Below are 69,795 nucleotides of genomic sequence, written 5' to 3' on the forward strand. Positions count from 1 at the left end.
ACATTAATTCCCGCACAGGCTACATGAATCCTAACACATGGCTAGAAATAGAGAAAAATTAAAATGAGTGAATTAAACGTTTTGTTTATTCTTGGATCGTCTGCTCCATATAGAAGCTTCAGGGGGGTAGCCGTGTTAGTCTGTACAGGATAAACTTAAAAAAACAAAAACTGGTCTGGTTGCACTTTATAGACTATCAAAACATATAGATGGTATCATGAGCTTTCGTGGGCACAGCCCACTTCTTCAGATCATCTTTGGTCATCTGAAGAAGTGGGCTGTGCCCACGAAAGCTCATGATACCATCTATATGTTTTGTTAGTCTATAAAGTGCTACCAGACCAGTTTTTGTTTTTAAATCTACTCCGTATAGTTATTGGAAAAACCCAGCCTTTTCCAGTGCTCACTGTACACACGTTCTTCCCCATCTAGTGACTGCTTCGGAAGAAGAGATACAAATCCTGCAAAGCCCAACAGAGCTATGGCTGACCTCTGGGAAGAATGCACAGCTGGACTGTAAAATATCAGAAGAAGAAGTGAGCACAATGTGGTACAAGGAGCAACAGAATGGAGGTTTGCAGTGGATTCACCAGAGTTCCAAGTTTAACTCTTCCGAGGGAAAATACTCGAGTAAAGTGGACATCACAGCAAAAATGTATTCTCTTATTATCAGTAATGTACAAAGAAATGACTCAGGGGTTTATTATTGTGGCCTCTTTTCCTTTCTGTATCTACAGCCCAACTTTGGGAATGGGACCAGACTCGTTGTCACAGGTGAGTTTCCAGTGGCTCAGAACACTGAGATGCCAATGCTAGGGGCTGTTGTGAAAAAAAAAAACCTCTTTTAGGGCAAGATTGTGACAGATCCCCCCAGTTTCATCTCTCAGCTATTGGTATTGCAAAACCAGGCAGCAAGCGAGCACAAGGGCTGGGAAACCAGGAGACACAGGTTTTGTTCCTGAATCATTGGGCATGGAAGGGGTAAGAATTTTTTTAAATCAGCACCCAAAAGTTGTCATTTAGGTTCCCAAACAAATGATCAGGTTTCTAAAGTGATCTGATCCAAATGCAGATTTGAAAATCTGGGGCATTTTGGAAAAATCTGACCTTCGATTTCTCTGCCTCATCTGTACCAGGCGGACAACGGGTCCCTTGGTAGAAGCACTTTGAGATCTAGGGATGGAAAGCACTGTATCTTTAGAACTTCTCACAGTTGCTGACCAATCCTACTGAAACTGCCTGAGTCCAGGACATGGGATACTTCCCCCCACCCCTACTATCCTTATAATAAGACTTCAGTATTAACCAGATTTTTTTCCCCCAAGTAGTCACCAGGCTTCATGAAATGATTCCCCCCCCATGTGTCCTTCACACATAGGACTCTTCATTCTGCAGAACATATGAACATAAACACAGACTGTACATCTAGTGACAGCTATCGATAGATTTGATCTGCATTCCGGCAAGAGATTAGTTAAGGCGCTACTAGAGACTGTGACTCAGACTTGTGGAATGTCCATAGTAGGAATTCTTAGCCAAATTGTTATGTCCAAGGAAGAATCGCTCCTTTGCCAGGATTTTCATAGCTAGATCTCAAGAACACTTTGCAAAGGTGACTCACATAATGTCCCCAAGTTGACTAAAGACACACACCAAATCAGAGCTGGGGCTATAGTTCAGGTGTCCTGTCTCCCAGGCTGGTGTCCTTCCTTTGTGTGTTGTTCTGAATTGAACACGCTGATGATCCTCAGCAAATAATCCACGAAGGCCAGCTTAGGGCAAACTTCCGAGCAGCGTCGGAGGGGGGGAGCCTCCCAAGGCGGATGCCCCAGAGGGTTAGACACTGACAACGAACAACTACACAAAAATGAGAAGGCTAGTTAAACAGAAATTAAAAGGTACAGTGACAAAAGTAAAATCCCTGGAAGCTGCATGGGAACTTTTCAAAGACACCATAATAGAGGTCCAACTTAAATGTATACCCCAAATTAAAAAACACAGTAAAAGAACTAAAAAAGACCCACCATGGCTTAACAACCAAGTAAAAGAAGCAGTAAGAGATAAAAAGGCATCTTTTAAAAAATGGAAGTCAAATCCTAGTGAGGAAAATAGAAAGGAGCATAAACACTGCAAATTAATTGTAAAAATGTAATAAGAAAAGCCAGAAAGGAGTTTGAAGAACAGCTAGACAAAACTAAAAAAGTAATAAAATGTTTTTTAAGTACGTCAGAAGCAGGAAGCCTGCTAAACAGCCAGTGGGGCCCCTGGACAATTGAGATACAAAAGGAGCACTTTAAGATGATAAAGTCATTGTGGAGAAACTAAATGAATTCTTTGCTTCAATCTTCATGGCTGAGGATGTTAGGAAGATTCCCAAACTTGAGCCGTACTTTGTAGGTGACAAATCTGAGGAATTGTCACAGATTGAAGTGTCAGAGGAGGTTTTGGAAGTAACTGATAAACTTAACAGTAACAAGTCACCAGGACCAGATGGCATTCACCCAAGAGTTCTGAAAGAACTCAAATGTGAAATTGCACAACTATTAACTATGGTTTGTAACCTGTCCTTTAAATCAGCTACTGTACCCAGTGACTGGAAGATAGCAAACATAATGCCAATATTTTAAAAGGGCTTTAGAGGCGATCCCGGGAATTACAGAACAGTAAGTCTAACGTCAGTACCGGGCAAATTGGTTGAAACAATAGTAAGGAATAAAATTGCCAGATACACAGAAGAACATAATTTGTTGGGCAAAATTCACCATGGTTTCTGTAAAGGTAAATTATGTTTTACTAATCTGTTTGAGGTTAACTAATGAGGTTGTCAAGGCTAGGTGTGACAGGGTTTAAAAGAGAACTGGATAAATTCATGGAGGTTAAGTCAATTAATGGCTGTTAGCCAGTATGGGTAAGGAATGGTGTCCCCAGCCTCTGTTTGTCAGAGGGTGGAGATGGATGGCAGGAGAGAGATCGCTTCATCGTTACCTGTTCGGTTCACTCCCTCTTGGGTACATGGCATTGGCCACTGTCGACAGACAGGATACTGGGCTGGATGGACCTTTGGTCTGACCCAGTAGGGCTGTTCTTATGTTCTTAACTTGCACAGACAAAGCCTTGGACATTTCAAACGTGCTGCGCTCATGGGGAAAGGGCTGGGGGGCACTAGCTGAGCTACCACTGGCAGCTCTTTCCAGTCTCTAGTTTCTGGGACTCTCTTTTAGATGCCTCTGAGCCGAGACTTTCCATTCTGGCACCCTCCGACCCAGGGGATGCTGAGCTTCCCCATGATGTGCCCCTGCTCTGCCTGCTCTCAGATTTCACTCCCCCCTGGAGTGTTCTCTGGGACACCGGGGAGGGGCCGTTGGAGGGCCAGACGGATGCCGGAGCCATAGACGGGGAGGGGATATTCAGCATCTGGAGCCTAACGACAATCCCATCCGAGTGGTGGAACCAGGAGACGAGCTGCACGTGTACGGCCAAGGAGAGCGGCACAGGAAGACACATCAGCGCTACCATCGCCATGGAAACAGGTCCAGTATCGTGTCCTCCAACCTCACCTGCCTCCCTGGGCACTTATCCTACGCCCCTCACCATGGCACTGTTAGTCCCAAGAAGAACAGTTCCTCTGTCACGATTTTCACCGTAGTCTCTGGGCACCGAGTGGCAGCAACATCTACTCGCAGCTAGAGAAATAGAATCAGATCATTTTGCACAGCCCTTTTCCCTGTCCTTTGTACAACCCACTGCCTCCACATCCAGGACAGCAGCATGCTACAGCTCACAGAGCAATGTGCACGGCGCGGTAAGGAAAGATCCTCTCTTTGCCCAGGAGGCGGGGTGGGCGATAGAGATCTAGGGCCCTCCTTTAACAGGAGTTTTCTGTACTCCGCAGAGAGAAAAGACGCTGCGGGCTGTGAGATTGTGTTCTATGCCGGGCTGCCCTGTATTTTCATCCTGCTCCTGACCCAGCTGCTGATCTTGCTGTGGAGAAAGCGCCCGACCGGAGGTAACTCAGTCAAAACTCTCTCTGCCATAAAACAGTCGCTCACCACACATTCGTGTAACTGGCCCTTTGTTTCACTTATCAGGGAGAGCTGTGCAAACAGGGAATCCAGTACGGGAGAGGCAGATCCCACAGGTAAATGGCTTTTTCATCTTTTGGTACATCACTGTTTTTCTACTCTAGTATTTGCTAGGGATGTCTGTGGTTAACCAGTAAATTGGTAACGGTTACCATTTAACTGGTGGTCCGACTGGGCTGGAGCAGCCCTCTACTCACCCCTGTTTAAGTGCTTAACTCGTTAAATTTAATATTTAACCGATTGAATGGGATTTTACATCCCTAGTATCCACACCTTACCTCCTGATGTCTCATTTGAAGGTATCCTTTTCCGCCTTCTTGAAGGAAGTGTCGTGTAGGGTTATTGGTACAGAACAACTCCTGGGTCTGGTGTAATACACAAAACTAATAATTATATCCTCTCTTTCCTTTTGCTATTTCAGACGGAATACGCCACTCTGCCGTACAGGGACCAAAATGCTCCTCTGTGATGGATGCAGTCTCAGAAAGCGGTTTACGATTTTTTAAAACAAGCGATGCAAGGAGAAAGGGCGATCGAGAGAGCGAGAGGCACGGGGAAAGTCTTGTGTTTGTCAAGATGTTTGTGTGATGTGAGTGTGCTTGAAATACAGCCCCTTCCGTGGTCCGTTCTCTGGACACGTCGTCCAGGCTGACATTGCCATCCTTGCACAACCCCACACAGGGTCACTGGTGCGGGGACTACAGGTTTGTGGGATGCTGGCTTTACCTCTCCTCTCAAACATGTCACCATAATGCCATCTCAGATTTCATTCACCCCGCGGGACATTCTAGCCACTCACGGGTTTAGGTCATCCAGCTCTGACAACTTCTTCCATCCGCCCATTCTCACCGCAGCCCCTACCTGTTCTCTTTCAGGGCCCTCTCGTGCTTTCCCTCTCCCAGGGTATCAGACTCCCACAGAACTGCCTCAGGCAGCCTTCAAACCCGCTGTCCTGATTGCAACACCCCCCCAGGACTTGTTGGGGACCCCAGGCCCACCCTCAACTCCTGGTTTGAACTCAGGGACCATCAAATCAGCAGCCAAAGTCTGCAACTTCCCACCTTGCTGGGGCTTCCCTGAGACTTTTCCTCCTCTGCCTCTCTCACTGCACCGCCCCTTGCCTGGGTACATTTCCTTCAGGACTTGGATCAGCAGGGTTATTTCTGGATCACTTAGGGAACTCAATTACCTTTAGTTGTGGTCTATCCACTTAACTGACCCCTTGTCAGCCTCATTCCCCTGGCACTAGCCTAGGCGGGTGAACTCCCCCCCCCCATGCCCCCAGCATGGGCATTTGCTGCCAACTCAGAACCACAGAATGAAGTTTCAGAAGCTAAGCAGGCGATGCCACAGCCCACGCTAGTGGAGGTTTCCCATCCAAGCCATGACCTTGTGTAGAGGGAGCAGGAAGCGACCTTCAGCTACATTTTTACACTGGGTGTTAAGCTTGAAGTTCCTCCATGCCAGCTGCACGTACCTAGCCCAGAACCTATCCTGGGAAGGATGCTAAGATGTGGCTGAAAAAGTAGCTTAGGATTCTGACATTTTTTTAAAGGTTCCCATTAGCTCCTCATAGTCTGTGGCTTTTGCTCTTTTTCCAAGGCAGACTAGAGAGGCCAGAACCAGCCTTTATGTCTACACCGGGTTTGGTGACAAAAGTGCGGTCGACATGGTAAAGTCACCAAAACGGAAAACTCATCACACCTGGTTTTCTACTAACCATTGTCAAGATGTCAAGGCCTGATTGCTAGTGTTCCTGTCCATGGAAAGAGCAAGGTAATGTGGGTGGGCATCCCACAGGGCCTGGCATCACCTTCAGTCGCTAGGCACTTGGGACATTTTTCACTTTCCCATAATGCCTAGCACTATCCTGCGCATTCCCCATCAGCCATCTCTCTGCTTCCCAGTTCTCTTGGGGCATCTGGCTTCCTTGAACGACAGTCCTTTCTGCAAGCTCCAGCATCTGCTGTGAGAAATCCCAGGCCTCTCTCCCCTGTTGTGTTCAATGTGCGTTAGACATCAGGCCTTGCACCAGACCGACTTATGCACGTAATAGCAAAGACGACGACTCGGATGCGGATGAGCAATTTATTAAAGTGTTTAACCACCTTGAAAGTTAGGAAGTTTTTCTAATGTCCAACCTCTGCCTCCCTTGCTACAGTTTAAGCCCATTGCTTCTTGTCCTATCATCAGAGGCCAAAGAGAACAATATTTATCCCTCTTCCTTGTAACACCCTGTAACAAAATACTTGAAAACAGCTCAGTCTTCTCTTTCTAAACTAAACAAGCCCAATTCTTTCAGTTTTCCCTCATAGCTCATGTTTTCTAGACCTTTAATCATTTTGTTGCTCTACTCTGGACCCCCTTCAATTTCTCCACATCTTTCTTGAAATGGGGTGTCCAGAACTGGACACAATACCCCAACTGAGGCCTAATCAGCACAGAGTAGAGAGGAAGAATGACTTCTCGTGTCTTGCTCACAACACTCCTGTTAATGCCTCCCAGAATCATGTTGGCTTTTTTTACAACAATGTCACACTGTTGACTCATATTTAGCTTGTGGTCCACTATGACCCCTAGATCCCTTCCTGCAGGGCTCCTTCCTAGACAGTCACTTCCCATTCTGTACGTGGGGAATGGATTGTTCCTTCCTAAGTGGAGCACTTTGCATTTGTCCTTATTAAACCTTATCCTGTTTACATCAGACCATTTCTCCAGTTTGTCCAGAATCCAGATGATTTTGAATTATGACCCTATCCTCCAAAGCAGTTGCCAGCTTGGAATCTGCCAATTTGAACCGCCAGACACATGGGCTGTCAGAACCACTCGTCGATATCAGGGAGGCTCTGAAGAACCACTTTGGCAACAAGGGGCGCTCATCCTGAGCGAGGCATTCCCATGACACCCAAGGGATATTTCAGGCTTCCACAGAGGCCGGAGTGACGGGTGTGAAAATGAGTGTGTGGTGCAGACGGAGGGTTGCTGGATAAGAATTATGGCTGTGCGGCCATAGAGGATGATATGTGGGCATGAAAAGAGTTCTGCATGTGTTGACAGTGAGACCTTGGGCTGTGTTTGCGCTGCATCTTGATAAGACACCTCCGCACCTCATTTTGGTCTTCCATGAGCTTTAGCATGCGCTCATATGCACATCTCGGAATGAAACTTGCCACTTTTGTTACCTGAGAGGCAAACAAAGATCTCTCCAGACCCCCTGGTCACAGTGACAGTCAAAGGGAGGAGGGAAAAGGAGGGTTGGGCATGAGTCCCCAAGAAAGTACAGTCTGCACTTGTGCAGCAGGTGTACATGGAAACAATTTGTAATAATTCTACACATCTCCACCGGCGGCCATTACTCTGGCTGACACATCCCTGCTGCAGGGTAACCGGCAAACCCGGGCTCAGCTTCTGGATTGGAGCAGGGGGCATCCCGCTCCTTATGCAGCCAGACTCTGTGCTGCCTTGATTCCGGCAGCACAGTAGGAGGAATGGTTTGGGATTGTGTCATACTACAGCCGTGGGGGTGGGGGGGCCCTGCCACAGGGTCTCCATGAGGAAATTGATACGTTACATCTGGCAAAGCTTCGACACCATCTCCCAGTAAGATTCTATTGATATCTCTGGGTGCACATCGATGCTGTTTGGACATAATGCAGACCCAAGAAGGGCTTAGCCAGTTCACAGACATACAGCCTTCGTTCACCCCATGCTGCCACTCCCCTCCTCTCCCGAATAAAAGGGCAATTTCTCAAGAGGCCACCCCCCCTCCTCCAGCCCACTGCAATACACAGCAACTAACCGCCCCACATAGCCACCCCTTTTCCCCCCGCTGCACTAGAACAACTTACCGCCCTGCATGGCCAGCAACCAGACTGCCCTCCCGCCCTGCACAGCTAACTTACCCTGCCTCTCTTCCCTTGCTTCATGCTGCACATACCGTTGCTGAGCATCCTCACAAACACTGGGACTTGAGAACAATTCCTCCCTGCCTGGCGCACAGATTGAGCCTAACTCCTTTCTCCGTTTCCACCACTTCATCAATGACTTCTGTCTCCAGGACAGCTCCTGTTTCTGGCTCTGCGCCGTGGGGTGTCTCGCTCACACAGGGCTCGAGAAATGTGACCGCACGTGTCCCAGCCCCTCCGGGTCTCTCACCGCCGTGGTTTCACCTCACACGCCGAAAAGATCCAAAACCTCTGTGGTGCTCCAAGCAGGAGAGTGTCTTGAGCAACTGCCACCCTCAAGAAGATGCCATGAGGACCACTACACAACAAGCTAGACACCAGGAAATGGATTTTAAAGTTCTTGCATCTGCTTACCTGTTTACATGGCTGCAGAGCAGCAGAGTTCAAAGTGCTGGCCAGAGAGGCTAACCGGGCATTGTGGGAAACATGCTGGAGGTCAATAAACTCAACAAAAAACCCTACTATAGTACACACTGCACAATTGCCAACAACAAAGGCAGGGAGAGAGACAATAGTCTCATGCGGAGGTGGAATTTTTTTTGTCATCAAAACTGGGCGTTTGTCATGACTGATTGCTCTCCAGGTTGTGTTGCCAAAAAGGAGTTTTTGCTGACAAAACCTGCAAGTGCAAACAAGGCCTTCACAGAATTACAGCAGCATTAGAACTGCCTACACCTTGAATTATACCCAGACCCAGATTAATGCTTTGATACCTGTGCATGGTATTTGGCTCCTCATTTATCATAATAATTCTAGGCTCATCATACGTAGATCCCAATGTGCTTTACAAAGGAGGTCAATAACTTTATCCCCATGTAGAAACTGAGGCACAGAGAGGGGAAGAGAGTTACCCAAGATCACCTGGCAGCACTGCCAGAAATAGAATACAATTCTCTGTCCAATGCTCTATCCACTAGGTAACACTGCACAGTGGGTTATTAGTGACTAATACATTTTCTCTCTGTGTCTGTTTTATGCTACAATGTTTTATTTCTTTCATGCGCTGAATAGTAAATTCCAATGCTGCACAGATTTAAGGAACTAATCATCCACTGGCTGCAGATGAATTTGGGAGAACAATTTACGCTTCCTTGGCAGCCAACCAGAGTGAGTGAGATCTGTACAATCCATCAGCCCACACACGTTACTAACGGAACAAAGTAAGGTGGCAAAATACATGGGTTGGAACGGACCTCAGCAGCAAGTGCAATGTTCTCACCAGACGGTTCAGATATTTTTACTAGTCTGGTCCTTTGCAGTCCTCATGGCTGTTTGCCCTGGAGCCTGTGGCTTTTTAAGATCCATTTCAATATGTTCTAATAAAACGTAATTCAAAAATGCAATAAAAAATATTGCAGTCGCTTTGTCTTGGCTTTTTCATACACTGGAACGGGGGGAAGATGAAGCATAAAATGAATCTGCAGCCGTTAAGAGTGACCGGGGTGATAGCTTGCCAATTTGCCCTAATGTGCCCAAGTGACTTAGGCACCTAACTCACACTGATTTTGAAAACCTCCTTAAGTGCCGATCTCCATTTTAAGCACCTAAATACCTTGAAATCTGGTTTGTCTGAGCCTAGATACCATTAAAAATCTGGAGGACTTGGAGTACCAAGTGCTTAAATCGCTACTGAGTACGAGATTTGATTGTGAAGTGATTTAGATACCTGTGCCCCAATGTGGCTCAGTTTCTGCTATAGTTAGTGCTACAGTTTCATCGTGGCAATTGTCAATGAATTTCAGGCAGATGTACAGAGAATCACCATAAGAAAAGGAGGGAGCAGAGGCCACAGGAGAGGTTGGAGAGCGAGACCACCCTGCTGCACCATGTCCTGTCCCAGGGAGAGGTCTGGCTCAGAACATTGGGACCCGGTCCACATGGCCATCCTGGCACTGGAGGGTCAGAGAGACTTGGGGCAGCATGTTCAAAAGCCCCTCTGTGACTTGGGAGAAAGAGTCCCACTAAAGCACTGCAATCTTGAACGCACCTGAAAGTCCCTGGGAAGTCACCGAGTGGCCTAGTCAGACACGGAGCCTGTGGCAGAGCAGGGATTTCACCCGAGTCCCTAGCTACCACCTTGATCACCGCACCCTCCTTCCTCTCCTCTGTGCCAAATTCACAGGGAACTCGTAAGGCCAGGAGCGGTCTTTGCACCACATCCATCTGCCCCTGGAGCTAGGTATTAAGGAGACCCGGCATAGGTGGCGAGCGATATGGGCCCGTGATGCCCAGGCACCAGGAATATTTCTGGCCCATGGTCTGGCTCTATCAATGTTCTGAACTGGGTCTCTCCCCGGCCCTGCTTTCTGCCCCATGTGCTCCCCTCAGTGCATCCTCCAGTCCCGCCTGCTGCTCCCGCCAATGTGTCCGCTGGCCCAGCTGCTGTCCCCAGGCCTCTAAAAAGGCTCGAGGACCTCTGCCTGCCGCCACCACCAGCAGGCCTAGAGCAGCTTCCTGCCATTGGCTCCACCTTGTGGCCGGCAAGTCTGTGGCCTTCGTGGCGGCAAGCGTGTGTCTCCATGCACTGCTCCCAGGACTTGCAGTGGGAGCACACCGCCAACCTCGGGCCGCAGGGACTTGCCAGAGCCTTCTCTCCCCACGCACCAAACTCCCTCCCAGAGCCTACACTCTCTCCCCTCATCCCCAAACTCCCTCCCTGAGCCAGCTCCCTGCTCCCTCGTTCTCTGTCCCAGCCCAGAGCCTGAGGCAAGTGAGGGGAAGGAGTTTAAGTGGCACCACCCACACTTCTGCAAACCTGTCGCTTCTGAGACCCAAGTCAGATCCTGCTCCCTTTTTGCTGCACCCGTGACACCGAGAAAGCCAGAACTGGCTGTAAATGCCAGGAATGTGAATGCAGCAGGATCAGATCTTCCAGCCCAACAGGGCCAGATCTTCTTGCTTTCAGGGATCCCCAGCGGACAAACAGCTCCTTGGGAGTCTTTAACGGCTAGCGCAGATTAGAGCAAACTCCGGGCTGGGCCAGTTTATATGTGGCTGGAGAGCATGTTCGGATGGGATAACAGGAGAGCGAGCTCGACGGCGTCTCTGGCTCTAATCTGCAGCAGGATTGTATTGAGGCTGAGGTTCGACAGGGCAGTTTGCATGCCCAGTTTATCTGGCCAACCAAATCCTGGATGGAGCTTTGCAACTCTGAGCCTTAGCATCCACGTAAACACAAACCACCGAGATGACTGTACCGTATTCCGGACTACAGGGGTGACAACTGTTTAGAAGCTTTGGGGGGGTAGCCAAGTTAATCTGTAACCAGAAAAAACTTAAAACACAACAACAAACTGTTTAGAAGAGATGGAGTCGGGATGGGCATTTCACATTGTTCTTCCTGTACGTAATTTTGCACTTCACACAAAGGATAGTGCATCACACTTTCTCTCTCTCTCACACACACACACCTTTCAAAGAAGGCCTCACACACACACACACACACACACACACACACACACACACACAGAGCTTTCAAAGAAGGCCTCATCCTCAGTCCTTCCCTTAATCTGCAATGAAAACTAAACTCACGGGCTACGTTTTGTCTTTGCTTCTTTCCTCACCTCAGGAGGGCCAAATGAACCTGTTGGATGGTTTCCTCCAGCTTTGGCTTAAATCATATGAGATACTTCTCGGTGGTGGTTACGTTCGTGGCACAGAAACAGAGAAGCTATATCAAAGCATCAGAGACTCAGGCTGGAAGGTTGCAAGCTAAGAGAGCTTTTGTCCCTTAGAATCTAGAACGTTACCAAAAAAATAACCGAAAAACTGCATATGAGAAAACAGGCTGCTCTGTAAAAGAGAGATGGAAAACTCACCCGGCCTTGTTCTGAGCAGGTGCTTGCCAGACTGACGATGGACAGACCCAAATTGCACACTTCCCTACAGACAGCAAGCAGGACCAGAAAACCCCCTGGAAATGTAAATTGATAAATCACGATTTAACATAGTTTTCAGACAAGGCTGTGAATAACCTGATACCAGTTTACATTATAAATCCCTGAAGTACAGAAAAATATTCCACCTAAATTGCACTCAGAAGAAATAATTGGCTACCTGTAACAAGGCTAACACAAATATTCCACCTGAGAGACATACCATGCTGTTACCCACTCTAAGCTTGAATTTTTTCTGTAATAGATTTTAGCAGCACAGGAAAATTTTCCCCACATGTTTGCTCTGCTGGTACTAAGAATAAGATTTGAATGGGGTTATTAATATCTCTTGGCCCTCTTCTTTTGTCATGCATGTTGGCCCACAGATCTTTAAAGGAAATAGAACATTTTCCTCCCCATGTGACAAAGTCTTTCATCAAGAGATCCGTTAGCTAGCAGGCGCTGAGACAACCAGACATTACCTATTCTTTACTGAAGAAAGACACAAGATGTCTCATCAGATACTTGGGATGATTCTAGTCTATCTGCACGGTAAGTATTTTAACTTGATTTCTTTTCTGCTTCTTTTCCACCATGCTAACAAGTATTATCTTTGTGCTCAAGGACTTTTTGCAGTTCTAAATGTTGCTAATATTTACCTGAAGAGATGGAAATTCACATCTTTTAGTTCGTCGATTCAGATCTTGGGAGGTGATGAAATATTTGATGTTTTTAAAACCTGGATGCAATACACTAACATCTTGAGGATAGTTTCCAGTTATTATCTTGGCTTGAGGTGCAAAATCTGATTTTCCTTCATGCTGATGTATTACACACAAACTGGTATGTTTTTCTGCAGCATGACGAAAAAGAGAATTCAAAAGACAAGTGGCTAAGTTAATAAAAGACTCGCCAAAGTACAATTTAGGAAATAGTTTGTGATCATTAGCTTGAGTTGGAATCTGTAGTTTGGTGATTAGGGCAATGAAATGGAAGTCTATATCCCTGAGTTTTACACTCTAAGGTTTGTTTGTTACCTTACATTTATTCCCCCACAGGCTACCATGAATGCTAACAAAAATATTGGCAAGAAAGAGAAAAATTAAAATAGAACTTTCACAGAAACGTACATTTTGTTAGTCTTTGATTACCTGCTCTGTAGAGTGCACTGCAAAATCCATTTTTTTCCCAGTGCTCACTGTCTTAACACACTTCTTTCTTCTCCTGTACAGTAGCTGCCTCGGAAGAAGGGATACAAATCCTTCAAAGCCCAGCACAAGTGTGGCTGAATTCCGGGCAGACGGCACAGCTGGACTGTAGACCTCCTAAAAAGGAATGGCGTGTTATGTGGTACAAAGAACAACAGAGTGGAAGTTTACAGTGGATTTACCAGTGTTCTAAATTTGCACCTTCAAATGAAAAATATTTCTGTAACGTGACCGTGACAGCAAGCACTTTTTCTCTCGTGATCAGTACCGTTCAAAGGAATGACTCGGGAGTTTATTACTGTGGCCTTGCTGACTCTGTGTACTTACAGCCCAATCTCGGGAACGGGACCAGACTCGTCGTCACAGGTGAGTTGCCGGTGGGTCAGAACAATGTTCTCACTGTGCTAGGAGGTGGTGTGAAAATAATCATGTTTTGGCTAGGTTGTGATGAGTTGTGGGTGCCTAAATAAATGGCCAGATTTTTAAAATGCACCAACCAAAAAAAAAGCTTTGGAAAATCTGGGACATTTTGGCCTTTAATTTCTCTCCACTTTGAGACCTATGGATGAAAATCATTGCGTCAGTGCGAGGTGTTATATCTCCCTGCCTGCCCGTTGACAAGTTTCATTAGGACTCAGATTTGCTAGTCACACTTGCTGATCATTCCGACTGAAATTGCCTGAGCCAAGCCTGGGGGGTATGTTTCACCTGCCCCTGCTAACCTTGTATGACTTGAATGGGATGCAAATTCTTTTCAAGACATTCACTGAGGTCCATGTAATGATTTCACCCAAGGGTTCACCCACGGGAATATTCATTGTCTCCAGCAGCACAGTATAAAAATGAACCTGAAAATTCAATGGACAAAGAATGACGTACCTATTAAGCCGCACTACATTCCAAAGAGTGCATGTGAAAAAAAAGGGAATGAATTAGGAATTATTTCAGACACTGTAAAGGCTGGGCTTCAGACAGGATTAATGTAAAAGGAAAAGAAGCTCTAGTGGGTAGCCATAAGAATGGCCGTACTGGGTCAGACCAAAGGTCCATCTAGCCCAGTATCCTGTCTGCCGACAGTGGCCAGCACCAGGGTGTCCCAGAGAGGGTGGACCGAAGACAATGATCAAGCGATTTGTCTCCTGCCATCCTTCGCCAGCCTCTGACAAACAGAGGCCAGGGACACCAATTCTATCCCCTGGCTAATAGCCTTTTATGGACCTAACCTCCATGAAATTATCTATCTTCTCTTTAAACTCTGTTATAGTCCTAGCCTTCACAGCCTCCTCTGGCAAGGAGTTCCAAAGGTTGACTACACGCTGTGTGAAGAAGAACTTTATTTTATTAGTTTTAAACCTGCTACCCATTAATTTCACTTGGTGTCCTCTAGTTCTTCTATTATGGGAACTAATAAATAACTTTTCTTTATCCGCCCACTCCATACCACTCATGATTTTATATACCTCTATCATATCCCCCCTCAGTCTCCTCTTTTCTAAACTGAAAAGTTCCAGTTGCTTTAACCTCTCCTCATATGGGACCCGTTCCAAACCCCTAATCATTTTAGTTGCCCTTTTCTGAACCCTTTCCAAGGCCAAAATATCTTTTTTGAGGTGAGGAGACCACATCTGTACACAGTATTCAAGATGTGGGCGTACCATAGTTTTATATAGGGGCAGTAAGATATTCTGTGTCTTATTTTCTATCCCTTTCTTGATAATTCCTTTCTTGATAAATCTGAGTTAGTCTGTACAGGACAAACTTAAAAAAACAACCAATGGTCTGGTAGCACTTTATAGACTAACAAAACATGTAGATGGGATCATGAGTTTCCATGGGCACAGCCCACTTCTTCAGATGACCGGCGTTTTGAGTTTAGGATGTCCAGACCCAAAATAAATAGGGGAGAAGGGAGAGGAGGGTTGGGAAAAAATGGAAGAGGGCAGGAAACAAGAAGTAGAGAGTATGTAAATATCAAAGGGAAAACCAAATAGGCAAAACTGGTAATCTATAAGTACCTAAAAATTGGATAGTTAAAAGAAGCAGATGAGGATCATAGGATAGCAATTAGAGAGGTAGGGCACTAACACAGGAATCTACACAGACAAAGAGCTGTGGGCACCTTGATTGTTTGTTTGGTTGATAATGTCCCTGCCTTCCATTATCTAGATTGAGGCCATAGGTGTGAGAATTAAATTTGTGGATGAATTGTAATTCCAATACCTCTCTGTGTATTTGGCTTGTAGAACTGGTCTGTAACAAGACAGCCACTTGGAGATCTTTTAAAGTGTGACCAGGTAGATTAAAGTGTTCCCCAACAGGTTTCTGTATGTTCCTTTTACGTATATCAGATTTGTGTCCATTGATTCTTTCCCGTAGGGACTGTCCAGTTTGTCCAATATATATAGCAGTGGGGCATTGCTGGCATTTGATGGCATAGATCAAATTACTAGATGTGCAGTGTGGGACATTATAAACCAAACAAACAATGGAGGTACCAACTACTCTTTGTGTAGATTCTTGTGTTAGTCTTCTCCCTCTCTAATTGCTATCTGTGACGGCGCGTTGGGGGTTCCCCGTCTCCTGCACCCCGAAATGGCACAAACAGACTGCACCAGCCAGTGGAATCGAGGGTGGTTTATTGCTCCTCCAGCACAGCGCAGCACAGATGTAGTCTGGTCACAGGAACTGGGCTAGGATGCCTCAGGCCCCCTTGAGATGGGGGAGACTGGGCCCCTAAACTCCAGCCCCTTCCCCTAGGCTCTCCTCCATGCCCTCCGACAGCCAGCAACCAACTCACTAACTTCCAGCCCTGCCCCCCAGCCAAGGCAGCATTCCACCTTCCTTTGTTCCTCTCCATGGGGGGTGTCTGGCCACTGGTTTGCATAGTGACTCATCCTGTTTTGCTGGGTCGTGGTACCCACGGCAGCCAGTGGGGGTTCCCCCAGAGCCAGCAGCATAGAAACCAGCCAGGTACCCCCACTACGTCACAGTTCTCCCCCCTCCGAGAGCGAACTGAGCAGGGTCACTCCGCTCGTGACCTAGGGAAGTTCGGGTCCTCTGCGTGGGAACCCGCCCCGGGGACATGGGTGCTCCCCTTGACTCGGGCCGGCCGTGGCGAGGCCCCACATGAATTGGCTTCCCTCTGTCCACTCGCCGCCCCGCTCCAGGGCGACTGGCACAGGCCTGTCCTCGGGGTCACACCCACCCTTCCACTGGCCTTGATCTCTGGCCAGGGTCTCTCGGGCTGGGGCCATGAGCCCAGCGAGCCTTCTCTGGACAGCCAGGGCGGCTTCCACCCCCGAAGCTCCATCCAGGGAGGTCTTCCCCTCCCATAACTCTCTCAGCAAGCCCAGAGGGTCTATCTGGGGTAGAGACCCCCAAGCCGCTTTCCTCCTGTCTTGGGCCTTCCCGCCCCTCTGGCAGGAGTCACAGGACCGGCAGTACCGCTGCACGGCTGTAAAGATTCCCGGCCAATAGAAGTGCTGGAGCAGCCTCAGCCGGGTGCTCCGGATCCCCCGGTGGCCCCCAACGGGGACATCGTGGGCCAAATACAGCAGCTTGAGGCGATACTTTCGGGGGATGACCAGCTGCCGCTGGAGCCCCCATGCCCTCGCCTTCCTGGGGGGGAGCCACTCACGGAACAAGAGCCCACGCTCCCGCAGGAATCTCTCCTGGCCACCTCTCCCCCGGGGCTGAGCTGCATGGAGGCCAGCCTGGTCCCTCAGCCTCTGCAATGAGGGGTCTGCCTGCACCTCAGCCTGGAATTCAGCTGCTGAGGCAGGGATCGGGACCTGTCCCCCACCTCTGCCTAGGTCCGGAGTCCCAGCCTGGCTGGACCCCGTGTCCGCTGGGATGAGACCCTGAGGACGCTGCCAGGAGTCCTTCCCTGGACCCACGTTGTCAGCCCCCCGCTGGCTCTGGCTCCGGGTAGTGACTAGAGCCCGCTGGGATTCATGGGGCCACTCCTCTAGGTCATTCCCCATCAGCACCTCGGTGGGCAAGTGCGGGTGCACCCCCACTTCCTTGAGGCCCTCCTTCGCCCCCCATTTCAGATGCACCCGGGCTACAGGCACCTTAAACGGGGACCCATCTATGCCCTTCAGGGTCAGCTGCGCGTGGGGTAGTATCCGCTCCGGGGCCACTATGTCGGATCGGGCCAGAGTCACCTCCGCTCCTGTGTCCCAGAAGCCCGTCACCTTCCTACCATCCACCTCCAGGGGTATGAGGCACTCGCTCCGCAGGGGCCGTCCTGCCCCCACCCGGTACACGGAGAAATCCGCCTCCTGAGAATCAGACCTCCCAGGGGAGGTGCACTGAGCATCCTTCCCCTCTCTCTGAGCTGAGGTTTGCCTGCCAGCCCCTGCCTCTGGGGCAGCCTGCCCTTCCTCCCGCCCCAGCCAGTTAACCCTGGAAAGTCCCCGGTCCTGGGACCTGGTGCACTGAGCCCTATTGTGGCCTTTTTGCCCACAGCGCTGGCAAGTTAGGCTTTGGGCTGTCTCTGTCCAGGCCCTGGCTGGTTCTCTGGGGCGCAGACGACCTGTTCCTTGGTCTCGCCCTGTAGTTGACTCCCTCCGTCGCTCAGCCGAGATCCGGTCTCTGCGCGGTTCCCTCTCTCTCCGGGACTCCCGTTCACACCCGGACCGGCTCTCCGTGAACTCGTCCGCCAGTCTCCCGGCCTCCTGGGGGTTCTCTGGTCTCCGGTCCTTGAGCCACAGCCTCAGTTTGGGTGGGCACGCTTCATAGAACTGCTCCATCATGACCAGCTTGAGCAGCTCCTCTGCGGTCTGGGCTCCGACTCCAGACACCCACTTGCGGCAGTATTGCGCCAGGCGGGAGGCCAGGTCCACATAGGTCTCCTGTGGCCCTTTCTGTACCCCCCGGAACTTCTTCCTGTACATCTCGGGGGTCAGCCCGAACTTGTGCAGCAGGGCCTCCTTGACTCGGTTGTAATCCCCTGGCTGTAGGTCCTCCAGCTGGCTGAGCACTCCGGCCGCCTCCTGGTTCAGTGCGGGGATGAGCTCCTGCAGCCAGTCAGCTGGGGGGACCCGTTGCAGTCCACAGGCCCTCTCAAAGGCACTGAGGAACCCGTCTATGTCACCCATGTCCTTCAGTTGGGCCACCACGAGCCTCTCCAAGCGTCTGGCAGTCCTGGGACCCTGGGGCCCCTCCGCACTTGGCGCAGCCGGTGCCCCGCCGGTTCTCCGCTCTGCCATGGCCAGCTCATGCTGCCGCTGCCTCTCTCGATCTTGGCGCTCCTTCTCTCGATCTTGGCGGTCCTTCTCTCGGTCCTCTACTTCCAATTCCCTGATCCGCAGCTGGATCTCCAGGCGCCGCAGCTCCGCTGGGCTGGCCCCTGCCCTAGATGGGCTACGGCTTGCAGGCCTCCCGGGAGACGCTGTCTCATCTCTCCGTTGGGTTCCAGCGCTCCTCCCTCTCTCTGAGCCTGACACACTCTCAGGGGGGGTCTGGCTGCTTCCCCTGGGGACAAGATCCTGGCCCTGTGGCTGGTCATTATCTTCCAGCTGGGCAATCAGCTGGGCCTTGGTTGCTTTCTGCACAGGCAAGCCCCTCTCTCTGCACAGCCCCACCAGCTCTGCCTTCAAGAGTCGGGCGTAGGCCATCTGCCCGCTGGGCCCCTCGGTGCAGACTCACCAGTCTAGTGCTGCAGCGCCCCACGATTCCCAGGAACCGCTTCGCTCTGTCTCCAGCACGCCTGGCTCCAGGGCTCTTGCTTCTACTGCGCCTTGTCGCTTGCCGCTGGAAGCTCCATCCACGGGGTGCAGTGCATCCCACTCCTGACACCAGTGTGACGGCGCGTTGGGGGTTCCCCGTCTCCTGCACCCCGAAATGGCACAAACAGACTGCACCAGCCAGTGGAATCGAGGGTGGTTTATTGCTCCTCCAGCACAGCGCAGCACAGATGTAGTCTGGTCACAGGAACTGGGCTAGGATGCCTCAGGCCCCCTTGAGATGGGGGAGACTGGGCCCCTAAACTCCAGCCCCTTCCCCTAGGCTCTCCTCCATGCCCTCCGACAGCCAGCAACCAACTCACTAACTTCCAGCCCTGCCCCCCAGCCAAGGCAGCATTCCACCTTCCTTTGTTCCTCTCCATGGGGGGTGTCTGGCCACTGGTTTGCATAGTGACTCATCCTGTTTTGCTGGGTCGTGGTACCCACGGCAGCCAGTGGGGGTTCCCCCAGAGCCAGCAGCATAGAAACCAGCCAGGTACCCCCACTACGTCACACTATCCTCTGATCCTTATCTGCTTCTTTTAACTATCCATAATGGGGTAAGCCTCTCTCAGGCTTTCCACAACTAGATCTCAAAGTACCTTGCAAAGGTGACTGAGAATCATTTCTAAACCAGTATCATGGCCCTAATTTGATCATTGGGGACACTGAGGCACAGACAGCAGGAAGTGAACTTGCCTCCAAGGGGACCCAGCCAGGCAGAGCTGGGAATGAATTTCGGCCCTCCTGGCTCTCAGGCTGGTGCCTTCACCACCACAATGACCAGCTCTTCCCTTGTGTTTCGTTCCAAACCGAAGGTGCTGTCAACCCTCAGCAAATAACTCACAAAGATCAAATCAGGATGAGCTTCCGAGCAGCATCGGGGGGAGGGGTTAGACATGGACAGTTGGCACAGACAAAGCCTTGGATATTTTAAACATGCTGCGCTCATGGGGAGGGGGCTAAGGGCAGGGGACTAGCTGAGCTATCGCTGGCAGCTCTTTCCAGTCTCTAGTTTCTGGGACTCTCTTTTAGATGCCTCTGAGCCGAGACTTTCCGTCCTTGTGCCCTCCGACCCAGGGGATGCTGAGCTTTCCCACGACGTGCCCCTGCTCTGCCTGCTCTCGGATTTCACTCCCCACTGGAGTACCGTTCTCTGGGACACTGGGGAGGGGCCGTCAGAAGGCCAGACGGATGACGGAGCCATAGATGGGGACGGGGTCTACAGCATCTGGAGTCTAACGACAATCCCGTCCGAGTGGTGGAACCAGGGGACGAGCTGCACTTGTACAGCCAAGGAGAGCGGCACAGGGAGACACATCAGTGCTACCGTTGCCAAGGAAACAGGTCCAGTATCGTGTCCTCCAACTCACTTGCCTCCCTGGACACTTATCCTACACCCCTCACCATCTGGGCACCAAGATGTCATCTGGGCACCAAGTGTCAGTGACAGGCACTCTAGGCTAGAGAACCAGATAGAACCAGATGGGACGGTTCAGGTGAATGACAACTGATTGGAGTGAGGAGAGGGTGGGAAACAATCGAGAGGGGGCTTGAGGGGTGGGGCAGACAGTTACGGTTGCTTCCCCATCACCCACCTTTCCCACCCCAGCCCTTCTGAAAACCTTCATTTCTCAACCCATGGGGATGACTCGTGGGTTTCCGGTCCAGCAGCCGGAGCCTTCCCTTCCAGGTGAGCACAACCAGGCCCCAGAAGGATCACTTGCAGGGAGCCAAATGGGCAGAAGTAGGAGCATCAGGATGGAAGTGGACAGTGGGAAGAGCGGCGACACTTTTAAGGGCATAGGAGCCCTTCACAAACCAAACACACTGCAGGTGGCACACGCGGGCGTCCCCCCGCCTGCCGAACCAACATGTCATTTTCTAATTGCCTGGGCTCTTGCTGCAAATTTGTGCTGGAAATAGAGGAACCATCTGGAATCTGACCAGGGAACTCACGGCTCCCCTTATTCTAGGAGTTATGCGGGGGAGGGAGGAAGGCAGAGAAGAGACTGAACAGAGATGCTACTTCATTTTGCAAAGCCCCACTCCCCAGTCCTTTGCACACCCCACTCCATCAGCATAGAGGAGGGCAGCATGCTACAACCCACAGAGTACTGCATATGGCGCTGTAGGGAAAGAACCTCTCAGGAGGCCGTGTGGGTGACAGAGATCAGGGGTCCTCCTTTGACAGGAGTTTTCTGTACTCAGCAGAGAGAAGAGACACAGGCTGTGAGATAGCGCTCTACGCCGGGCTGCCCTGTATTTTCATCCTGCTCCTGACCCAGCTGCTGATCTTGCTCTGGAAAAAGCGCCCGACCAGAGGTAACTCAGTCCTATCTCTGTCTGCGATAAAGCAGAAACTCATCACACATCCGTGTAACCGGCCCTTTGTTTCACTCATCAGGGAGAGCTGTGCAAAGAGAGAATCCAGTACGTGAGAGGCAGGTCCTGCAGGTAAATGGCTTTTTCAGCTTTTGGCACGTCCACAGGGTACAGCGTATTAACAACAGGGGGCTTGAAGCACGGTCATAGCCCATTTTCTACCCTAGTACCGACACATTACCCCCTGAAGTACTATTTGAACTTCTCCTTCTCCACCCGGCCAGTGGCAGTGTTGCGTGGGGTTATTGGTACAGAAGAACTGCTGGGTTCCACCCCAGAGGTGGCTGCAGATCAGGGAGCGTGAAAGAGTGCAGTGTATATCCCTGTAGGGAAGCCCCAGAACATCTAGTCAAGGGGCGGGCAATAATTTTTGATGGGAGGGGCCACTCTAAAGAATTTGTTAAGTGGTGAAGGGCTTTTCAAGGCTGTTCCCCACTCTGGCACTCCGAGTGCAGCAGGTGAGGGCCTGCAAGAGACCTTAAACACCTTGCCCCTGCAGGCTTCTGCTTACAAAGAAATTGCCCAGAGTCACAGCTGCCCTGGCTCTGGAAGACAGGCTGACACCATCAAGTGTAAAAGAGACTCTTGCTTCTGAAATCCAGGAAGAAGCACTTGAACTTCTACCAGAGCCCCACCAAGCTCTTTTACTACAAGAGAGCTCGAGAAAAACAGAAAAACTGCAATCTCTGGGTATGTCTAGACTACATCCCTCTTTCATAAGAGACAGATCGAAATTGCAAATGAAGCCAGGATTCGAATTTCCCCACGCTTCGTTTGCATAATGGCGGTCACGTGGTCTTTCGAAAAAGGGCTTTTTGAAAGTAAAACAGCCATCTAGACAGGGTTCATCTGAAAAAAAGCCCTTTTTCAAAAGATCCCGTACTCCTCAAAAAATGGACTGTGGTTTCACTTTCGAAATACCCTTTTTTGAAAGAATGCTGTGATGTGATTATGCAAATGAAGCACGGGAAATTCAAATCTCGGCTTCATTTGCACTTTTGACCTGCCTCTCAATCTGAAAATTGACATCCCTTTTTCAAAAGAGGGATGTAGTCTAGACATGCCCTCTGACAGATGACCTCTTAGTCTTAGGCACGTACACACAGACCCCCTGCTACATCCCAGGACACAAGCATCAAATCATGACCTTTAAAAAGGCATACTTGGCAAAGCATGCTAGGTGTTACCGAGCAACTGAGAAAAGAACAGATTGAAACACGGATAAAAACAGTATCTTTGGACTACAGGTGAACTAAGGTAGATGCCAGAGTTTATTGCCAAAAGGGTCATTACGTCATCTAGTCTGAAGTCTTGTGTATCAGAGGCCTTTCAGCATGGGCCAGCACAGGGGGTTTCAAACTTAGTTTCTCACGATCCAGTTGAAGAAAATGGTTGATGCCCAGGACCCAACATCAGTATAACTTCTGGCTAGAGGGCGGGCCTGGGAATGAAGGTTTTGCAGTGCAGAAGGGGGTTCAGGGCTGAGTCAGGGGATGGGTGCCCGGATTTCCCTCCAGCGACTCACAATCAATAAAACAGCAGGAATTCTCAGGCTGGCTTCCCACCTGTCCTAGCCCTGCAGACCACGCTGTGCCCCAGAAGCAGCCAGGAGCAGGTCCGAGTCCTAGGCAGAGGACTTGGAGACCCAGGAGCAAGCGGCTCTGCGTGCTGCTTTTGTAACCCACACCCCTAGCCTGGGTCACTGTCTCGTGAAGTGGCACGTAGACCACGCACAGCCAGAGATAAGAGCAAGGGAGCTGTAAGCAGAGAGCCAGCTGGCTTTATAGCACAAGCTGTAGTGGTTCCTACCAGGTTCAAACCTGCCTTATAGGCAGGCACCATCCACCCCAGCTCCCATTGGCCAGGAGTCAGCCAATGGGAGCGTGGAACTGGTGCTCAGGAGAGGGCAGTACATGCAGCCCCATGCAGAGAAGTTGGACCCATGGACCCAGTGTGGTCCACGGTGTCAGGACGGACAGGGAGCTGCCTTAGCAACCTCGCTAGTTATCCGGTCACATTACAGCAAAGTGACCCAGGGCATGGCATTCCACCATCCAGTACCGGGGTGTGACCCCTACTTGGAAAACCACTGGGCTAGCAGAACAGTTACCGGACAGGCGGTCAGGATGTTTTATTTCTGGTTCAGACACTGACCTGCCGGACAAACTTGTCCAAGTCACTTCACCTCTCTAAGCTGCCGTTTCTCATTCCCCGCTTTGTGCTCTTGTGCATTGTGACTAAACTCTTTGAGGCCGGGGCTTCTCTTTCTATGGGTACGCAGTGCCAAGCCCAAAGGGGTCCGCACCTCCATCCGCTGTCCTAACACAAAGAACTAATCATTGCATCGTCTCTCGCCTTTCTCTGTTTCAGACGGAATATGCAACTCTGACGTGCAACAGGAGTGCTCCTTTATGACCCATGTTTCAAAAAACACCCGTCACCTTTGTGGGTCGGCAAGAGAGGCAAGAAGAACGAACAAAGGAGAAAGGGAGAGAAATGCGGGGAGTCTGGTGTTTGTACTGTGCTAGGGTGTGAGGTTGCCTGAAATACCACCTCTGCCACGGGCAGCGCTCTGAACGCATCTAGAGGGGAGAGATTTTCATGCAAAAAGCCGAGTGTGGTTGGTAGTGATTTGCCTGCCGGTTCGCTGGCATGCTGGATTTACATCTCCCCTCAAACACGGCACTTGCTGCCCCCATCATAAAATTCACTCACTGCCAGAGCATCTCCTCACGGCTGCTCGAGAGATTCGCTCCTTCCAGCCCCCTGCCCCCTTCCCTCATCTCCCTCTCACCCTAGCCCCACTTGCGCTCTGGGGCTCTGCATCTTTGCCCTTCTTGGTGCGGCTGCTCCGTCTTCAGACCTTGGCCCTGTGGCCGGCTCGCTGGGCACTTCTCCCCCACCCCAGGATCCCACAGAAAAAACTCTCTCAGGCCATCTCCAAAGCCACTGCCCGGACCGTGACACGCCTCCGGGGTCCCTCTACAACCCCTAGTTTGAGCTCAGGGTCCATCAAATTAGCAGCCCAGGTCTGCAACTTCCTATCTCACTGGGGCTTCCTTGAATTTTTTTTCCTTTCTCTGCTTCTCTCACTGCACCCTCCAGAGTAAACGTTCCTTTGGGAACTGGCACATCAGAATTTTGCCCCTCAGTTTCCTCCAATACCCTGAGAGTGACCGCAGCCCTTCTCTGCCATCAGCTTCCTTTGCACCAGCCCCACCAGCTCAGCGGGGCTCCATCAGTGTCCAGCGGGTGAGGGAGTCTACCTCATTCCTCTCAGCTGGGTCCTGTCCACTAAACTGGCCCCTTGTCAACCTCTCTAGCCCAGGGGGGTGAACACTCCATCACCTCCCTCCCACAGGCAAGGGCAGTTGCTGCTGAGTCAGAACCACAGAATGCGGTTTCGCAAACTGATTCCACATTAGTGGAGTTTTCCCATCCCAACAGCGAGCCTGTATAGAGGGAGTTGGACCCAACATTCAGCCGCACGTCTCTAATGGATAGGAAGAGTGCTCACCAGAACCTGATGACTAAGGTAGCTAGCAAGGGTGTTGGCCATAGGGGCAGGAGAACCAGTGGAAACAGTGTGCTGGAATTTGTGTGGGAGAGTTAAACCAAGGAGTTGAGACACAGAATGATTTAAACTCAGGCAGGGCTACCATGCCTCCAGGAAATTCGGGGCATGGAAGTGAACTGAACAAAGAGAAGACTGTGAGTAAATAGAGAAAAAATGTGAATCTAGTTACATTCAGGGTATTTTTTCTTTGTTTTGCGGTTTGAACTGCACTATGTGAATCTATGCCTCCCTTCCCCGTTTACCATCTAAGCATTGTTCCCAGAGATTTTCTCTGTGTTTCAATTTGTTTTCCTTTTATTTTAATTTAATTTGTTGTTCTGTAACATCTAGCAACCAAGTATGCTTTATCAAGTTTGTCTTTTGTTTTGTAATAAAAAGATCACTTTAAGGTGGTGTGATTCTTATGTCTTGGAAGGTACAGGTGGTCTGTGTGTGTGTATACCTCAGGCTGTGTTCACACTACAAAGAAAAGTCAGAAAAAGATATGCAAATTGTGAACTGCAATTTGCGTACCTTTTTCTGCTTTTCTTCTGAAGAGGCTTTTCCGACATTTGGCCCATCTACATGAGCTAATGTTGGGGGGAAAAAACCCTTTTTTGGAACATTCCTTATGACTCTCAGAATGAGGTTTACAGGGCTGCTGAAAAAGGGCTGCTGAAAAAACGCAACTGCTTTCCAAAAGTTTTTTTGGAAAAGTAGACATGTTCCTTGGAAGCAGAAGAGCTCTATAGTCTACTCTAGACATACCCTCAGACTGAGCGGTCGCCTACCAGAAACTTCAGCTTGTTTTTCTCTTTTCTAGATCTTTTAGGGCAAAAAGAGCTTGGGGTACCTCCGGGGATGGGTTCGAGTGTTCACCCCTAGATTTAGGGATAAAAAAAATCACTTGATGGTTGCAGCTTGTTTTATTTGTTTATTTCTCAGAGCCAGGGAATCTGAGACTGGGGAGTTTTTGTAAGCAGAGCCTGTAGAGGCAATGCTTCCCCCCGCCCCTTCTTTTTCCTTTTTCAGGCTCTTTGCGGGCCCCCACCTTCTCCGCTCAGGGTGCCAGACTGGAGAAAAGCCTTAACAGGTTGTTAAGCTTGATATAAAGTTCCTCAATGCCAACTGCTCATCCCTAGCACAGGGCCCATCATGGGCAACTTGCTTTAAAGTTTCAGGATGCTGTTGAAAAAGGAGTTTAGGATTCAGACAGTTTTTAAATGCACCCAACACAGATGGGAAAGGCCAAATCCAGCCTTAGCAAAATGACCAGGGCTTTAGGCCTGTCTGCACCCTGAATTCTTTGATTTTGAAGACCCTGCCAGGGGCTCATTAGTGCAAATTCAAGTTTTTCTTCACTATTTACAGCTGTTTTCTGACCCAGATTATCCTGCCAAGGAGAGTGGTGCTTTTACAGCTGATGAGCTAAGCAGGCCTCAGCAGTGCTGTGTAATTGCCATCACCGTTTACATGCCAATGGCCTTTGCCCGGAGATTCCCATGGGAGTTTCCCCTGCGAGGCAGAAATTTGCCCCATGTAATAAGCCGTACAAGGAGTGATAGAAAGAGTGTGTGCAGCCATCCCATGCAACAGAGGTTCTAAGAGAAGGAACTGTTTGAGCCATGAGTTATTTTGACCAGTCAGGCCAACTAGAGGATACCTGGTAACAATTCAGAACAATGAAATCACCCCCAGCACATCACATTATGTAGACTATGCAAGAGATCATTCAGCACAGAGAACCTAGTGCAGAGTGTGTACTGGGGATTTCTGACAGATCAGACTACTGCACACAGCTGTGGTTAGAGGTGTGACTGGGCAGACAGAACAGTTGCCTATTGCGAAAGATTTTCCAAAAGCTGGCCCTTGCCGAGTTGCTGAAGGGTACATCTACTCTGCAGCTGGCAGGGCTGTTCCCTGTCCAGCTGGACAGACAAGTGCAAGCTCGTGTGTTGGAAATACAGCCGTCACAAGAGCATGGGGGGTCACTGAGGCCTGCTCTGCCTGTATGCATCTAGGAGATTGGCTGTAATTGCCCCCTGGAGGGTAGCAGATTAATTGTGGGGCAGCAATTTACACTTCCTTGGTAACAAAACCTGGGGAGAGAGACCTGTAAAAATCAGCCAGCCCCGGCATTGTGCTAGCTGAACAAACAAAACAAATGTGGCAAAACAGGTGGGCTGAAACAGACCGCAGTAGCAAACGCAGCTCCCTGAGCAGCCAGTTCTGATTATTTTTAAACAACTGGGCCTTTGCCACAACCATGGCATTTTTTTTTTAAACACACCCACACCCACACAATGTAGTAACGAAATCAACAAAAACTATCAGGCACTTTGTTTTAAAGTGTAATGACTCGTCCAGGACAAAAATCAAATGTAAAACACCAGTCAGATGTGCCTGGGGACAACGGTCTGAGGGCAAATGTTCAACCATCCCCGAGTAAGATGCCTAACTCCCATTGATTTAGCAAACCTCCCTAGGCACCACACTACCTGCACCTTTAAAGCAGTAGTGTGGTGCCTGGGGGCAAGGGGCGGAGAGCCCGTGAGCACCCTGCACCCACAATGCAGCGGTATTTCCTGCCCCACGGGGCTGGCTCCCAGCACTACGATCTGGCCCTCGGGGTCCCAGCGCCACTCAAGTTTAGTGCATCTGGGGACAGGAGGCTAAGGAGGAGGAGGGGGAGGGACCTCCAGGGCCAGCAGCTGGGACCGGCTAAAACCTGGGGGTACTTCAGCACCCACCACGTCCCCAGTTCCAGCGCCTATGCGTCCGCCCCTTGGAGGGACAGATGCACCAAGCCTAGCTCTCCTGGGCCAGGTTGGAACAGCCCATTGCTTGGAGCCAGGCCCAGCCTCACTGGCCAGGGGCTGCCAGTGCAGAGGTGATGGGGTGTCTTCAAATTCATGATCACTGTAAACGCCATGCCAAACATCACAGCCTGCACACTGGCTACACTGATTTGCCTGCTCCACAGGACCCGTATATAGGATGACACCAACGTAGCTGTAGGCAGCACATCTATGATGCTGTCAGAAGCTCATCAAAGCTCTGTTCATCTAGCTCTGTGCTCATTTATCCTCATCACCTGTGTTCCCTATGAGGAGAGTGCTGGGGCAGCCCAGCTGATTAGCGGAGTGCTCACACCCAGCAGCCTGTTTCTCCTGGGGGTGCACATCCACAGGCCACAGTGCGCAGAACAAAATTTGTTCCACACATGTATGGAAAAAGTTAGAGGGAACATTGCTCACCATCCCGCTGCAGAGCAGGCAGGAATTGTCCCTATTTTACAGCTGGGGAATGGGGGCCCAGGGAGACTTGGGGAGACATGTTCTAAAAAGTCCCACTCTCGACAGAGACTAAGGCTTGACAGTCGTTGGGACAGGACCAGCCTTGCCCCACGTGGAGCCTGTGGCAGAGAAGGGATTTCACCCCAAGTGCCTGGCTAACATCTTGACTACCCCACCCTCCTTCCTCCCTTCTGTGCTGACGTCCCAGTGAACTACCGAGGCCAGACAAGGGAGGTGCACCACGTTCACCTTCGCCAGGTCAGACCCTGGTCCCCTCCCTTTGCACTGCCCCATAACACCAAGGGAGCAGGACCTGGCTACACGTGCCAGGGGGTATAAAGGCAGCAGAGCCAGCCCTTGCAGCCAGGAGCTCTTGGCAGGTGGGGTCTGGCCAAAGCAGGCTGCACTCGGGGTATTCCCAGCTGGCAAGTGACTCTGTGGGAGTCATACCCAGCTGGGGCAGTCTAGGGCAGCTTACATATGGCAGAGGATCAGCTCCGGAGAGTGAGTTCCACAGAGATTCTGGCCTGCATCTGCGGTAGGATTGCATGGAGGCGGAGGTTTTAGAGGCCAGCCCGGGTACCCCCTTTACCCGGCCAACCAAATCCCAGCTGGAGCTTTGCAGCTCTCACAGCCAGGTCCAGGCAAGCCACAGGGATGGGGCTGCGCAGGGTTCCAGAGTGAGCAGAGGGATCGGATTTGGAATCTCTCCGTAAGCAATTCACTTTGCTCACTCTGTAGGCTATTGTGGCAAGGGCCTCCTGTCCCTTGCTGGGTTCTGCTCATCTCCCCTTGGCAAGGAGGGGCCCCAGGCAAGGCCCACAAAGTCTGTTGTGTCCAGCAGTCAGCCCCAGAAGCAGGTTACCTTGGTGGCTTGTCCTGGGGTGGGCAGGAAGGAAGCCCAGCCTCCCCCCCTGTTTCTTGCTGGTGCTTCATTCACACTCCTTTTCTCTCCTCTATCTTGCTTTCTCCTCCCCCCAGGGGAGGCTTTGAAAAGGTCCCCAGCAGGCCAGAAGAGGAGTCAGCTGGCCCTAATTAATCCCAGGTAGCTCAGCTGATCCCTACTCTGCCTGAGACAGCTCCTTGTCAGCTGCTCCTGCTTTGCCAGTTCCTCGTTAACAGGGGAGTTGGCTCCAAGCTCTCCTAGGGCAGCCCTCGGGACAAGACTTTGTCACAGCCCTTTATCCTGGGAACGTGCATTCTGCCCATTTCTGAAATGTCTCCTGAAAGTATGTTTTGCCCCCAAAGAGTGGGGGGTTCATGCCAGTACAGTTTTACACACTAGTCCCATCCCTTCCTTCCCCACAGGGCTCCTCTCCCTGACATTTCCTCATCTATTGTAATAACGAACCACACAAACAAACAAGTATTTTTGCTAATTTCACCCCCCTCCCCGGATCCAAATGAGCCTGGTTGTTGGTTTCCTCCATCCTTTGCTACAATGGTGTTACATGCCTCTTGGGGAGTCTTACATTCACTGCATACACCTAGAGAAGTTAGATAAAAAACCATGCAAAACTCTTGCTGAAAGTTTGCAACTTTCAAACAACCTTTGTTCTTAGACTCCAGAATGATAACCCCCCACCAATCAAAACCAGAGAGAGACGAAGCAGGCTGCTCTCTCAAACAGAGAGGCAAAATTCACCTACCTGGTTATAGGCTGCTGCCTCTCTCCAGACTGACTGCTACGACACCCAGATTGCACACGTCTGTTCAGACAGCAAGCCCAAGCAGGCAACCCCACTGAAATTTAAAGTGATAAATCACAATTTTAACAGTTTTCATAAAGCAAAGGAATAGAGATTATTTGAATCGATGCTAATACCGTCCGATCTGATAAATCTCAGAAGCACAGACAATATGCCACCTGAATTGCAGCCTGAAGACTTTCTCGTTAATGGCATCCAATTATAACTAGAATATTACATCTGAGACACTAGCCAAGCTGTTACCCCATCTGAGCTCGAGTTTCTCCTCTAACAGACACTAAGACAAAGGAATATTTTCCCCTAGGTTTGCTCTGCCAACTTTCACAGAAGGTGTTGAATGGGGCTATTAATATCTCCTGACCCTCTTTTTTTGTTGTTGTCATGCATCTTGCCCCACTGATCTTTAGAGGAAATTGAACATTTTCCTCTCCACGTGACAAAGTCTTTCATCAAGCGATCCATTAGCTAGCAGGCGTCTGTTGGTCTCACAGCATCACCTATGCATGATTGAAGAACGGCACGAGATGTCCCACTATGCAGTTGGGATGCTTCTAGTCTATCTGCACAGTGAGTATTTCAGCCTGATTCATTTCACGCTTGTTTTCTACCTTGCTAAAAGCAATTTGCTGTCTGCACAAGGACCTTCTGCAATTCCAAGAAGTGCTAACATCAACCTGGTGAGAGAGAAACTCACATCTTTTAATACATCAATTGCAATCTAAAGAGAGGTGATGAAATATTCTATTTTAAAATACCATGAATGTCAGATACTAGCATCTTGAAAAGTTTCTTGTTAATATCCTGGATTTGGGAGTAAATCTACTTTTTTTTATGCTGGTATCTTACACAGGGGCTGATGTATTTTTCTGTAGAATGGTCAAAGGGAGAATTTGAAACACAGAGGGCTGAGTTAATAAAAACAGGAAGAATTTGAAACACAGAGAGCTGTGTTAATAAAAGCATCTCTCGTGTACAATTTAATTGAATGAAGGGTTTTTTACCATTGATTTGGATGATGAGTATGAATGGGAATGTGTAGTCTGATAATTAGGGGCAGGGAATTAGAAGTTTTTACCTCTGTGTTCTGAACTGTGGGGTTGTTTTTTGTTGTTACATGGCATTAATTACCACACAGGCTATATGAATCCTAACAAAATAAATGGCTAGAAATAGAGAAAAATTAAAATGACCCTCTAACAATGATGCACTTTGTGTTAGTCTTGGACCCTCTGCTCTATAAAGTATATTGCAAAAGCCCATACTTTCCCAGTGCTCACTGTATTAACATATTCTTTCCTGCCCCCTTTTCCCTCCTCACATAGTGACTGCTTCGGAAGAAGGGATACAAATCTGGCAAAGCCCAGCACAGCTGTGGCTGACCTCTGGACAATCGGCACAGCTGGAGTGTATAACTTCGAAAAGCGAATGGACCATGCTGTGGTACAAGGAGCAACCGAGCGGCAGCTTGCATAGCATTCACCAAAGTTCTGAGTTTGAACCTTCCAGTGAAAAATACTCGAGTAAGGTGAACGCTGCGGGAACCACTTTTTCTCTCAAGATCAATAATGTACAAAGAAATGACTCAGGGGTTTATTACTGCGGCCTCTCTGCCTCTGTGTTTCTACAGCCCAATTTCGGGAAGGGGACCAGACTCGTTGTCACAGGTGAGTTTTCAATAGCTCAGAACACTGATAACCTAATGCTAGGTGCTTGGGAAAAATCCTCTTTTCTTGGATAGATTGTGGCTGGTCCTCCTGTTTCAGCTTTAAGCCATTGGTATTTGCATATAGAGGCAGCACGATCCAGGAAATTGGTATGTTACATAAGGAATCAGATGATTCCTACAGAAACAGAGCCTAGGACATGGGATATGTTTAGCAATTCTAGTAAGAAGTTAATATTAAGGAGATTCTTTTCAATGAAATCACCAAATTTCATGAAAGGATTCTGCCCTTGTTTTCATACAGGAGAATAATCATTTGCTCAAACAGCAGAGCATGAACTGAACATAATAATTCAACACACAAGTAGCAATTTCTATGTATTTTTCATCCGCACTCTGTGCAAACACTCCAACCACTGTATATAGAAAGGAAGTCATGGAATTACTTTGGGCATTTCTAGAGGCTGCGGCCCAGTCAAATGGGATGAATGTGGTAACGGAAACATTTAGACTGACTATAAATATCTAACCAAGAATGAATTCTCCATCAGATTTTTCAACCATAGATCTCAAAGTAACTTGATACCATGAATAAGCAGCATTTCCTTGACTTTATGTTTGGAGAAACTGAAGCACAGATGCAAGGTGAATTTGTCTTTAAGGTCACAGAATAAGGCCTTGTCTACACCGGCATGTTTTGTTGCCAAAAACTGCCTTTTGGCGACAAAGCAGTGCGAGCGTTTACACTGCAATGCGACTTCTGTTGGGAAAAACATCCAGTTTTGGTGACAAAAAAATCCAGCCCTGGGAGAGACTTTTGTTTTTTCTCCTCCCTTTACTGTTGACAAAGAGCCAGTGTGGACTCAGCTGTTTGTTTTGTCAAGGGAACTGGCTTCCACCAGTATCCCACAAAGCCAGCCCTGATAGCTATGCTCAGTGTTTTGTGATCTCTGCTGCCCTGCAGGCAGGCACTCCTCCCCTTTCAAAGCTCCAGGAAGTATCTGACAACTGAGCGAGCTGCGCCATTTGGGGAACAAAAAGCAAATCATTGGAGTGCTCCTGTTCTGCCCTGCTAGGAGCACAGTGGCAGGCAGGCTGCTGCTGCAGGGGGAGGGCTGGAGAGACTGCGGTGTTGCTTAGGCATTCCTTGGCATGGAAAGCTCACAGAGCTATGAGGGAATCCCAGCAAGTGCAGGCATCAGCTTTGCCTTCCTGCAACACTGCTCTGTGGGATGCCTCCACAGAGGCATAGCGAGGGTGTTATGCGCCCTGGGGCAAAAGCAAAATTTGCACCCCCCTCCCTGCCACCATGTGTCAGGACCCTAAACCTGGTGCACAGCTGAGCCTGGCCCTGGGAGGAGGGGGGGAGCTTGTACCGCATCTTCCCCCACCCCCTCCAGTTTGGGGCGGGCACTATCGCACTGTTGAAGAGGGAGGAGGGTCAGGATGGGGGTGCAAACGCAGGGAGGAGGCTTCAGCAGGTGGCGGTGAGTGGAGGAGGAGCAGGTGAGCAGAGGTATGATGGGGGAACAGAAGGGAAATTACCCCCCACACACACACACGCACATCCTTTGCTACGTCAGTGAATGTACGGGTACGTCTACACTAGCCCCTAGATCAATCTAGGGAGGCTAATTGCAAATCAACCCTGGAATTTAAATATCCCGCGCTTGATTTGCATGTTTTAAAGCCCCTAATTCGAATTAGCTGGTAAACCTCATTGCAGGAGGAATACCAGCTAATTCGAGTTAGGGCCTTAAATTGGAATCCTGTTTCACTGCCGCGTGTAGACGTGGGCAGTTACTTCGGGCCAGTCAATTTCTAAAATGGCGACTGGCTGGGAACATGCAACTCAAGCACGGGATATTTAAATCCCAGGCTTGATTTGCAATTCCAGTCGCCCTGATTAGCCTCCCTAGATCGATCTAAGGGGCTAGTGTAGACGTACCCTAAGAGATTAACTTACCTGTTAAAATAAGACTCAGAAAAAAACTTTTAAATAAAACTCACACAACGTAAGAATCACCCTAACTTCCTTGAAGGCACTTGAAACAATAAGTAGCCCAAGGCTGAGAATACACTGCAAGCGAGGCTTTCTGTCTGCCATGAGGACTTTTTCCTTCAGGCTGCTGTAAGATTCTATCCTTCAGTAAAGGAGAGACATCTCTCTGAGCTGCTCTTCCAAATTTCACACAAGCCACTCAACTGAAGCCATAGATGTCAAGATTCAAGGCCAGCCTTGCCCTTGACAGACTGCCTCGCCAGGTATTCACAATCACAACATCCAATTTTTTATAAAGTACCCCTTTAAAAAAATTTATAAGTACCCCCAGTACCTACAGTTTTCAGATGCACAACATTTTTTCTGCCATTGCAACATATTTGTTTAAACAACTTCATCATATCCCCATCACTCCTTACAAGGTACATTGCCCATAGAGGTCAATGGGGCTGGGCTATTTTATATGTAAAGGTACTGAGAAATGTATATGTCAATACCATGATGGCAATGTGTATATTAGTTAAATAATACCGAATAATAATTGCCAAATGACACCACTTCCCAACCTGCTTACAAAGGGCCTGATACAATTTAAATTTTAATCTAGGATGGAGCCCAAAACAATCTGTTGATATGACCCAAAAAGATCCAGATAACATTTAGTCACCCTTCAAACATATAAGGGACCAATCAGTAAAAGCCCCACTAACTGGTAGCGGTGATCTTTGAAGAAAATTGGAGAGACTTTGAATTTACTTTTTCTGACAGCAGCGCTTTCTCTCACTGAACGTGGGGTCTTCAGCAGAGGTTCACTTGATGCGTCAGAATAACACAGAAATGCGTTGTCACAGCTAACTCCATTCAGGTCAAAGCAACGTGCACCCCAAAGACAGAAGAACAAATCCCTCGAAGCTGGAAGTCAAAACCTCTCACCTCTTCACAGAGCTCATAAAGGGTCTTGTTCACCCAGAGACACAAGTCATGACAAGTGTCTCTGGAGAGAGACAAAACGTCCTGCCACTCTGTAGACGCACCAAGTGTTTTCACGTGGCATCTCACCACGCTGTTTAGATCGACTGCTTGGATGAGGAAGACTCACGAAGAGTCTGTCCATCATCCACACTGGAGCCACATGGTGATTTCACTTCCGTGAGAACAGACCTGATCTCTCTGGGCTCTTGTGGAGCAGCAGGGAGCCTGCAGTGGTCTCTTGCGGGGGAGAGGCCAGGGGTGCCTCTACTGCAGTGGTTCTCAAGCTTTTTGGCCTGTGGACCATGTGTCTCAATATAAACCTTTCCACAGACAGCCAGTTGCTAATGGAAACCCACCTTTAATTACACAATTATACCCAAGCCATTTTGCTAGTGCTGCAGCTGGGGAGAATGGTTGAATTTCAGTTATTAAACAGATGAAGTGTTTTAACTTTCTCATGTTAGTTTATCAAACTTCATTTTAAATAAAGTAAAATATTAATTTATGTCCAATACAAAAGGTTTCAATGTTTTCTTTACTTATTGCAGGGGGTAGGCAACCTTTTTTGGATCAGGGGCCACTGACCCACAGAATGATCAGATGGGGTCCGCACAAGTGAGAAACAAAAAAACTCCTCCCAAAACTCCAACCCTCACTTAGGTGGCCCCCAACTGAGACACCTCACTCCTCTGGCATTCCAGCCTCAAGGGAAAAGGGGAAGGGACAGGGAGGACTGAGGTTCAGGGCTTTCCATAGGCTAGATCTGCTTTCTGAGGAATTTTATGGACCCCTTAGGTTCTAAAGTGGGGGCAAAAATAAGGGGTTCACTGTGTGTGAGAGGGCTGCCAATGAGCGGGACAGGGATGGGGTGCAGGATCTGGGAGGGAGGTGGGGGGCAGAAGGGGTGAGTTTGTGAGGTCTGGGTGGGAAGTAGGGAACAGAAGCAGGCTGGATGTAGGGTGGCTGGCCAGGAGGAGGGAGCAGATTGGGGGGCAGGGTGTCTGGCTAGGAGGGAGGGTGTAAGGAGGGGACTTGGATAGGAGGTTGGACCTCCCTGGTCTGGCACTCTCTGCACCTGACTGATCTCAGATGAAGGATTTTTTGGACCAGGGGAGTCATTTCAGACTCCTGGTGCCGCCCCCCCCCCCCCCAGGCTTCTTTGCACCTCCATCCCCTGCAACCCAACTGAGCTGCCCACCCCCACTGGTTCCCTGCAAAACTGCTGAGCCCAGCGCGGATTTCCTGCTCCTCCCTCTCTCTCCCCTTGAGTCTAGCTCCGAGTTCCCGGCTCCTCCCTCCTCCTGCAGCCAAGCCGGGCTCCGAGCTTCGCACCTCCCCCTCCCCCCGCAGCCCAGCTCAGTATCCCGCACCTTTTAAGTCTTAAAATCCACCTGAGCTCTGTTTCCCTGCACCTCCCATGAAACTGCACAAAGCTGCTGAGCTCAGCGCTGATTCCTTGCTCCTCCTTCCCTCCCTCCCCTTGAGTCCAGCCCTGGGTTCCCAGCACCTCTCTCCTCCTACAGCTCAGCCGAGCCCAGTGCCCCCCCCCCTCGCAGCCCAGCCCGGCACCCCCCTAGTGTGGCGCCCGGGGACCACGGCCACCCTCCTCTCCCCCTGGCTAGGCCTCTGCCTCTGCACATTGCTTTGCTCTGTCTGTCGTCCGGAGAGCTAGCCAGGTGGCCGTGAAATGTCAACAGGGCCGGGGACAGAAAAACTGGTTCCACTTTTGAGCGACTTTTCCACGTTGACAGCACTTTTGTCGCCCAACCTTCCCAGTGTTGGAAATGGAGCTCCATCCTCCTGACGGCTGCTCTGGTGTCCTTCACACCAGACGGACCAGCACTTCCTCCGCCTTTGTACCAAACTGAACGTGCTGTCAGCACTCAGCATATCATCCTTAATGGGCAAACTTCTGAAGTGTGATGGATTGTGGGGGTCTCCCAAGGTGCACGCCCCATAATGAAAGACAATGGCTTTCAAACAGGCTTAGACAAAGCCTTGGATATTTCAAACATGCTGCGCTCATGGGGCAGGGACTGGGGGGGAACTAGCTGAGCTATCGCTGGCAGCTCTTTCCAGACTCTAGTTTCCTGGACTCTCTTTTAGATGCCTCCGAGCCGAGACTTTCTGTCCTGGCGCCCTCCGACCCATGGGATGCTGAGCTTCTCCACGACCACGTGCCCCTGCTCTGCCTGCTCTTGGATTTCACTCCCCCCTGGAGTACCGTTCTCTGGGACACCGGCGAAGGGTCGTCGGAGGGCCAGACGGATGCCGGAGCCATAGATGGGGACGGGTTCTACAGCATCTGGAGCCTAACGACAATCCCGTCCGAGAGGTGGAACCAGGGGACGAGCTGCACTTGTACAGCCAAGGAGAACGGCACAGAGAGACACATCAGTGTTACCGTCGCCAAGGAAACAGGTCCAGTATTGTGTCCTCCAACCTCACTTGCCTCCCTGGGCACTTATCCTAAGCCCCTCACCATGGCATCTGGGCACCAAGTGTCAGCAACAGCCACTCTAGGCTAGAGAAACAGAACCAGACAGGACGGCTCCAGTGAATGACAATTGATGGGAGTGAGGAGAGGGTTTGGAAAACACTGAGAGTCTGTTTGAGGGGTGGGGCAGACGTTACAGGCACTCCCCCATCCTCCTCCTTCCTGCCCCAGCCCTACTGAAAATTATTTCGCAACCTGCGGGGATGAGACATGGGTTTCTGGTCAAGCAGCCAGAGCCTTCCCCTCCAGGCCAGCACAGCCAGGCCCCAAAAGGGTCACTTGGGGGGAAGAGCCAGGAGTATCAGGGAGGAAATTGGCAGAGGGAACAGCCAGATGAACCTCGGGAATAGCGGCCAGACAGCGAGACCGAATAGATAACGGAGTAGATGTCCAGGGCAGGGCAGCCCCTGTAAAGCGCTAGTGACTATCCCGCAGGGAATAATCCTGCAGGGGCCGGGGGGAGCTAGAGGGAACCCAGTGGAACCGGGTCGTCTCCATCGCTGGCTGCCAGGATTCTGAGCCGCCCCCTGGAAATAATTTGATCCTATCGCAGCCACCTGGGAGCAGGAGGCCCTAGGCTGAAATGGCCCCATGGCATAATGTGCAGGGCAGGCTGGCCGCGTTCAGGCTGGTCTACGCTGTGACCGGGTAACCATGATGTGAACTGTTGCTGGCGTGGCTCTGCCAGTAACTGCCTTAGCGTGGACGCAGTCCTACCAATGCAATGGTGCTTTCTAGCTGCACTGCTCTTTTCCATTCCTGAACCAAGAGGAGGGATGCCAGCAAGGTCACAGCGGCAAATTTTTTCAGCGTAGACGAAATGTAGCATACTGCCTGGACATTTATTTTCCTAATTGCCTCAGCGTTTCCTTCCAGCTTGTGCTGGGACACTAGGAACCCCATGGAATCCGACCAGGAAACTCAGCGATCCACACATTAGAGGAATTCTTGGCGGGGCGGGGGAAAGAAGGAAAGAGGATTCACATGACAGGTCATGTCTGCGACAATTTTTCAATGCTCCTGATCTCCGCGTACAAATGGGCAGTATGCTACAGCGCACAGAGGAATGCCTGTGGGGTTCTGGGGGAAGGATTGCCTTTTGCCCATCTGTTTTGTTAGCAATTTTCTGTTCTCACGCTCTTCTCTCTGCAGGAGACTGTAAGATTGTGTTCTACACTGGGCTGTCCTGTATTTTCATCCTGCTCCTGATCCAGCTCTCGATCTTGCTCTGGAGAAAGTGCCCGACCAGAGGTAACTCAGTCAAAACTCTCTCCGCCATAAAACAGTCACTCACCACACATTCCTATCACTGTCCCTTTGTCTGTTTCATCCCTCAGGAAGAGCTGTGCAAAAAGGGAATCCAATACCGATGAGGCAGATCCCGCAGGTAAATTGATTTTTCCATCATTGCTCTATCAGAAAGACACAGGATTGACAGCCGATGAGAACCAGTGTGCAGGCCAATTTCTAACCTAGTCTCTGCTCCTTGCCTTCCAAATTCTCAGAGGTTTCGTTTGAATTTATTCTTCTTTGCTCTTCTGGGTTTACTCTTCTTTGCTCTTCTGGGTTGTGTGGGTTTATTAGTACAGAAGAATGGCTGAGTTCCACCCCAGAGGTGGCTGCAGGACAGGGATGTGAAATAGTGTGGTGTATATTTCTGTGATTGACCCAAACTTCTAGTCTGACCTTATGTATATCACAAAGCCACCAACATCCGCCAGCCACCACACGAGGCTACCTGGGCAAACGACAGCAATCAAGAAGTCTGTACCACTGAAATATGTTTTTCCCAGTCTTAGAACACAAAATTGGATCAATTGATGCCCTTTGCAAAAGAAAGTTGTAATATCTGTTCTTTTCTTCTGTTTCAGACTGAATATGCAGCTCTGACATACAATAATAGAAATGCTCCTCTGTAACTGATGGGCCCACAAAGAAAACAGGACAGGTGATGCCAAAAAAAAAAAAAAAAAGAGAGAGCGAGAGTGAGAGAGAGAAATACAAAAAATCTCATTTAGAATGTGATACGATTTTCCTTGAAATACAACCTCCTCCATAGTCATTTCTCTGAACCCTCGTTCTGGGTTGACACCTCCATTCTTTGAAGAAAGCCACACAGGATCGATGTGTCGAGAGAGGGGTCATCATATTTACATCTTGACCGGAAGGCGTCACTTCCTGTACCACAGCGCCCCCTATCCTTATTTGAATTTGGTTCTGATTGATGGTGAAACTGTCCCCTACGAATTTGCAAAGCTCCCTTCTATACCAGAGGATGTTTCTCATCCAAGCATGGACTGTATGTGGAGGGAGCAATCTCATGGAAACCCAGTCATAAGAACATAACATAAGAATGGCCACACTAGGTCAGACCAATGGTCCATCTAGCCCAGTATCCTGTCTGCCGACATTGGCCAATGCCAGATGCCCCAGAGAGAGCGAACACAACAGGGAATCCTCATGCGATCCCTCTCCTGTCATCCATTTCCAGACAAACCTTCCCTCCCCATCCTGGCTAATAGCCATTGATGGACCTAACCTCCATGAATCTATCTAGCTCTTTTTTGAACCCTGTTAAAGTCCTAACCTTCACCGCATCCTCTGGCAAGGAGTCCTAGGCTGGTAGCGCTGTGGCATTTGGGGTCAGGGCTTAGCTAATGGTCAGGGCAGTGTTATCACATTGTTACTGTCACACGTGGAGAGCCACAAGGCTGGCTGGGCATCCACGGACAGAATATGGATGTTAAGGGTGAGACAGTGACACTGCACGTACCCTGCTGAGCTGCTGGGGTCTGAGCAGCCCCTGGAAGGTTAGTGGGAATCCCGCTGTGATAGCGGCTCCCCTGGGGCAGTGAGTGGTCCATCACCTGCCCCCCATTGCAATACAAAGGGCGTTTCCTGCTCTCAGTCATCCCTGTAAACCCAGAGGAACTCTACTCCCTTCAGCACAGTGCCGCAGGGTGTGACCCAGTGTCCGGGACAGCAGAATCGAGCCCAAAGTCCATGAGGAGCCAGCCACTTGTGGTGTACAATACACTGAGCATCATGCACTGCAGCTGCAAGAGAAAGGTGGGAAACACGAGGGAGGAGACAGATGCATGTGGCAGGCCCGTATGCAGGAATTTCTGCGTTTGTGTCGGGGTGTGCTTTTTTGTAAACGTGGACGGCAATTTTTTAAAATATAAAGGAGTTCAAAACAGTCATGCCATGAGTGTGCATAAGAGGTTAGTGAGCAAGTGGAGTGGAAACACTGGTTGGTAAAATGATTGTGACCAGAGGAGGGGTGTAGGGGGGATGCAGTGTCTGGGAAGATGTCTGGGGACAGGAGCAGGGGTGTAGAAGGTTTGGGTTACATGGAGGAGGGGAGCAGAGGGTTGGAGGAGGGGGAGGGAGGAACCGGGGTGCCAAAGGCAGGCTCTGGCTAAGAGATCTTACCTGGGTGGCTCCCAGCCAGCAGCCCAGCAGGTTCCTTAATCAGGGTCCCTGCCTGCCACACCTCGGGTGCCAAAGGCAGGCTCTGGCTCTGGCCACACCTCTGCACTGCTCACAGCAGCTATAGGGGCCATGTTTGCTGCTGCAGACACTGGCAGCCTGGGCATGAGGGGAGAGGGGCACTCCACACGCTGCCTGTCCTGCAAACAGGCAGCTGCTATTGGCCAGAAATGGGCCAATGGGACTTACTGGGGGGCGGGAGCAGTGTGAGAACCCTCTTCCCCCTTCCCTGGGCTCTCAGCATTCACAGAAGCATATGGCCCCGCAGCAGCCGGCTTCCCTGGGTGCGGAGCAGAGACAGGGGAGGCAGAGAGCCGGCTGAGGCTCCCACAGGCTGGATCCAGTGGCTTTTTGCCCAGCCCTGTTCGATACATTCAATACCACTACCCCTTCCCTTCTACCTTCCTCCGCGTATGGGGCTGCATTGTAAAAAGCAACCTGTAGCATTACAGCTATAAAATGAGGCCTCACAATCAAACCAGGCAGCATGGGCAGGCTCCGTGGCAGGGGGACCCTTCCCATTGGGAAAGCTTTGTTGCTGTTAGAAGACAGGCGGGTGCTGGCTTGAGGCCCGTGGATGGAGCCCTGCGGGAAAAGCAGCCGCCTCCCAAGGAGTCTGTGGGAGTGGCTGCTCCAGGACGGGCCAGCAGAGAGAGCCTGACCTCACACAGCTCCATCCTGACTCAGTTTCCCACCCAGGGTCTCCCCTCACACCATGGCATGATTCTGCCGGCCGGGCAGCAGGTTCCTGCTCATGGTAGCTCCTAGGAGGCTGCCCAAAGCAACCTGCATCCCGCTGGAAAGTGTCACTTCCGTCCTGTTCTGCCCCTTAAGGCTGCTGTGCATGTCGGTGCCAGGGCTGGCTCCGTATCTGGGTCGCCCTGGTCCCGCTTTGCCCCCAGTAACAGCCCCGCGTCTCACGCCCAGTGCGGTGCAGTTCAGGTTGTCATGGCTACACCCTTCCTCCCGCCGATCGAAACCACTCAGGACTTGGCTTAGACACCGGAGGGGCTGAGTTCACTGCCCCTGCCTGTGTGAGTAAGTCAGGCCCGGAGCCACAGCTCCTCTCACCAGCCCCCACCCTGAGGAACCGAGCCCAGGGGCGAAGTGGGGGGGCAGGACACAGAATGGTGGTACCTCAGAGCTGCTACTCCAAGCAGAGCCATCCCTAGGGGGATGCAAGGCCTGGGGCAACCTCCCACCAACACTTCAGGTGCAGGGCCATGGGGAACCCCCCTCTTTCACAGGCCCCACCTCTGCGTCACTGCACCCTGGCCCCTGGAGCTGCCACTGCCACCCACCACGCAGCAACTCCAGCCCCTTCCCCGGAGCTGCCGCTGCTGCCCATCACATGGTGGCTCGAGTCCTGGCCCCCACCGCTGGAGCAGCTGGGCAGCCCCTGTGTGGCCCTGCTGAGGAGGTGGGCCGGAGGCAAATTCTTGGTGCATGCCTGCACAGGCGCACACGTTAGAGGGAACCATGGTTACGACCTGCCTGCAAGGCCTCTTGTCCGGCCGTGTTCCCCTGGCACTGGGCCTCTGCCCATGGCGCCCCTCGCTCTTCCCAGTGACTCACTGCGTTCGGCTACAGGGAGACCTCTGGCTGCTCCCCAGATCTGGCCCCCAGCTCCTTGCTGTAGCTCAGCCCCATCAGTGCAGATGATCTACCCTGCCCCAGCTCTGCCTCCTCTGGCTCCAGGCTGCTGCTGCTCTGCCTCTCTCTCAGCTCCAGTTGTCACTGTCCCCTTAGGGCTGCCCTCTTCTGCTTCAGGCAGCTCCAGCTCACACGGAGGGCAGGCCTCCACGCTCCGTCACTGGCTTGCCTCCCTTGTCAATCTGGCTGACCTGGAGTGTTAGCCTCTCCCCACTGGCCCTGAGGTCTGACAGTCTCCGGATCTTGATTTCTCATCAGCCCTTCCCTTTTCTTTCAGCACTGGCAAAGGGCTGACCAAAAAAACCCAGTTGTGTCAGGAAGGGGCCAGCCGCCCCCTTACATGTAGAGAGTGTCCTTCATATCACAGCAGGAAATCTCCCCGTGTCTGGGGCTCTCTGGGTATGTCTACACTAGCCCCCTAGTTTGAACTAATGTAGGCATTCGAAGTTGTAAATGAAGCCCGGGATTTAAATATCCACGAGGAGGAACGGTAGTTCGAATTATTAGAGATCCTAATTCGAACTACCTACTCCGTGCTGCGTGTAGCCGCGGGCACGGAGTTCAGACTAAGGGACATTTAAAAATGGCGGCGCCTGGGAAGATGCAAATGAAGCCCGGCACAGACATACCCTCTGTGCCTTCCTGAGATTTATACTCCAGACCAAGGGGTGAGTTATATTTTGCAACTGAACCACATTTGGCAACAGCAAGGATCAGTAAGAAACAGTAAAACCAAACCACCACTTTAACAGAAAGACCACACCCTTACAAAGGGGCTGCTGCATTGAGGTCAGCAGTGAAACAGCTCTGAGTTGCCAGATCTCCGTGTGGATTATGATTTTTCTCTTCCACCAGCCACCGCATCCTGATCTGGTTGGACTCCTTGACTCAAACTTCACTTGGGCTTTGACCCTGTTTGACAACATTTCATACCATTAGTCATTTCCATGCTAGGTCAAATGACCGCCCGTGTTTGACAGTTTCAAACAGGTTACTAAACGCTAGTTAATGCTTCTCTTGCAATCCGTGCATATTACTAGCACATAAAGTGTCAGGGAAACCTTGCTTTCAGAGTTCAGCAAATGGCTGAAAATGGAGGTTAGGATGTACAGGTTGAACTTCTGTCCCAAGCAGATGGGACTGAGAAAACTTTTCCCAGTTTGTGTCTGTATGGGAAGTTAGCCCAAATAATAATGGTGCCTCTAGAATGGACTGTCATGTGTTGCTTACCTGGATTGGAACACCAGCAAATCCAAGCCACATTCAGACACACCATCAACCCCACCAGGAAAACTGCCACCCCTAGGTGCAATAGCTGCGGCACACACCAGCTGAGATGAACTGTGGAGGAAGCAAACTCCAGTGGATTGTCATGAACTGGGACAGTCGTTTTGCACCATTTCACTGCATCCTCAGCTTAATTTACAAACCTGGAAATGGAGCTTTTTCGAAAAGAAAAAGAAAAAAAAGAAAAAGAAAAAGAAACTCGGCAGTCTAGACGTGGATCTTTTGAAAATACAACACAGGATCTTTCGAAAAAGGGTTGTATCTTCGAAAGAGCTGCGTCTAGACTGCTGGGTTTTTTTTCCGAAAAAGCTCCATTTTGAAAAAAAGTGACAGCCATGTTTATGCTAACCAAGTGCAGGATATTTAAATCCCCGCTTCATTAGCAATTTTGACGTTAATCTACGTCTCTCTGTTGACAGAGAGGTGAAGTCTAGACACAGCCTGGGTGTGTCTAAACTACAGGTTTTTTTTGAAAAAAGTCGCCTTTTTTCAAAAAAACATCACCTGCGTCTAGACTGCAGCCGCGTTCTTTCCAAAGTACATTGAAAGAACACGGCAGTTTTTTTTATCGTGGTAAACCTCATTTTACAAAGAATAACACCTTTTTTCAAAAGTGCTCTTTCGAAAAAAGGCGCTATTGAAAGCAAACTGCTTTTTCGAAAGAGAACATCTCGACTCTCTTTTGAAAAAGTGTCTCGCTTTTTCGAAAAATCTGCTTGTAGTCTAAACGCTCTCTTTCGAAAGAGGCTTGTAGTCTAGACGTAGCCTCTGTGTCACCTGTTATTTACGTCACAGTTTCTTTTAATTGCAGAAGCGAATATAAAATTACTCACGTTCCAAGAACCTGGCACTTTTTTTAACACTCTTGCCAGAAGAGTTGAATTTAACTTCGCAGGTGAGAATTTTCGCACTGGTCCAGGTGTCCATCAGGATGCTAATGTGACTTATGAGCATTAAGGATCCATCCTTTGCTTTCAGTGATCGCACCAGCCCCCGTTCCTGCTGATCGCCAGAAATATTCCAGGAAATCTGGACTGGGTTGGAAACTCCATGGACAATACAAGCCAGATCAGCCGTCCCAGGGGAGTTGAGGCCAAGCGGGGATGGAACCAGAAGCAAAACCCAGCTGCTGGTGGTGTAGCTGTCTGAGCAGAATAAAGCAGAGAATTTATTGTTCCATCCTGTGTCTGACTCACAACAGACCTGCCACCTGCTTATTATCTAATTAAGGGCACCAATCTTACTTTGTTACAATTGTACATGTCTACTGAAATCAATACAATTACACTGGTGAAACTGACCAGCCCTTAGGAATGTTAATAAATATAATTAATAAATAAATATATTGCTTGAGAATGCAGGGGAGTTATCAGGAAGGCGAAAGCACAACTGGACTTGCAGCTAGCAAGCGATGTGAAGGGTAACAAGAAAGGTCTCTACAGGCATGTTAGCAATAAGAGGGTGATCAGAGAGGGTGTGGGGCCTTTACTAGATGAGGGAGGTAACCTAGTGACAGATGATGTGGGGAAAGCTGAAGTACTCAGTGTGTTCCTTGCCTCTATCTTCATGAACAAGGTCAGCTTCCAGACTACTGCACTAGACAACTCAATATGGGAAGGAGACGGGAAGCCCTCAGTGGAGAAAGAACAGGTTAAGAACTATTTAGAAAAGCTAGACATACACAAATCCATGGGGCCGGATTTAAAGCATCTGAAGGTACTGAGGGAGTTGGCAAATGTCATTGCAGAGCCTTTGGCCATTATCTTTGAAAACTCATGGAGAACAGGAGAGACCCCAGATGATTGGAAAAGGCAAATGTGGTGCCCATTTTTAAAAAAGGGAAGCAGGACAATCCAGAGAACTTCAGACCAGTCAGCCTTACCTCAGTCCCTGGAAAAATCATGGAGGGGATCGTCAAGGAATCCATTTTTAAGCACTTGGAAGAGGGAAAAGTGATTAGGAATAATTAACATGGATTCATCAAGGGCAAATCATGCCTGAACAATTTGATTACCTTCTATGATGAGGAAACTGGCTCTGTGGATATGGGAAAGTCTGTGGATGTGATATACCTTGACTTTAGCAAAGGTTTTGATATCTTCTCCCACAATATTCTTGTCAGCAAGTTAAGGAAGTATGGATTGGATAAATGGACTGTAAAAAGGATAGAAAGCTGGCTAGACTGTTGGGCCTAATGGGTAGTGATTAATGGCTTGATGTAAGGTTGGTGGTTGGTTTCTAGCAGAGTGCCCCAAGGATTGGTTCTAGGGCCAGTTTTGTTCAACATCTTTATTAATGACCTGGATGAGGGGATGGATTGCACCCTCAGCAAGTTTGCAGGTGACACTAAGCTGGGGGAGAGGTAGATATGCTGGAGGGCAGGGATAGGGTCCAAAGTGACCTAGACAGATTAGAGGATCGGGCCAAAAGTAATCTGATGAGGTTCAACAAGGACAAGTGTAGAGTCTTGCACTTGGGATGGAAGAATCCCAAGCATTGTTACAGGCTGGGGACTGAATGGCTAAGTCAAATAGCAGTTTGACAGAAAAGGACCCGGGGATTACAGTGGATGGGAAGATGGATATAAGTCAAAAGTGTGGCCTTGTAGGCAAGAAGGCTAATGGCATATTAGGTTGCATTAGGAGGAGCATTGCCAGCAGATCCAGAGATGTCATTATTCCCCTTTATTAGGCTCTGGTGAGGTCACATCTGGAGTATTGTATCCAGTTCTGGGCCCCCCACTATAGAAAGGATGTGGACACATTGGAGAGGGTCCAGCGGGGGGCAACCAAAATTATTAGGGGGCTGGAGTGCATGGCCTAAGAGGTGAGGCTGAGGGATTTGGGCTTATTTAGTCTGCAGAAGAGAAGAGTGAGGGAGGATTTGAGAGCAGCCTTCAACTGCCTGCGGGGAGGTTCCAAAGAGGCTGGAGAGAGGCTGTTCACAGTAGTGACCGATGGCAGAACAAGGAGCAATGGTCTCAAGCTACAGTGGGGGACGTCTAGGTTGGATAGTAGGAAAAACTATTTCACTAGGGGCATGTCTAGACTACATGCCTCTGCTGATAGAAGCATGTAAATTAGACATACTGACATAGTCAATGAAGTGGGGATTTAAATATCCCCCACTTAATTAAAATAAAAATGGCCACCCTTGAGGTTTTGAAGTCCCAGCTTGACAAATCCCTGGCTGGGATGATTGAGTTGGGATTGGTCCTGCTTTGGGCAGGGAGCTGGACTTGATGACCTCTTGAGGTCTCTTCCAGCCATATGATTCAATGATTAATCTCATGAAATGGGGATTCGTTCAAAATAAAAATTTCTGCAAAAAGAAAAAGGTAAATTCATTTGTGGTTGTGAGGTCAAAACCATCCCCAATCTGGCAGCAATAAATAATGAGGGTAAAACTAAAATGCTTTGAGATCTGTTGCTGGAAAGCACTAATTAATTATATATTTATTATTACTATTATTATTATTATTATTTTATTTTATTTCATCATTGATCATTAAAGGAAAATTTTGAATTGCGTCCCCTAAAAATGAAGAATCTCCTACTTAGCAGTTTCATTTAATTATTATTTTTCAGCTTATTTTCCCCTTTTCAACCATTTCAGCTTTGAAAATTGTTCCATTTCCCTGGGGTGTTTAAACACCTCTGCACTGTCAATCTCTTTCCCCCTTGAATTACACTGTTATCTTTCCTTACCCCCAACAATCAGTGTGGATTCATTGTTGAAAATCAGATGGCTGCTGGATTTAACTGCACAGTAATAGTCCCCAGATTCATCCGGCTGGACGTTGTAGATTTCTAGCGCCAGGCCGTGCGTCTCGGCTTTGCAAGCAAACTTACTTACATTCTGATCATTTAAGCATTTCTTAATGCAGGTGAGCCCTTCATCTGCCCTTCTCCTGTACCAATACACCGAAATGCCACCCCCTTCCAATTTTTCTTCGGAAGAACAGGGGATCTTTGCTGTAGCACTAATTTCGACAAACAGGAATCGCTGCGTCTGGTACAGAGATAACCGTGCTCCCAACACTGCAGAGATAAAACAGATTATGCCGTTAGAGTCCGCTTTCATTGCATCGTTCTCTGCCATAGGCGAATGGAATAGTTCAGGAATAAAACTTATCTCCTCTGATAATACGTATGCCCTGCAAAGTGACTGCAGCTGGACCACTAGAAGCCATGATAAAGCGAGCACAAAGAAAGGGAAGTGCATCTAAACTGCAGCAAAGCTCCCCTAAGCTACCACGGAAACCCAGCGTCCTATTTGCTGAAATGCGGTCCGGTAGCAATAAGGAGTTTTACCCAGGGAAGAGAAGATCAGGTACTTTGCAAAGAGCATATTTGTAGAAAACATGACCAAAGCCTGAGACGCTGCTTCAGCGAAGGGTCACTTCTGATGAAGGACACGACCTACAAGAGCGTGCTGTGCTGTAGATAGTTATCAACTGACTGAGGAGGGGGGAGGAACCCACAAGGGATGCTGTGTTTCTTGCAGACTGTTGATGAATTAATATCAGACCGTGATATACTACAGCAGCGGGGCTGACAGCCACCACGGGCCCCAGAGCAAGGTGGGGTGGGGGGGGATAGCTCTGCACTTTGGAGGGGGCGGGGCCGTGGGCAGAAGGGCCCAGGCTGCAGCACCCCCGCCCCTCTGCTCCATTCAGAGGCCCAAAGCTCCACCCATCGCAGCAGACGAAGCCCTGGGCCCCTTTGAATTGCCGGGCCCTAGGACAACCGCCCCTTTGAGCCTTCCCCATAGGTGGGGCTGTTCTATATTATACATATACATTATATTTCAAAAGCACCCCATGTTCCATTGAGTTTCTATAGGATTTATGCCCTCAATTCTGATGCGTTTGAAAATTGGCCTCACGATGATTGTGTCAATACCCAAATATAGGCCACCACATAAAAAAAATACCCTCCTGTATTCAGCACAGGATGTTGGTTTCCAAAGTGTCAGAATAGTCTAGAATGTGGGTTAATGTGCCACCGCTCCAAGTTACAGTCCATCCGGCACATGGCATGAAAAAACAAGGGAGCTCGTCCTTGTAGTAAGTTGAGGGTCAGTAACGTGGAGTCAGCAGGCCTAAATAGAGGCTTGTAACATGAAAACAGCAACAGGCCTGCCATCTAGTAAGACTTTGGTTCAGTAACACAGGAGCCAAGAAAGAGGCCCTACTGATAAGTGTGTAATTGTGTAAGTTAGGTAGAGCATGGAAGGACACAGGGAGGCACTGGGTACAGACTGTGAGCCAAAGGGGAGTAGCGGAATATCTTAATAAGAAATGTCTTGGTACAAAGACTCCCCAAAAACTAATGCACATACCGACCTAGGTTCAGGACCGGGATAGTAAGTAAGCCCCCCTTCCGTATGGTAAGGAGTGGTAACTAAGCAACAGAGGGTGGCAACCTGGTATGTAAAGAAGTGATGTAAGTTGTCTGTACCTGTCTATAAAAGGACACTGCAAAGGGTGCTCTCTGGCCGACCTGGGGGGGTAACACGCTAGGCGCCTGAACGGCAGGTGTCATTGCCTAAACTTACAGAATGCACAGTTGCTTAACTCTGACTGACTGCTGTTAATATCTGTTATATGGCAATAGGCCTGCCCGGTGTCGGTACCTTGTCAACGTGGGCCATCGTGCCCAGTGGTGTAACATTGTACTGATCTCTGTTACCAACTGGTAGAGCTTCGCACTTGACAATAAACCTGCTCGACTGATTTCAAACCTTGCCTGCATCTGTTGTTTCCGGGGCCTCTCAGAGATCTCTGAGACCCAAGTGCACGGTGTCTAACACTCTAGATAAAGGGAGTACTGATTGTTACGCATGCAGCCGAAAGTTTATCATTACCGACGGAGTAGAGGTCCTGTCAGGAGCGTGCCAGGACGACCCTGACCAGACGACGTTGACACAGACAGTTCAGACCACCGAAGGTACCGAGGTGCAGAACACCGAGGTACGACAGTCCCTGCACCCAGCCATCAGTCTGCTGCACTTCCTGACAGCATGATACCGCTGGCCGGCCATGTTAGTTTGGAGGCTAGGCTTGGAGGACGTTTGCCACTTAATTCACCACAGAGAACGCCGCAGCCTGTGTCTGCAATGAAAGAGCTAATGCCTCCTTTTAAGTATTTCCAGAGGCTGCACTTTGCCATCTGTCACCCAGCCTCTTCGTTGGCAGGTTGGGTTGAATCCTTCCGCCTCTGCACACCCAGAACATCCACATGGACCGGTGCCGGGATGGGCCTTTTTTGGCATCACATTGACAAGTCTGCAGAGGTGTCATGGGTGTTATGAGAAGTGGCTGAGCTGCCTGTACCACAGCACGTGTCCTGACGGAGGTGACTGGTGGCCTTTATATAAAACCATGGGACACCCACATCTTGAATACTGCATACAGATGTGGTCGCCTCATCTCAAAAAAGGTATATCGGCATTAGAAAAGGTTCAGAAAAGGACAACAAAGTGATGAGAGGTTTGGAACGGGTCCCATATGAAGAGAGATTAAAAAGACTTGACCTTTCATCTTAGAAAAGAGGAGACTAAGGGAGGATATGCTAAAGCTCTATACAATCATGACTGGTGTGGAAAAAGTGAATAAAGAGAAGTTATTTACTTACTCCCACAATACAAGTCCTAAGGGTCACCAAATGAAATGAATAGGCAGCAGATTTAAAACAAACAAAAGGAAGTTTTTCTTCACTCAGCGCATAGTCAGCCTCCGGAACTCCTTGCCAGAGGATGTGGTGAAGGCTAGGACTTTAACAGGGTTCAAAAAAGAGCTAAATAGATTCATGGAGGTTAGGTCCATCAATGGCCATTGGCCAGGATGGGTAGGAATGGTGTCCCTAGCCTCTGTTTGTCTGGAAGTGGGAGACAGGGGAGGGATCACGTGAGGATTACATGTTGTGGTCCCTCCTTCTGGGGCATCTGGTATTGGCCACTGTCGGCAGACAGGAACGTGGGTTGGATGGACCGTTGGTCGGACCTAATACGGCCGTTCTTATGAGGAGGTTCCAGTGCTCCATTGCAGCATCGTGGCGTCCCTTCCTCGGTTTCTCGTAGTCCATTCTGGAATGGAACATTACTTCAGAACTCCAGCCGGGTCACTCGAGTCTCTCTGCTTCTGGGGTTGGGAGGGACCTTGCCCCAAAGTGCGGCTGGTCCCAGGTGGGTCTCCAGTCAGCAGTCCCAGGAATCCAGCCTTGGTCTCAGGTCTTCTCTTACTCCCTTTCTGGTGTGGCCTTTGTGACGGCGCGTCGGGGGGTCCCTGACCCCGCATCCCCATCCGCAGCCAGTAGAGTAGAAGGTTGTATTGGTTCTCAGGGACACAGCCTAGTATAGGATCGATGTTAGCACAGGCACCGAGAGCAGACAGTTTTATTCTTCCTGGGGAGAAGGGCTTCTGGGCCCCGCACCCCCTTTTCCCTGCTCCCAGCCTCCTCTCTCCTGCCAGCCCAGAGCAGACTGAGTTCACCTAGGCCCGTGGTCACCAACCAGTAGATCGCGATCTACCGGTAGATCTCAGGGGCTCCAAGAGTAGCTCTTGAGCCCTCTCTGAACTGCCCACCTGCGCAGTACATTTACATTAGATTTCCTCATGTAATGTAGGCGGGGCTTCAAGGAAGGGGCGGGGCAGTAGATCTTCGCCTGTTCTGAGACTTAAAAAGTGATCTTGGGTGTAAAAAGGTTGGAGACCACTGACCTAGGCCTTACCCCCTGGCCTGGTGCAGCCCTGCCTCTCCTTTTTCCCTTCCTGGCTAGGAGTTATTGCCTGTGTCTGACCCAATACACCTCTGGGATGAGTCGTGCTCAGCCTCCCCCCCCATCCCCCACCATGCAGAGAGTGCTGCAAGGGTGGGGAGAGCTGAGGTAAAGGTACATACACAGCCCACTACAGCGAAGACTGAATGTGACAGCACCCCCACTACGCCAGCCTTATATGGGTTTGTTCGCTCCCTTCTTCAGCAAAGGAAATTAAAGCCGGAACAAAAAGCCAAGTAAGTCTGGACACTCCAATCTAGCAGCTCCACCGCCTTCCCCGAGGGGAGGGGGACCCAGTCCCGCCTTCTCCTCTGACCTTGGTCCTCCACTGTCCCAGCAAGGCGCGAAGATCCAGACTCCACTCAAGTGTCCTCACTGAGATCTTATAGCCCGGCCCCCTGTGCCTTGCAAGCCTGTGTCAGCTGAGCCGGGCCAGCCATTCAGTGTGGGCATATCCAGAGTCCCTCGGGCAGCTGCCCCCCACCTCAGGCCATTATCCCAGCTGTTGTTAAACCTGCCATTTAGCTGCAGCTGAGGAAGTGACTGCCCCTTGTCTTAACCCTTTTGGGGCTGCTGCCTTATAGCATCTCCGCTCCCCATCACAGGGTGGGCATAACCTCTGCCTGTTATCTGTCTCTTCAATTATTCCTGATCTTCCTCCTTGTTTGTGCTATGGCCCTCGGCGGTGGGTGGAGGCAGGGCTGGCGGAGGCAAGCTTCCAGCCCCGCCCCTTCTGCACAGGCCCCACCTCCCACGGGAGCCAAGCTATCCCCTCCCGGCATCCTGGGGAGTTTGTTGCTCTCATTTCCACTCCTGGATCCCAACAATCCGGTCTGTGGGTGGTGAATGCATGGGCCACTAGGACCAGTTATTGCCTGAGAGGGAGGGCAAAGTCTCCTACCAAGCTCGAGGTGGATAAGGGAGTTTCTTACACTGGCGCTATTCAGGAACACTGGATTAGTGAAAACCCAGCAAAACCTTGAGGCTGGTGGGAGATTTTCCATGGCAACCATTTTCAGTGGAAATGCAGATCTGAAACAAAATGATTTTTTTTTTATGAAAACAGCTGCTTTGCTTGGAAAAATTTGACTATTTGCTGAAAACCCAAAAAGTTTTCGTTTTTTTCCACAGTGTGTCAAAAATGGGGAAAAACACCCCATTTTGTGACTAACTCTCTGCTGCATTTGGGCAAAAGCAGCCAGATGCCCAGGCTGCAAGGAGAAGTTAGCCCTTCTGTTACATCAGTACGAATAATACGAAATATTTAGATGGGATACATTCAGGTGACATATAAATGATTTGCACTAAAAGAGAGCGAAACCCAAATGGAAACAACCCTGTGGCTTGAAAACCTTTGGTTAAGAACATCAGAATGGCCAGACTTGGTCCCACCAAAGGACTATCTAGCCCAGTGTCTTGTCTGCAAACAGTGGCCAATGCCAGGTGCTCCAGGAGAAATGAACAGAGGGGTTGAGAAATGAACAGGCCAACAGAGAAAATATTTCCTGCCTCCCTGCTCTGAGCTGAAAACAAAAACAGATAAACCACTGCAGACAGTATTTCCGGCCCAGCGCAAACCAAGAATGAAACAGCTCTTGGGATCAGATGTTTGGGTCCAATTTTTTCAGCCCTATTTCCAATCTCTGTGTTGCAGCCTGTTGTTTCATTAGGCAAAATTCTCACTGACGTAGAATTCTGTCTGAGTGAGAACTGCAGAATTATAACCCAATGCATGCCAGAGACTGATCCCAGCTAACCCTCCAAATCTCTTATGGTTCAGATGACTCTCAGGTTACACAGAGCTTATCCAGAGGGTACAGTAACTCATCTAAATATGTGCCTAGTTTTACAGCAAACCACAATGGGATGGGTTGGATCACAGGGGTCCCCTTGGCGGTGTCACTAGGTGTGCTGGTCATGCCACTGAGTTGCCTCCCTGCTTTCTGGAGCTCCCTTCCATGCTGTCCAGCTGGGCCAGACCCTCTGGTCTCCCCCAGCCAAGGCACAGAGTTGGGGTTACCGTCCCCCAACACAGCAACATAGACGCTGAACCAGCTCAGCTCTGGCAGGGCTCAGCTCTAAGGCTATTAACAGCACCCAGGAACACAGCCCCAAAGAAGATCAAAACCCCAATAAATTTTACACAGAGAAAGCTTGTAAGTTCACCCTCTTTATCAATGAAAGAGAGATATGCATGGTGGTTGCTCTCTCCTCCCCCATCCCAGGTAACAATTACTTACATTGGGTAAACCACATAAAAACTGCAAAAAAAAAACACCAGCAAAGGCAGTGAAAGTAAAATTTCACACAATGATTTGTTTATACTTCTATGCTATATATTTGAAAGGGTTCGTGCATTTGTCTGTGTGTCTGTCCGTCCATCTATAAACCTGTTTGCTCAAGAATTCCTGCTAAACGGCGAGAGCTAGGACAACCAAATTTAATATGCAGCTTCCTTTTATAATAACTTAAAGCAAGGTCAGGATTTGGTTGTGCCAGGATAAAGGAATGTGCCTGGAATCTGATTGTTTCTCATAAAATGCAAAGGGAGGGGTCTGATAGAAGGGACAGTTGTACTGCAAAATGACCACAGGGAGCAGCAAAGGTCCAGAGATGGGATTGGGACAGCTATAACCTCATCGGGCCAGCAGGGGGCAGAGGTGGAGAAAGGGACAGCTATCTGTTATATATTTCAGAGAGTTTGTCTGTCTGTTTATCTGTGTGTCTGTCTGTTTATCTGTGTGTCTGTCTGTTCCCCAAATGGGGACATGGACCCCTCTCCTACCTGTGCCCGCTTCTCACCTGGTCCCAAACCGCTATGGTGAGAGAGGGCTGGGGTTGTCCTCTCTCTCGAAGGCAGCCTATACCTGAACCACCCATCCATAGCCCCACCCCAGAAAAATTATTTAAGTGAAGAAAAACAAAAATTATTGGAGTTAAGAACCCGAGCAATGCCAGATAAATCTCTAGTAAGGGTAGTATTTATATTCCAAACTATAATTTTATAATTATATGGTGAAAAATAAGAAAGTCTGCATTGTTCAGTAACAGTGTGTTGTGACACTTGTATTTTTATGTCTGATTTTGTAAGCAAGTCGGTTTTAAGTGACGTGAAACTTGGGGGTACGCAAGGTAAGTCAGACTTCTCAATGGAGTGCAGCAGCCTGAAAAGATTTAGAGCCATTGTCATAGGGGACAGAGAATGCAAAAAGCTATTGTACCTTGTTGTTCTGTCTTTTCATGGAAGGCATGATATGGCCCACATAACCTTCACACACAATTTCAGGCAAATACCTTTGCCAGGGCACAATTGTATTCACTTTAAGAATCTCAATGAGATTACTCACAGTCAGCACATGTGGACTACGGCCATAAATCTACAAATGCATTTTTTTTTTTTGCACACATGGACTAAGATAAGGGAGAAAGAAAAATAAGAAGATATATTTAGATGATCATTACAAAAACATGTACGCTATTTTTTCCCCTGCGGTTCAGTGAGCCAGGAAACTCATTAACAAAGGCTGGCCTTTGTGTGATAAAACTGTTCGACAACAAGTGATCACAGACAACAAGAAAATAAAGGGCTTTGTTGGGTGATAAAACAAGAGCAACAAGTAGAAACTGGCCACAGGAAGGTGCAAATCTCCCAGCAGCCAGCTCTCAGCTTTTGCAAACAGTTTTGATGCTCACCGCACTGACACCCTGCTGCATCCAAAAAAGCCCAAACCAACAAAGAAGCAAAGCAAAAAAGACCAGCTAACTACAAAAACAAAAACAAAAAAACCCCTAAGCCATCAAAACACTTCCCTGAAACAAACCAGCCTAACTAACTAAACAAACCAACATGTAAAATAATAAAATCTAAACTATAAAAAATAAAATCCCAACCCCAAATCGAGAATTATCCCCACTAGGGGGGAGAGCCAAAGACTTACTAAAGCCCACAAGAGATTTTGCTATTTCTGTTACTTCTACACGTCAGGTACTCAGATAGAGCAGCTGTGAGTGGCATGATAAAACCTGGAAACAGATGACTGATGTCTGTTAAAAATTCTGGACTGTGGCCTGTCATTAATTTTTATACTATAGGGACTTGCTTCAAAGCGTGTCCCAAGTGCACACGAGTCAATTTTTCAAAAGTAGAAGAAATGAGATGTGGAATTAGCCTTTTTCTTTCCTGGAAGGACCCCTTTGGATGGAAGAGCATATTTATTAGCTGCAGCCAACATGCTGGCTAATTAAAAACACAACAATCCTTCTGTTTGGCTGAGATATTCTAACAAAGGGGTTTTGCATAGCAGCTTCCTGTGTATCAAATGTAAGAATGCACTCCTAAACATTCAGCTATTCCAGCCGGCCTTTCTAAAACTGGTCACAACAGTTTGGACCCCGGATTAGGGACTTTTTATAACAGAAAAAAATTTCTAATGCCAATAATAGCTTTAAACTTTCTCTTAAAATGTAATATCCAATAGACTTTCATTAAGTGAAGATAAATTTGATACAAAAGAAATGCAACTGAATAAAATACTCTCCATTTCCGTTAGCTTGATTAATAGCGACCCAGCAGATAAATAGTAGCCATGGGGAATTCAATGGTTTTATTGAAGTTTTTTAAAAGTTTGATGATTTTTATTTTAAATACAAATAGGTAGATTTAGTGCCATGAAAGGAGAGAATGAGGATCAGGTAGAGCACAATATTCTCCCATATAACCCGGCCAAGATGCAAGAATTGCTTCTTTTTTACAATTATAGCAGAGATTATTGGTTTGATTGACTGGAATTTCATATGCGCATCACATCATTACCATACTTGTGCCATAAATATCTAAAATACTACAGAAGTAACAAATAAATAAATAATAATAATAATTATTATTATTAATAATAATAATATAAAGTAGATAAAGTGGTCTCTACATTGCCTGATATTTGGTGTTTAGGGCATAGTATCTCTGCAGGTCCCATTGGGATGGAATTCAACGTACAGGTGGTAAGCTAGGTGAGAAAAGTTCTGAAGTTATTATAAAATATTTAGATTCCTCTATTTTTGAGGAACTTGGCAAATACATTACGTTCTCAGCATGTCGTATAGCTTTAGGCCATCCATAAACAATCAAGTAGCTGCATTAAAAAAAAAAGAATATCGAAGCCAAGTGCCAATTAGATTGATCACTTAAAATGTAAAACACACCAAGTGTTTTTAAAATGTAAAGTTGCCTATTAACCTTCCAGAGCTACTTTCTATTAACGTTTCACATTTCTATGCACCACAACAAAAGAAAGACAATCTGTAGCAGCTGTCTGCTGACTTTCCTGGGTGTTGAAATAGCCTTAGTTTCATAAAAGGGACATGGGCTAATGAGGTGTGTGTGGCTGTTGGTGCCATACTGCATTCAACTTCCCACGGAGACTGATAGCAAGGAGACATGATTTCCAGACAATTCTTAAAGTATTCAGATAGGGAAGAAGGCCAGGTTTCTGAATACACAACCGAAAAGGGTTTACAGCAAAGGAACTGGAATATCGCAGTTTGTGTTTCAGATCTTTTTCTCTCTAATTTTGAATGTTATTTTCTCTCATAATTTTGAATGTTATTGCCAGGAACACGCAATACGCAGAGAGCTATGTGACCCACAATTAGTTTGTTTCTCAACTGGAGTTACGCTACCACGTTTCCATTTTCTAGACCCATTCATTCCTTTCCCCAAAAGCCTCTTCCCAAAACATTTATTTCGCCTATGATAATAGTTAAACAAGGTGAGGTATTTTTTACATTTCCTCCACTTCCATAGGCTACAACAAGCCTCTTCGATGATTTCCTCTATCCTTTGTTAAAATAGCAGGAAGAATCTGCCTGGACATAGCAACACACCTTATCCTCTTTATTGGGGCTAACATCCCTCAAATACATATGACGGTCTGAAACCCTGAAGCACAGAAAATAATCCACGTCTGTTTTGGTTCAAAGAGGGGTTTGTTCCATCCGTCCAATTCTGAGATGAAAGATTCCATTTGAAATACACACTCTGTTGTCGCAGAGTCAGACCTGGAATTTGTAGTTTAATGAATTTTACAGGCAACTGAATATAATCTCCCCTGGTTTGCCCTGCTGGTTGTCAGAGTCAGATTTCAAATGGGTTTGTTAATATCTCCTGGCCCTCTCTTTTGTCAGGCATGTTGCCCCCACAGAACTTTAAGAGGAAATATGACATCCTCCTCTCCACGTGATAAAGTCTTTCATCAAGAAATCCATTTGCTAGCAGGTTTCTACCATTCTCAGAGCATCATAACTGAAGAAAGCCAGAAAATGTCCTACCAGATCGTTGGGATGATTCTAGTCTGTCTGCAGAGTAAGTATTTTAGCCTGGTATTTCATGATTGTCCTTTACCTTGCTACAAAAAAGTATTTTCATGTGCAAAGGTCTTCTGAACTGCGGGTAACAGCAAGAGGGACTGATGGGGAGAGCTAAACAGTCTTAGGTTATTCACCAACTAATATCCTGAGAGAGAGAGAATGAAATAATGTGTTGAGCTAAAAACCCCTTGCACACAGTTTCACCTTTTGGATATTGGAACGGGCTGTTGGTCAAAATCCAGTTCTCTCTTAAGCTCGTGTATTTTATGTAGGCATCATGGGGCAGTACTTGTTTAAAGTAATCAAAAAGACAATTTTAAGCCTGAATGTCTGAGATAATAAAGCACTTCCTTCTGGGCAAGATTTTGATCAAATAACATTAATTTTATTGTTTTAAACTCTGATTCGAGGTTACTATGCCGTCTAGGACATCTGGGTTTTATTCACAGTCGTATCACTGATATGAGGGACCATGGCAAAGCCTCTTCATTTACCTGTGACAGTTTCTTCATCTGTACACGGGGATAATATTTCACCATCTCACAGGAACATTCTGAAGCGTAGCTTATTCACATCTGTAAAGTACTCTGAATACTGTGTGACAGGATCCAAGTACCAAATATTATTACGGTGACCAGAGAGGAAGTGGTCTGCTTTTTTGGGGAGGGGAATTATAGTTATGGATATAAGACAATGCCAATTTCCATCCGGTCCTAAAAATATCAGTACGTCAGGTCACAATAAGTATTATTTATTAGTATGGCTGTGAGGCTTAATTAATTGTGTTAAGTACATTGAGGAGAGATCGATGTAAATGTGCAAAGGGATTGATTAGTTTCTATACATACTGAGTGATTATTGTTTACGTTACAGCTATGCGGCACCTAACAACATGGCAAAAATACTATACCAGAAAAATATTTAGCAACATCTGTTTTAACTATATATAAGAAGGTTAAGAAAATAAATAACTAAAAAAAAAAAGGTTCACCAACCTCCAATTTTTAAAATAATGGGTGTTTTGCTTACATCGGATGTGTTATATTTAATATATTGCAAAAGGTGAATCTCCTACAAGTGATTATTGTATTTGTAGGTTTTGTGCATTTCTCTTTACAGTGACTGCTTCACAGGAAGGGATCTGGATGCAACAGAGCCCGGCCCAGATTGTATTGGCCCCTGGAAATACTGCACGGATAGACTGTAAGCTCTCAACCGGGAGTGCTTATGTATATTGGTACAAAGAGCTTCAGAATGGAAGCCTGCATGGGATTTTCCAGAGTTATAAGAATGCACCTTCAGATGGAAAATACTCGAGTGAGGTGAATGAGGCATCGGACACGTTTTCTCTGATTATCACGGACGCACAAAGAAACGACTCCGGGGTGTATTACTGTGGCCTAGCTGCATATGCATATCCGAACTTCGGGAGTGGGACCAGACTAATTGTCACAGGTGAGTGTCCAGTGGGTTGGGAAAACGTCATTCCGGAGGTCTGAGGGGTTAGAACAGAGCTGGAGCTAGGCATTTTAGCCCCCGCCGGCTGAGTCCTACTGGAGTTGCTGTCTCCTCTTGGTGGCTGGATTGGTGAGGGAATGCCCCTGCCATTGTCTCCAGGCCTGATCCCCGAGAGCAGTCCCCCTTTGAATGGCGAGCAGCAGTGAGCTTTGTTGGGGCCAGTGGAGCTCGGCTGTGTCTTATTTCTCTCAGCCTGTCTGTCCCGAGACTTTCCCAGCCAGGCTCCCCTGGGGAAAAAAACAGCTGCAGGGCTGAGCCGAGCTTCCAAACCCAGATCCCCATGAACCAGCCCTGCCGCTGGCCCAGTCCATGAGCGAGCCCCCAGCAGCAGCCTGTGCCCAGTATCCAGAGTGGGGTAGCGGCACTGTGCTGGCTGGGGCAGCTCCAGTAATGGGGTCACCAGGGTGCCTGAAAGCTGGGGGGGCAGCCAGGACCCACCCCAGGACTCTTGGACAAAGGGTCAGGGGCCTGCAGGGGAGGGAAAGCACAAGGGTGGCTCGGGGCAGGTGCAGAGCATCTAAGGGAGGGGAGGCACCTGTGAAGCCCAGAGCTCTGGTCAAAGGGAAGCTTCCGAGGCCGGTATGGGGAGACCTTGAAGGTCCCTGGAGTGCTTGGCGGAACCTTTTGGACCCTAGTGGGGACCGAGCTGATGGACCAGGAGGGAGCTGAAGTGTCATTAGAGGAGGCTTTGGAATTAATTGATAAACTGAACAGTAACAAGCCACCGGGACCAGATGGCATTCACCCAAGAGTTCTGAAAGGCCTCAAATGTGAAATTGCACAACTATTAACTATGGTTTGGAACCTATCCTTTAAATCAGCCTCTGTACCCAGTGACTGGAAGACAGCTAACATAATGTCAATATTTAAAAAGGGCTCTAGAAGTGATCCTGGCAATTACAGACCAGTAAGTCTAACATCACTACCGGGCAAAGTAGTTGAAGCAATAGTAAAGAATGAAATAGTCAGGAACATAGAAGAACACAATTTGTTGGGCAAAAGCCAACATGGTTTCAGTACAGGGAAATCAGGTCTCACTAAACTGTTAGGGTATGTCTACACTTGCCTCCTACTTCGAAGTGGGGAGGCAAATGAAGCATACCGAAGTTGCAAATCAAGTAGGGATTTAAATAACCCGCGCTTGATTTGCAAGTTCCCGGCCGGTCGCCATTTTAGAAATTCACTAGCCCGGAGTAACTGCCAGAGTGTACACGCGGCAGTGAAACGGGAGTCTGATTTAAAGCCACTAATTCGAATTAGCTAGTAAACCTCATTGCAGAAGGAATACCAGCTAATTCGAGTTAGGATTTTACATTGGACTCCCGTTTCACTGCCGCATGTAGACGGGGGCAGTTACTCCGGGCTAGTGAATTCCTAAAATGGTGACCAGCCGGGAACATGCAAATCAAGCGCGGGATATTTAAATCCTGGGCTTGATTTGCAACTTTGGTATGCTTCATTTGCCTCCCTACTTCGAATTAGGGGGCAAGTGTAGACATACCCTTAGAGTTCTTTGAAGGGGTCAACAAACATGTGGATAAGGGGGATCCAGTAGACATAGTGTACTTAGATTTCCAGAAAGCCTTTGACAAGGTCCCTCACCAAAGGCTCTTACATAAATTAAGTTGTTATGGGATAAGAGGAAAGACCCTTTCATGAACTGAGAACTGGTTAAAAGACAGGAAACAAAGGGTAGGAATAAATGGTACATTTTCAGAATGGAGAAGGGTAACTAGTTGTGTTCCCTAAGGGTCAGTCCTAGGACCAATCCTATTCAACTTATTCATCAGTGATCTGGAGAAAGGGGTAAACAGTGAGGTGGTAAAGTTTGCAGACAATTCTAAACTGCTAAAGGTAGCTAAGACCAAAGCAGAGTGTGAAGAACTTCAAAAAGATCTCACAAAACTAACTGATTGGGCAACAAAATGGCAAATGAAATTTAATGTGGATAAATGTAAAGTAATGCATATTGGAAAAAATAACCCCAACTAAACATACAATACAATGGGGGCTAATTTAGCTACAACTGCTCAGGAAAGAGATCTTCGAGTCTCTGAAGACATCCACCGATCCACGCAGTGTGCAGCGACAGTCAAAAAAGCAAACAGGATATTCGGAATCCGTAAAAACTGGATAGAGAATAAGATGGAGAATATCTTATTGCCATTATATAAATCCATGGTACACCCACATCTTCAATATTGTGTACAGATGTGGTGGTCTCATATCAAAATGACATACTGGCATTAGAAAAGGTTCAGAGAAGGGCAACTAAAATGATGAGGGGTTTGGAATGGGCCCCATATGAGGAGCAATTAAAGAGACTAGGACTTTTCAGATTGGAAAAAAGGAGACTAAGGAGGGATATGATAGAGGTCTATAAAATCATGAGTGAATAAGGAAAAGTTACTTACTTGTTCCCATAATATAAGAACTAGGGGTCACCAAATGAAATGAATGGGCAGCGGGTTTAAAACAAATAAAAGGAAGTTTTCTTCACTCGGCACACAGTCAACCTCTGGAACTCCTTGCCTCAGGAGGTTGTGAAGGCTAGGACTAAAACAGCGTTTAAAAGAGAACTAGATACATTCACTGAGGTTAAGTCCATTAATGGCTATTAGCCAGGATGGGTAAGGAATGGTGTCCCTAGCTTCTGTTTGTCAGAGGGTGGAAATGGATGGAAGAAGAGAGATCACTGATCATTACATGTTCGGTTCACTCCCTCTTGGGCACCTGGCATTGGCCACTGTCAGCAGACAGGATACCGGGCTGGATGGACCTTTGGTCTGACCCAGTATGGTCGTTCTTATGTTCTTATCTGATCTTTCCTTTCTGCCCATTTTTCCGCCCTCTGCATCTCTGTGCACTGGATGGCTGCCCCATCCTGGCTATAGCCCTGGTGCCAAGACAGAACCTTGGACTCTTACCCACCAACCACTTAAAGCCCCATTTTGGTTCTGAGTCATCAGTGTTCATGCCGAGAGGGAAAATGATCCCAGTAGTGGATGTCGTATGAGACTGTGAATCAGGAAAACTACTTTGTCATCCTGCTGTGCTGGTCGCCCAGCAGGCTGCAACTAAAGTGGGTAATGAGTTTCACTCGCCTTTGCAGAGTGTTTTGAGATCTGTCCACTGGTTAGAGGCATGTTTTTGTGAGTCATTATTCTTCTCTGGCCTTCTGCTACTCGTGCTCCCTGGTTGTGCCTCGTCACAGCCACCTGAGTCTGGGGCGTGATGTGTCTTCCTGCTGGCCTTATGCGCCTGTATTAATCTAGCTCTTTACGAGACTTTCGTTGAGCTTCCTGAAATGATTGCCACCTGGTGGCTTGCACGGGGAAACCTCGAACAGGGCAGCAGGAGTTGAATATGCGACTAGGATGCAGTAAAGAGGTGTCTGATTTTTGAGTCTCTGCCCTCAGCAGGCACCCAGAACTCAGACCATCCAGGAGCGGTGGACAAAGGAGTGTAACAGGATGAAATTAATAAGCGAACTCCACCTTCATGCAAGGGAAGTCCCATTATTTAAAACATGGAGACTAGACTAGCCAATGCACAAGATAATGTATCCACGGGCAGGGGCAGGAGTTGGGGGAAAAGGGACCAGCTAAGCTATAACTGGTGGGTCTTTCCAATCTCTTGTTTCTGACTCTTTTAGATGCTTCTGAGCCAAGACTTTCTGTCCTGGTGCCCTCCACCCAGAAGGATGCTGAACATCGCCAGAACGTACCCCTGCTTTTCCTGCTCTCGGATTCCACTCCCTCCTGGAGCAACGTTCTCTGGGACACAGGGGAGGGGGCATCAGTGGGCCAGACAGATTCCGGAGCCATAGACGGGGATGGGATCTACAGCGTCTGGAGCCTCATGACAATCCCGTACGATAGGTGGAACCAGGAGACAATCTTGAATTTTACAGTCAAAGACAATAGTACGGGGAGAAACTTCAGTGCTACCATGGTCAAGCAAACAGGTCCCGTATTGTACCCTATCTAACCTGCTCTCTCGTTTACACTGTGCTCATTGCCATCGTGTCTGGTGCAAACGTCACCTCAAGTCAGGGCAAATATACAGATTTAAAGGGTTACTGCAGTGCCAAAGAACTAAAATGAGGCAGAGTAGGGACGAGGTATAAAAAAACCCACCTAGAACAGTGTTTCTTAAACTTTTTGAGACCACGGAACAGCAAAAAATAATATCTTTTTATGCAGAACACCCCTGAGCCTCATGGGCTGGACTCTGCCTGTTGGGGGAGGAAGTGGCTCCACGCGATGCCTCTTTCCCTGACCCCGGCTGGCACAGCAAAGCACTGCCTGAAGGCTTTTCCTCAACAAAATGTACTAGCCTGGGCCCTCATAAGCTCTGCGGTGCAAGGGGAATTTTGTGGAGAGTTTTCTGATTCTCAGTCGGGGGCCATGTCGGTGATTATTTTGTTTTTGTTTTGCTTCACTTCTCACTTTTGGACAGCTCCGACCGATCTTTCTCTGGGTCAACGGTTCCCATCCCAAAATGGTTCCTCACTCCTGGGTTACACTGTAGGGACTAGGGAGGGAAGTGAACTCCATGAGACCTTTAAAGGGCCTTTGCTCTCTCTAACATTTATGATGCTACGATGTTCCCTAAACCGATTTTCATTCTAAATCCGTTTAACTCACCACAGACCTCAGTGGGACAGCGATTCTCAGACTGGATCTGTAATTCTCAAGCTGAAATAAATCACCACTTGTGGTAAAATAATTGACAGTGCAGACAGGCAGAATTAATAAATACACACACTTAGCTTACCTCAGATGATCAGTGGCCTGAATCCAGCACCAAACATTCATATGGCCCCCGAAAAGCCACTTCCAGGTGGGGAGAGTGACAATGTCTTGAGGCAGTGGATTTTGAAGGAAAGGTCTCACTTCTGGGCATGGCATGCAGATGACATGGACCCCACGCCTTTTAATGGGATTTTTCCACTGCTCAGCACCGAATGTTATTCTCCTCTCTCTGCAGATGAGCCTGGAAAAGAATACTGCGATTATGTGTTATATTTTGGCCTGCTTTGTATTTTCATCCTTGTCATCATCCAGATGATGATCCTGCTCTTCAGGAAACGTCTCACCAGAGGTAACTTTTTTATAACTCTACCTGTTACACAGCAGCCCTTCATCGCATTCCTGTAACCATCCTTTCCTTCTTCTCCAGCAGGGAGAACTGTGAAAACAGGGAACCAAATGCCCATGAGGCAGATTCCACAGGTAAAGTGTTTTTTTCAGCTACAGGCACGTCAGAAAGATACAACCAATTAACAGGGCATTTGAGTAGTTCTCCTGGGCAAATTCCAGCACTGGTGTCCACATTCCAACTAACTGATATGGCTTTGTAGGATTTCAGAGGGGTAGCCCTGTGAGTCTGTATCTTAAAGAAACCTTCAGATGAAGAGGTGGGTTGTGCCCATTCTTTTGTCAGTCTCTACGGTGCTACAGGAGCACTCATTGTTTTTTATACTTTGTTGGGTTGCCAGTGTAGCATTCCTATTGTACAGGTTGAACATCTATAGTGCGGCACGCTCGGGTCCTGGCTGGAGCTGACCCAGAGAATTTGCCGGACCACAGGAGGTCAATATTGTCTAGCAGCATTACCAGCACTTACTGGGCCCTTAGAAGACATTTAGTGATAAATATTAGAGCTAAAGAACAGCACAGAATCATGGCAGATAGGTCCGGTGGCTGTAAACAAACTTTATGGAACTGCAGAAAACTTGGCCACACCCACAATAAGTGAACATCTGGCTAACTACAATCATGCCGGACCATGGATTTACCCAGAACAGAAAGTGCCGGACTAGAAAGGTTTCAACCATGTTACTACATGTCTAAGGTAGATACCCATCACTGCTGGATGATGCAGTACTTGATAGGTCTCTTTATGAGTTTTACATGGACTAGGAAAAAAAATCTGAACACATGATTATACACATCCAAATGTTGCTTTGAATTCCACGGGTATAAATCAAAAGTTACTCCGCATCGGCATTAATGGAGTTACTCAGATCCACACTGGTGTCTCATAATTCAAAAGCAGGGCAACTGATGGCCAGCAAATTTTTTTTTTTAAATCAAACTGAGGCCCAGTCTAGTGTTAAAATATTTAATCCTTCTAGGAATTTTGCAAATAGGAAATTTTGCAAATAGAAAATAGGAATTTAGAATAGAATTGTTCTAAGGACAGATTCTTGAAACAGATGCCCCGATACTAGTCCAGTCCCAGGGACTCTCCTGCAGTAAGTGAGATGAGAATTTAGTTCATGGTTACTACTGCAATCTTTGGGGTCATGCTTTTCTGTCATTAGTAATACCCCACTGACTTCAGTGAAGTTAGTGGGGATTTACACCAGCACAGATTAGATCCATATCAAACCTTTTGTCTATAAAACACCTCTACAGAAAATTCTGCCCTCTACACATGAAGTAACTCCATTGATTTCAGAGGGGTTACTTCACTTTTATATCACTGAGAGTAAGAACAGAATTTGGTTTCCTGTCTTGTTATCTAAAAAATGGTATTAGCCCAATGTATGAAGTTCACATTAAGACTATTAATATCTGGTATCTTCTTTTTCTGTTTCAGACTGAATATGCAGCAGTGAGGTATAATAAATGAAAATTCCTTTTTTAACTGACGTGGTCTGACCAATTTATTTATAGGGTTTTTTAAAAAGCGCTGTACAAGAGGAAAAAATGAAAGTGAAATTCTGACTTATTTATTACTAAAGTGTGAAGTGGTTGGGCTTAAAATACAACTTGTTGTAAATGTATCTGTCTCCAAATCTTTTTTGTTACCACTTATTTAAAGAAATAGCTTTCTTCTTGGTTATTATTGCGAATTACTTGTTTTGTTATCCTCACATCCCGCATCATTCTTGTCTGTGGGAGCTTTGCCCTTGACTTCTATGAGCATAAGATCGAACTTTTAAATAGGATTGTTTAACAAAGGAGATTTGATCCTAGATTCCTTGTGCCCCCCAAGTCCCACTGAAGTAGAGGAGAGCTTGGAGTACACCAGAAAGCAGAACTAAGCTTTAAGATTCATGATCTGTCATAAATGTATGAAGTTCACATAGTCAAGTTTGCAGATGATACCACACTCGGAGGGGTTGCAGCTGCTTTGGAGGATAGGGTCATAATTCAAAATGATCTGGACAAATTGGAGAAATGGTCTGAGCTCAATAGGATATAATTCAATAAAGACAAATGCCAAGTGCCTCACTTAGGAAGGAACAATCTGTGTCACACATACAGAATGGGAAGTGACTGTCTAGAAGGAGTCCTGCTGCAACGGGTTTTAGGGTCATAGTGGACGACAAGCTAAATATGAGTCAACAGTATGACACAGATGAAAAAAAAGCAAACGTGATTCTGGGATGCATTAACAGGCATTTTGTGAAGAAGACATGAGTCGTCATTCTTCCGCTCTGCACTACTTAGGCCTCCCTTGGAGTTTTGAGTCCAGTTCAGCTGAAAACAAAAACAGATAAACCACTGCAGACAGTGTTTCTAGCCCAGCGCAATCCAAGAATGAAACAGGTCTTTGGATCAGATGTTTCAGTCCGATTTTTCCAGCCCTATTTCCAAACTTTGTGTTATAGCCTGTTGCTTCATTAAGCAAAAGTCCCAGTGATGTAGAATTTTGCCTGAGTGAGAACTGCAGAATCATAACCCAAAGCATGCCAGAGACCTATCCCAGCTAATCCTCTAAATCTCTTACGGTTCAGATGACTCTCGGGGTACACAGAGCTTATCCAGAGAGTACAATAACTTATCTAAATATGTGCCTAACTTTATGGGAAACCACACTGTGATGGGTTGGATCACAGGAATCCCTTTTGAGGTGTCCCCTGGTGTGCTGGTCATGCCACTAAGTCTGCCCACCTGCTTTCTGGAGCTCCCCTCCACTCTGTCCAGCTGAGCCAGACCCTCTGGCCCACATACCCTTCACACATACAATTTCAGGCAAATTCGTACGCCAGGGCACAACTGTACTCGCTTTAGGTCAATGAGATTACTCACAGTCAGCACATGTATCAGTGTTTGCCATAATGCACAGACATAAATCTAGAAATGTGCCTTACATTTTCTTTTTTTTTTCTGACAAATCGGCTAAGATGATACGCAGAAGACAAGAGAGAAAGAAAAATAAGGAGATATATTGAGATGTACATTACAAATATACATGGGCAATTTTTCCCCTGTGGTTCAGTGAGCCAGGAAGCTCATTAACAAAGCGTGGCCGTTGTATGGTAAAACAGTTCGACAACAAGCGATGACAGACAATAAGAAAATATAGAGCTTTGTTGTGTGACAAAGAAAGAAAAGCAGCAAGTAGAAACTGGCCAGAGTGAAGTGCAAATCTACCAGCAGCCAGCTCTCGGTTTTTGCAAATGGTTTTGACGCTCACCGCACTGATGCATCCCTCCCTCCAAAAAAGCCCAGCCCAGCAAACAAAGCAAAAAGACCAGCTAACTATAAATAAATAAATAAATAACTCTAAGCCATCAAAACACTTCCCTGCAATGAACCAGCCAAACTAACTAAACAAACCAAATTGTAAAATAATAAAATCCAAACTATAAAAAACAAAATCTCAACCCCAAATTGAGATTCATCCCCTCTAAGGAAGAGAGCCAGAGACTTACTAAAGCCCACAAGACATTTTGCTATTTCTGTGAGGGTATGTCTACACTACAATGTTAGTTCGAACTAACGGACGTTAGTTCGAACTAACATTCATAGGCGCTACACTAGCGCTCCGCTAGTTCGAATTTGAATCGAACTAGCGGAGCGCTTAGTTCGAACTAGGAAAACCTCATTTTACGAGGATTAAGCCTAGTTCGAACTTACTAGTTCGAATTAAGGGGTGTGTAGCCCCTTAATTCGAACTAGTGGGAGGCTAGCCCTCCCCAGGTTTCCCTGGTGGCCACTCTGGCCAACACCAGGGAAACTCTATTGCCCCCCTCCCGGCCCCGGATCCCTTAAAGGGGCACGGGCTGGCTACGGTGCCCGTGCCAGGTGCAAGCCTGCCAGCACCCAGCCAGCAGACCCTGCACCTGGCACGGCACAGAGCCACCCACCCGATGTCCCCCAGCCCACCCCCTCTTCCCGGGACCAGGCTGGCGGCTCCCGGGAGCTTGCCCGGGACCGCAAGAGGCGGGCACCTTCCTGGGCTAGTGCGGACATCGTGGACCTTGTCCACGATCTCCGCACTAGGCACAGGAAAGTGGCCGGCTAGGGCAGGAGAGCTGCCAGCCTGGCCACCCAGGAGCAGGTGTGCATGATAATCAAGGGGGTCCACTGAGACCCCCGACCCTGAGCCCTGAGCTTACAATGGCCGTACTGGGTCAGACCAAAGGTCCATCTAGCCCAGTAGCCTGTCTGCCGACAGTGGCCAACCCTAGGGACCCTGGAGGGGATGGACCGAAGACAGTGACCAAGCCATTTGTCTCGTGCCATCCCTCTCCAGTCTTCCACAAACTTTGGGCAGGGACACCACTCCTACCCCCTGGCTAAGACTACTCCATGGACCCAACCTCCATGACTTGATCTCACTTCCCTTTAAACTCTGTTCTAGTTGTAGCCTTCACAGCCTCCTGCAGGAAGGAGTTCCACAGGTTAACTATTTGCTTTGTGAAGAACAACTTTCTCTTACTAGTTTGAAGCCTGCTACCCATTCCTTTCCTTTGGTGTCCTCTAGTCCTTCTTTATGGGAACTCATGAAGAACTTTTCTGAATGCACCCTCTCCACCCAACCCCTGCTTTTAGAGACCTCTATCCTGTCCCCGCTCCATCTCCTCTTTTCTAAGCTGAACAGTCCCAGTCTCTGTAGCCTTTCTTCATCTGGGACCTGTTCCCAACCCCTGATCATGTTAGTTGCCCTCCCCTCTCCCAGCCTTTCTCTTCCCCTCTCCCACCTCCTTTTCCCAGTCTCCCCCAGTTTTGTTCAATAAAGACAGATTCCATTTTTGAACACAATTGTCCTTTATTTTGTACATCAAGAAAAGGGGCTAGGGAAGGGTAAGTGGAAGGAGGTGAGGGAGGAATGGGGCACGAGCCCCCAATGGGGAGGACTGGGCTGGCTCTGTGGGCTTCTGGGGGTGGAAGCTCTCCTGCAGCCCCCCAATTGCCCCCTCTCCCCAGATGGCAGCCTGCGGCAAGTGCAGCCGGGCTGATGGCCGAGTGGTGTGATGTGCCCAGTGTGGGCACTCCGGGCACTCCAAACCAGGACTGGTTTTCAAGCGGGGCACCCCTGAGAACTGTCTGTCCGGGGTGGGGGTCGGGACCCTTTAAGCACAGCCTCGGCTAGCCTGAGACAGCATCTCCACGCTCTAAGTCCTCCTCTGATGCCCTGCCGGCACTGCTTCCGGCCATCCTTAAGCCCTGTTCAGGGTCCACTCAATGTGGACATGCTAGTTCGAATTAGCAAAACGCTAATTCGAACTAGTTTTTAGTTCTAGACGCTTTAGTTCGAATTAGCTTAGTTCGAATTAACTAATTCGAACTAAGTTAGTTCGAACTAACTCTGTAGTGTAGACATACCCTTACTTCTAAACATCAGGTACTCTGATACAGCAGGTGTGGGGAGCATGATAAAACCTGGAGCTAGACGACTGATCTATGTTAAAAATACTCTAAATTCTCGACTGCGGCCTGCCTTTAATTTTTACACTATTCGGACAGGCACGTCAAAGTGTGTCGCAAGTGTAGAAGAAATGGGATGTGGAATTAG

At 48.4% G+C, this 69,795-nt stretch overlaps 5 protein-coding genes and 1 long non-coding RNA gene across 6 annotated transcripts in view; 4 read left to right on the top strand and 2 right to left on the bottom strand.

The window, feature by feature from the left end:
- LOC142819721 (uncharacterized) overlaps window positions 1-4,186 on the top strand; it is a 6,960-nt gene extending 2,774 nt beyond the window's left edge. The window contains exons 2-5 of the mRNA XM_089772709.1: window positions 332-774; window positions 3,222-3,530; window positions 3,893-4,006; window positions 4,089-4,186. Coding sequence (XP_089628835.1) covers window positions 332-774; window positions 3,222-3,530; window positions 3,893-4,006; window positions 4,089-4,186 — 964 coding nt within the window. The remainder of the gene's footprint in view (window positions 1-331; window positions 775-3,221; window positions 3,531-3,892; window positions 4,007-4,088) is intronic.
- Window positions 4,187-11,541: 7,355 nt separating this feature from the next.
- Window positions 11,542-29,074, bottom strand: LOC149521802 (uncharacterized). Its single transcript, XR_016347724.1, has 4 exons — window positions 28,962-29,074; window positions 13,074-13,247; window positions 12,582-12,775; window positions 11,542-11,960 (listed from the first exon to the last, which is right to left on the bottom strand). It is a non-coding gene; the product is annotated as an uncharacterized LOC149521802 (long non-coding RNA).
- Window positions 12,432-23,659, top strand: LOC142819720 (immunoglobulin lambda-1 light chain-like). The gene is made up of 6 exons (XM_089772526.1): window positions 12,432-12,474; window positions 13,155-13,496; window positions 19,895-20,206; window positions 21,089-21,184; window positions 21,267-21,316; window positions 23,615-23,659. Exons 1-6 carry the CDS (start codon window positions 12,432-12,434, stop codon window positions 23,657-23,659), a joined length of 888 nt encoding a protein of 295 aa, XP_089628652.1.
- Window positions 29,075-30,206: 1,132 nt separating the features above from the next.
- LOC112544998 (immunoglobulin kappa light chain-like) lies at window positions 30,207-40,119 on the top strand. The gene is made up of 6 exons (XM_075907594.2): window positions 30,207-30,372; window positions 31,128-31,469; window positions 36,549-36,863; window positions 38,092-38,190; window positions 38,277-38,326; window positions 38,811-40,119. Exons 1-6 carry the CDS (start codon window positions 30,309-30,311, stop codon window positions 38,856-38,858), a joined length of 918 nt encoding a protein of 305 aa, XP_075763709.2. The 5' UTR covers window positions 30,207-30,308; the 3' UTR covers window positions 38,859-40,119.
- A 2,944-nt stretch (window positions 40,120-43,063) lies between these two features.
- Window positions 43,064-47,519, bottom strand: LOC112544996 (uncharacterized). The gene is made up of 3 exons (XM_075908125.2): window positions 47,079-47,519; window positions 44,205-44,516; window positions 43,064-43,425 (listed from the first exon to the last, which is right to left on the bottom strand). Exons 1-3 carry the CDS (start codon window positions 47,470-47,472, stop codon window positions 43,184-43,186), a joined length of 948 nt encoding a protein of 315 aa, XP_075764240.2. The 5' UTR covers window positions 47,473-47,519; the 3' UTR covers window positions 43,064-43,183.
- A 9,490-nt stretch (window positions 47,520-57,009) lies between these two features.
- LOC102460909 (immunoglobulin gamma-1 heavy chain-like) lies at window positions 57,010-65,505 on the top strand. Its single transcript, XM_075908123.2, is given in 6 exon segments — window positions 57,010-57,511; window positions 58,636-58,971; window positions 62,690-63,001; window positions 64,027-64,140; window positions 64,219-64,276; window positions 64,278-65,505. Coding segments are annotated over 6 exon segments (1,098 nt in total). The 5' UTR covers window positions 57,010-57,294; the 3' UTR covers window positions 64,339-65,505.
- The last annotated feature ends 4,290 nt before the right edge of the window (window positions 65,506-69,795 follow it).

The sequence above is a fragment of the Pelodiscus sinensis genome, chromosome 22, assembly GCF_052426305.1.
Source record: "Pelodiscus sinensis isolate ZL-2025 chromosome 22, ASM5242630v1, whole genome shotgun sequence".
In the NCBI taxonomy this organism is placed as follows: Eukaryota; Metazoa; Chordata; order Testudines; family Trionychidae; genus Pelodiscus; species Pelodiscus sinensis.

Excerpts from the sequence above, each read along its gene's own strand:
- LOC142819720 (XM_089772526.1), top strand. The coding sequence starts at position 12,432 with ATGTCTCATCAGATACTTGGGATGATTCTAGTCTATCTGCACG. Across the intron at positions 13,497-19,894 it reads GACCAGACTCGTCGTCACAG|ATGCCTCTGAGCCGAGACTT; the intron begins GTGAGTTGCCGG and ends ACTCTCTTTTAG. Across the intron at positions 21,185-21,266 it reads GAAAAAGCGCCCGACCAGAG|GGAGAGCTGTGCAAAGAGAG; the intron begins GTAACTCAGTCC and ends TTCACTCATCAG.
- LOC112544998 (XM_075907594.2), top strand. The coding sequence starts at position 30,309 with ATGATTGAAGAACGGCACGAGATGTCCCACTATGCAGTTGGGATGCTT. Across the intron at positions 31,470-36,548 it reads GACCAGACTCGTTGTCACAG|ATGCCTCCGAGCCGAGACTT; the intron begins GTGAGTTTTCAA and ends ACTCTCTTTTAG. Across the intron at positions 38,191-38,276 it reads GAGAAAGTGCCCGACCAGAG|GAAGAGCTGTGCAAAAAGGG; the intron begins GTAACTCAGTCA and ends TTCATCCCTCAG.
- LOC112544996 (XM_075908125.2), bottom strand. The coding sequence starts at position 47,472 with ATGGCAGAGAACGATGCAATGAAAGCGGACTCTAACGGCATAATCTGT. Across the intron at positions 44,517-47,078 it reads ATCCACACTGATTGTTGGGG|ACAGCTACACCACCAGCAGC; the intron begins GTAAGGAAAGAT and ends TATTCTGCTCAG. Across the intron at positions 43,426-44,204 it reads AAGTGCCAGGTTCTTGGAAC|TTCATCTCAGCTGGTGTGTG; the intron begins GTGAGTAATTTT and ends CTTCCTCCACAG.